Source organism: Coregonus lavaretus (assembly GCF_964263955.1).
Source record: "Coregonus lavaretus genome assembly, chromosome: 8".
NCBI classification, from domain to species: Eukaryota; Metazoa; Chordata; class Actinopteri; order Salmoniformes; family Salmonidae; genus Coregonus; species Coregonus lavaretus.
The window spans coordinates 52405583-52462169 of NC_139995.1; the positions used below are offsets into that span (position 1 = coordinate 52405583).

General features: G+C 42.2%; 1 protein-coding gene across 1 annotated transcript; it reads right to left on the minus strand.

Annotated features, from left to right (window-relative positions):
* Positions 1-2558: 2558 nt before the first annotated feature.
* On the minus strand, positions 2559-29682 carry LOC311134088 (protein-glutamine gamma-glutamyltransferase 2-like; the record flags this gene model as incomplete). Its single annotated transcript, XM_084167678.1, has 14 exons — positions 2559-2739; positions 4990-5123; positions 5533-5696; positions 8094-8393; positions 8823-9065; positions 9245-9323; positions 14903-14933; positions 15020-15155; positions 15534-15711; positions 19178-19306; positions 19761-19879; positions 21023-21274; positions 22249-22387; positions 29608-29682. 14 exons carry the CDS (start codon positions 29680-29682, stop codon positions 2559-2561), a joined length of 2160 nt encoding a protein of 719 aa, XP_084023804.1.
* Positions 29683-56587: the final 26905 nt, after the last annotated feature.

A 56587-nucleotide genomic window follows, 5' to 3' on the forward strand; every position in this document is an offset into this window, starting at 1 on the left:
CTGCTTTCTCAGACAGGCAGGAGACCGCTTCCTGCTGTCGATGAGCAACACAGAATTGTGCGAGTGTTTGCCTCAAAAAGCATCTTGCTTCAATCAGTTTATTCCAGTTCAGAATAAAAAGTATTACTTGTATTTTAACAGCAGCAGTTCCAACCTAGACTTGTTTTCAACAATAATTTATACAGTAAGATGTACAGTAGGCCTGATCATTTTTCATCTTCATATGTGACCGACCGGCTCGATTCGGTCTTATGTAGCAACATTTGAAATTGTGTTTTTTACATTGGATAAAAGTAGAGACTCAGAGCTAGAAAATGGTATATCATACACTACAGTTGAGGAACAATGGGAAAGTCATTCTACTTTGAAAGTTGATAAACTTGTAATCTGACTTTTGAGAAAATGGCCCTTGAATGTTTTGGTAAACCTACTGGAGAGCTCTTCTTTGTCTACACCCATTCAGCATCGTTCACACACTCTTAAGCCTTAGCCTCACCCATCTCTTTAAATATAATATAATATGCCATTTAGCAGACGCTTTTATCCAAACCGACTTACAGTCATGCGTGCATACATTTTTGTGTATGGGTGGTCCCGGGGATCGAACCCACTACCTTGGCGTTACAAGCGCCATGCTCTACCAGCTGAGCTACAGAGGACCACGGTTGGTTGCACTGTCTTTAAGGATTCACATATAAGGCCATGTACTAAACAACCAAAGACTTCAAGACTAAAGGCTGGTTTATACTACGTGTATCGACAGTTGTCGCAGTGACATCATGAACATTCTATTGTCGTCCGACATCAAACTTGTCGTTGTCGTTATGAAAAAGTATAAACACAAAAACTACAGGCTGCATGACATCAGCAGCCTGGTGGTCAAAATAGCATAACTAGAAAATAGCTTACGGTTGTGAGTGTGACGAAATAAAAGCAGGGCATTCTACTGGAGAATTTTAGATCTTGGACATTGTCTCGTTGGCCTAACGTTATATCCTAATTTTACTTTGGTGCAGGTCATGTTCTTCACATTACCGTCTCTGGTAAACACATACTATATCAAATAAAATCAAAGTTCATTTGCCACATTGTCACGTTCGTTGAATGACGGGTCAGACCAAGGCGCAGCGTGATATGCATACATGTTTATTAACGTAATAAACGACACGACAAAACAACAAAGGAAACGAAACGTGAAGTCCAAGGTAGTACAGAACAACAAACCTTACACGGAACAAGATCCCACAACTACACAGTGCCAATAGGCTGCTTAAGTATTTTCCCCAATCAGAGACAACGAGCGACAGCTGCCTCTGATTGGGAACCACACCGGCCAACATAGAAATATACATACTAGAATACCCCACATAGAAAAAGCACAACAAGGAATATACACACCCTGACTCAACATATAAGCGTCCCCTGAGTCAGGGCGTGACACACATGCACTGGATACAGAAGGTGTAGTGAAATGGTTACTTGCAAAGTGGAGTCTAGCTAGCTAGCTAAACAATTAACCATAATCCCAACTCATAACGTTACTACCCGGCATGAATCTGCAGGTAGCTAACCAACCAGGTTCAATGTTAGCTAGCTAACATTAGGCTATAACTAGCAATGCAAATGGCTCTGAGATACGAATAACATTACTACATAGATCATACATGTAACGTTACCTAGCTAGCTAACAGTAAGCTTTAACTAGCAATCAAAGCGACTTTCTGACAAAATTAGAAACTTATAATATCTGAAAATATAGCTAGCTAGACTCTCTTACCCAAACACATGGATGAACGCTTCTCCCTATCTGTCACAGATGCCATGGTTGCCCTTAGTTTGAAGATGTAATCCGGAGACAGGTGTTTTATACAACAGCCTTCTGTGTTCTCTTTTCGACTCCATCTGCATATTTGCAATCAAACAGCAGAATTTTCTCCATCTCTTTAGCTATCATACTCTATTCCACCGGGCATTCCACTGATTTCAAAACTCGGTCCTCCAGAAAGTGGAGAGCAACACTTCAGCAGTTCTACTACGTGACATCTTTCAAAAAAGCTGCGTTAGAAATAATGACCTACACATACTGACCAACTCATGTTATAGACAGAAGCCTGCTACATGGCAGACCAATCCGAACTCATCTCTCGGCATGTCCAGCCCATCTATTACCTCAGCCAATCATGGCTAGCGGGGTTCCTGTCTTTTTCCGTGGCTAAACCAACTAGGCTCGTAATTTAACAATTGTATTTGTAAATACAGATGGCATACACGTTTATTATAAAGGCACATGAAAGTTTGCATGTCCTTAAGGCATTTCTGCCCAAAAAAACGCATTTTGATTTTAAAAAAAAGTTTACGTTCAAATCCCTCTCCTGTGAAGTAGTGACGCGCGACATATATTAAATAATTATACATTTACTCTGACACATCGCGACCCACCATTAACAGGTCAGTGTCGCGACCCATACTTTAACAAAGGCTGATATACGATATAACAGGATAATACGGTATAAATTGCAGAACTTATTTGAGTTATTATAGTTATTCTCACGAGGGCTTTACTGTCTACGGCAGTGGGGGACAGCACTGGTGACAGGTAGGATGTCCACATTGCAGCTTGCCTTAATGTTCCTGAATTGGTCACAGTTGAAGTTGGCCACTAGCTTCTTAGGACCGGGTCTGTATGGAGTAAAGGGCATCTTCACACGCAGCCGTTGCCCTTGTTTTAGGAAAGGAATTCTGAGGAGACACATGAAATAAATTATACCTCAAAGCATCTTTAGATCTCTAAACTTCAACACACAAGGTAGTGTAAAATATTTCAGATGGAAAAACTCAGCTTTAACCACATGAACAGCCCATAAATGCATGTCCTTTCTAGTTTAGCCAAGAGCTAAATTATCTCTCGTGGACAGACTACGTAACATAAATTGTATTGAATCATCTGTCAAAAGACTGTGATGCCACAACTAAAAAGGAACCATAGTTCCGGTGCTTTGGTTTTCTCACTAGATATCTGAACATATCAGGATTGGGTGAAGGTGGTACTGAAAGTGTGGGCGGGGATTTCAAGAAATTAGTTAGGACGGGGATTTCAAGCAGAACGTTTTCAGAAGGGGGTATGAGAGTTTCTGTTTAGGGGGGAAGTGACTTCGCTAGTCTTCCATCAGAAACTAATCAAGCATATGACACAATTACCGGAATAATTTTTGTTCTGGGTTTCCGAGATTAAGAGCTAAATTGCCATCTTTACGAGCAAGGTTTCGGTTTGTCATAAAACCTGAATCCATCCCACTGGGCAAAAACTGGTTCCACATAGGTCCCCATCCACATCCAGGATTCAAGTCTGGACACATCTCACTGGGCACAGACGTCAGTTCAACGTCTAGTTCTGATTTACACTACCGTTCAAAAGTTTGGGGTCACTTAGAAATGTCCTTGTTTTAGAAAGAAAAGCTTTTTTTTTGTCCATTAAAATAACATCAAATTGATTCGAAATACAGTGTAGACATTGTTAATGTTGTAAATGGCTCATGTAGCTGAAAACGGCAGATTTTTTATGGAATATCTACATAGGCGTACAGAGGCCCATTATCAGCAACCATCAGTCCTGTGTTCCAATGGCACGTTGTGTTTGCTAATCCAAGTTTATCATTTTAAAAGGCTAATTGATCATTAGAAAACCCTTTTGCAATTATGTTAGCACAGCTGAAAACTGTTGTGCTGATTAAAGAAGCAATAAAACTGGCCTTCTTGAGACTAGTTGAGTATCTGGAGCATCAGCAATTGTGGGTTCGATTACAGGCTCAAAATGAACTTTCTTCTGAAACTCGTCAGTCTATTCTTGTTCTGAGAAATGAAGGCTATTCGATGCGAGAAATTGCCAAGAAACTGAAGATCTCGTACAACGCTGTGTACTACTCCCTTCACAGAACAGCGCAAACCGGTGCACAACTGAGAAAGAGGACAAATACATTAGAGTGTCTAGTTTAAGAAACAGGCGCCTCACAGGTCCTCAACTGGCAGCTTCATTAAATAGTACCCGCAAAACACCAGTCTCAACGTCAACAGTGAAGAGGCGACTCCGGGATACTGACCTTCTAGGCAGAGTTGCAAAGAAAAAGCCATATCTCAGATAATAATAATAAAAGATTAAGATGGGCAGTCTGAGATATGGCTTTTTCTTTGCGCTGTTCTGTGAAGGGAGTAGTACACAGCGTTGTACAAGATCTTCAGTTTCTTGGCAATTTCTCGCATGGAATAGCCTTCATTTCTCAGAACAAGAATAGACTGATGAGTTTCAGAAGAAAGTTCTTTGTTTCTGGCCATTTTGAGCCTGTAATTGAACGCACAATTGCTGATGCTCCAGATACTCAACTAGTCTCAAGAAGGCCAGTTTTATTGCTTCTTTAATCAGCACAACAGTTTTCAGCTGTGCTAACATAATTGCAAAAGGGTTTTCTAATGATCAATTAGCCTTTTAAAATGATAAACTTGAATTAGCAAACACAACATGCCATTGGAACACAGGACTGATTGTTGCTGATAATGGGCCTCTGTACGCCTATGTAGATATTCCATTAAAAATCAGCCATTTCCAGCTACAATAGCCATTTACAACATTAACAATGTCTACACTGTATTTCTGATCAATTTGATGTTATTTTCATGGACAAAAAATTGCTTTTCTTTCGAAAACAATAACATTTCTAAGTGACCCTAAACTTTTGAACGGTAGTGTACATTTGGTTGAGTTGTCAACTAACGTGAATTCAACTTGAAATCAACAAAAAGGTTAAAAAGTTTACTTTTTGCAAATCCAATCAGTTTTCCATGTTGATTCAACGTCATCACATTGATTGTTTTGGTTGAAGTTACATGGAAACAACGTTGATTCAACCAGTTTTTGCCCAGTGGGATGGATTCAGGTTTTATGACAAACCGAAACCTTGCTCGTAAAGACGGCAGAGAAATGTCACATAGGCCTACCTGGCTTCCATTGTCTCTGTCAGCAAGCCACTGCCAGTCACTGTGATGGAGCAGTCTCTTAGACCCTTGGATAGAGGGTTCTCAAACACAACCTCTGCCATCATGTCACTATACTGCAATTCAGATCCAATGGCCTAAAAGAGAAGAAACATCAGAATAAAAGCATCTGCTAGATAGTATATTATATTAGAACTATCACACTGAATAAACCCCATCTCCAGTTGAGTGGTTGTTACTGATATTGGCATTGTATTGAATAGATCAATTGTTCAGATGACAGTCCAACACTTTAGATTTTCATCTTCACATCACCTTTATTCACAGGCCAACCGTTATTTTCCTTGCAAATTGCTATTCTCGCTACTAGTATGTTTGCCACCTACAAATTTGAAATGGTAACGTAAAGAGCCTTGGGGCTTGTTCCATAATGACCCCAATGAATGTCACTCAGAGAAAGTTGAGCTGTTCTAAGTGGGTTATTGGAGTGGCTTAAGGATCTGACAGATGCGCGAAATTACAATTTGGGGAATATACAGTACTCACTTTGATGGTGAGTGAAGGGCTCTCTGGCACAATGTCTTTCTCTGTGATGTACACTGCATCACTGTTGTCCTTGTCTGTGACCACAGCCGAAACCTTGATGCTGTTGCTCTCCCGCATGTTCTCACCGTACACAGAGAAGGGGATGTGGATGGGTATAATCAGATCTGCCAACACAGACAATGCATTTGATTGTCAATGTATCACAAAGGCTAACATTCTGTGGTGTCCTCAGTACAACGTTAGCAACCCAAACATTCTGTGGTGTCCTCAGTACAACGTTAGCAACCCTAACATTCTGTGGTGTCCTCAGTACAACGTTAGCAACCCAAACATTCTGTGGTGTCCTCAGTACAACGTTAGCAACCCTAACATTCTGTAGTGTCCTCAGTACAACGTTAGCAACCCTAACATTTTGTAGTGTCCTCAGTACAACGTTAGCAACCCTAACATTCTGTAGTGTCCTCAGTACAACGTTAGCAACCCTAACATTATGTGGTGTCCTCAGTACAACGTTAGCAACCCTAACATTCTGTAGTGTCCTCAGTACAACGTTAGCAACCCTAACATTCTGTAGTGTCCTCAGTACAACGTTAGCAACCTGACAGCCATAAGAGTTAGTGTCAGTTGATTTGCTACACAGCTATACATGAGACTTTACAGCTTTGTTAAATTTAACAGTTACAGTTGAAGTCGGAAGTTTACATACACTTAGGTTGAAGTCATTAAAACTCGTTTTTCAACCACTCCACAAATTTCTTGTTAACAAACGATAGTTTTAGCAAGTCAGTTAGGACATCTACTTTGTGCATGACACAAGTTATTTTTCCAACAATTGTTTACAGACAGATTATTTCACTTATAATTCACGGTATCACAATTCCATTGGGTCAGAAGTTTACATACACTCAGTTGACTGTGCCTTTAAACAGCTTGGAAAATTCCAGAAAATGATGTCATGGCTTTAGAAGCTTCTGATAGGCTAATTGACATAATTTGAGTCAATTGGAGGTGTACCTGTGGATGTATTTCAAGGCCTACCTTCAAACTCAGTGCCTCTTTGCTTGACATCATGGGAAAATCAAAAGAAATCAGCCAAGACCTCAGAAAAACAATTGTAGACCTCCAAAAGTCTGGTTCATCCTTGGGAACAATATCCAAACGCCTGAAGGTACCACGTTCATCTTTACAAACAATAGTACACAAGTATAAACACCATGGGACCACGCAGCCATCATACCGCTCAGGAAGGAGACGAGTTCTGTCTCCTAGAGATGAACATACTTTGGTGCGAAAAGTGCAAATCAATCCCAGAACAACAGCAAAGGACCTTGTGAAGATGCTGGAGGAAACAGGTACAAAAGTATCTATATCCACAGTAAAACGAGTCCTATATCGACATAACCTGAAAGGCCGCTCAGCAAGGAAGAAGCCACTGCTCCAAAACCGCCATAAAAAAGCCAGACTACGGTTTGCAACTGCACATGGGGACAAAGATCATACTTTTTGGAGAAATGTCCTCTGGTCTGATTAAACAAAAATAGAACGGTTTGGCCATAATGACCATCGTTATGTTTGGAGGAAAAAGGGGGACACTTGCAAGCCGAAGAACACCATCCCAACCGTGAAGCACGGGGGTGGCAGCATCATGCTGTGGGGGTGCTTTGCTGCAGGAGGGACTGGTGCACTTCACAAAATAGATGGCATCATGAGGAAGGAAAATGATGTGAATATATTGAAGCAATATCTCAATACATCAGTCAGGAAGTTAAAGCTTGGTCGCAAATGGGTCTTCCAAATGGACAATGACCCCAAGCATACTTCCAAAGTTGTGGCAAAATGGCTTAAGGACAACAAAGTCAAGGTATTGGAGTGGCCATCACAAAGCCCTGACCTCAATCCTATAGAACATTTGTGGGCAGAACTGAAAAAGCGTGTGCGAGCAAGGAGGCCTACAAACCTGACTCAGTTACACCAGCTCTGTCAGCAGGAATGGGACAAAATTCACCCAACTTATTGTGGGAAGCTTGTGGAAGACTACCCGAAATGTTTGACCCAAGTTAAGCAATTTAAAGGCAATGCTACCAAATACTAATTGAGTGTATGTAAACTTCTGACCCACTGGGAATGTGATGAAAGAAATAAAAGCTGAAAGAAATAATTCTCTCTACTATTATTCTGACATTTCACATTCTTGAAATAAAGTGGTGATCCTAACTGACCTAAGACAGGGAATTTTTACTAGGATTAAATGTCAGGAATTGTGAAAAACTGAGTTTAAATGTATTTGGCTAAGGTGTATGCAAACTTCCGACTTCAACTGTAAATGCTATCTATATGCACTCCTGAAATACACCACCTTTGTGACATAATCAATCATTGAGATTGATGCATGCGTCAAACCAAGGATGTTGACAAAGAATTATGAAAGTAAATAGCTGCAATGTGTTCTTGGTTTTGAGAAGTGTTTCAGTTCTCTTTGTTCTGTGATGTAAATGCCCCCCTTTGTTAGTTCAGCCTTGTAGGCCTACTCATGGAAAGAGTTTGAAACATTTTCACTCTACCTTGGTTGGGACGGAGCTTCTGTTCTTTCAATTCGGTCTGTATCTTGGAGGATGGAATGCCGGTGTATCTCATGGCCTGAACGTTGACATGGATCACTAGTGTCCGAGTCTCACGGTCGTCGCTGTTCAGTACAAGCTTGAGGTCGATGTCTTTGCCGCTGAGCGGCTTGGTCAGCTCCACGATTTTCATGGAAACATCAGAAGGTTTGCGGTCAAGGATCCCGTTTGAATTCTCTTTGTCTTCGAGATTGTTGACTCTGTTCGCTGCGTTATTGTACACAGTCCTCTCCTTTTTCGTGCCTGTTTTAAATGGGTGACATTTTGGATGAGTAGCTGGTGACTCAAGCAGTTGCCCTCACTCACCTAGGAGAATTATGTCTTGCGACAGGTGGACACAGCCCCTTTCTAACTCATCTCTTAAAAAAGTACAGAACTATTTCCCAGACCAACCCTAGCTCTCAAAGACATAAAATACGCTTCTACCCTTATGATAGGCATAACCCTTGTAACGCTGCATTATTTCGGAAATCAATTGATAACAGTTCAACAGCCAAAATGTATAAAAGGGTGGAGATTGGACAGCCTTAGCGTTACTCCATACAGAACTGGTCCTAAAAAGCTAGTGGCTGACTTTTGACATTTAACCTCCAGGACGTTTTTTAAAGAAAACATCTGACAAGTCAACCTTTGTAGATATAGTCAGACTCTCTCAGTTCATTCAATACCAACCCTCTGCATATTTATAGTTGGCCGTGATGTCCACTCTCTTGTCGCTGCCCACTGCCTTTGTGCTGATGTTCTGGCCTACGGACCCAGTGTCCGTTAAGATCTTTTTCTTGGAGCCGTCAGCGAACACCATCCAGGTTACACGGTCGGCGTTGACTTCGGCGAAGACAAAGGGCACATCGTATTTGAGGTCAATGTGACCCTGCAGTATGGCCTTGACTGGAGCAGGGCCGCAGCAGTAAACACCTGGGGGAGAGGAAGGGAAAACAACATGAGTGTATAACAGGGAGTTCCCTTCATGTCTCCCAGACCCAGGACACAAACTCAGCACCATCTGCACAATAACACAACATACAATGCACACATACTCCAGAAGTGTGTTATTATGTATGTTAGTGTGAGATGAGATGGAAGTTAGACCATACCAGTGCTTTTCTCCTGAGGGGTAGGGTCCACAGCCTGCCAGCCGTCATATAAGGAGTCTCCTGAGAGATCGGGCCGTCTCTGTTAAGGCTATGGTTCAACCCAGCACTCAGAGAAACCAACACGACAAAGGGAGTGGAAGAAACAAAAATATTTTAATAAAAGTTCAAATTGTCTTAGTCCAAAAACAACTGAAGTAAAGGAACAGAGTGGGCTAGTCGGCTCCGGAGGAAGGAGAGGCTGAGGCAGGCAGGCAGGCAGGCAGGCAGGCAGACCGACAGGCAGGAAGGCAGGCAGGTTGGGAGGTATGACTGAACTGAAGACAAAACAAACGACAGGTTAAGGAGAGTGGAGAGCCAGGCTGAAGACAAAGACAAAATAACTTTACTGGTGAGCCAAGTTACCGCTCTGGTAAGAACAACGATCTGGCGCCGGTGGAGAGCCATGCCCAGGAATAAGTAGTGTAGGTTGATGAGAGAATAGGATGCAGCTGCGTAGGCAGGAATCACTGGAAACAACCCGCAGCTGCACAGGAGAGGCAGATCCTGAGCCCGCCCCCTGCTCCACTCCAGACACACCCACATAAAGGGGACAAACACACATACAACAGAAAAAGAGGGGACAAAACAAGGAGGAAGGGAAACAGAACAGGGAGAGACAAGCTGCCCACATAACAGTACCCCCCCCTCAATGGTCGCCACCTGGCGACCCACCAGGCCTGTCAGGGTTGTCGTGATGGAAGTCCGTGATCAGCTGAGGATCCAACACAAAACGCTTAGGGACCCAAGACCTCTCCTCTGGTCCATAACCTTCCCAATCGACTAGGTATTGGAGACCCCTACCCCGCCTCCGAGAGTCCAGGAGCCTACTGACGGTGTAGGCCGGATGGTCGTCAATGAGGCGAACAGGTGGAGGTGGATCAGCCGGCGGACACAAAAGGCTGGAGGACACAGGTTTCAGTTGGGAGACGTGGAAGGTAGGGTGTATCTTCATGGCTGAAGGCAACTTCAAACGAACCGCAGCGGGGTTAATAATGGACTCCACCACAAACGGACCCAGGTACCGAGGAGACAGCTTGCGTGATTTGGTACGAAGAGGTACGTTCTTAGATGACAGCCAAACCTCTTGACCAGGATGAAACACAGGTGCGGGAGTCCTGCTCCTATCCGCTGTTGTCTTGTTCCTGTCGGTGGTCCGAAGCAATGCTTCCCGAGCGTCGCTCCACACTCTCTGGCAGCGGCGGAGGTTCTCCTGAACCGAAGGAACAGCCAATTCCTTCTCCTGAGCAGGAAACAGAGGGGGTTGATAACCCATGGTAACCTCGAAGGGTGAAAGACCGGTGGCAGAGGCGGTGAGGGAGTTGTGGGCGTACTCTATCCAGGGCAGATGTTTAGCCCAGGATGATGGATGTTGAGCAGCCACACACCGAAGGGTTGCTTCGAGGTTCTGATTGGCTCTTTCTGTTTGACCGTTGGTCTGGGGATGAAACCCTGAGGACAGACTAACGGAAGCACCCAAAGCAGAACAGAAACCCTTCCAAACACGGGAAGTAAACTGTGGGCCTCTATCAGATACGATGTCCACAGGTATTCCATGGGGACGGAATACATGTTGGACTAGGAGGTCCGCTGTCTCACTGGCAGACGGTAATTTTGGTAATGCTATATAGTGGACAGATTTAGAGAATCTGTCCACAATGGTAAGTATAGTATCATTACCTTCAGACTTGGGTAGGCCGGTGACAAAATCCATGGCAATGTGGGACCAGGGACGGCTGGGAACTGGGAGGGGTAGCAGCAGCCCCGAAGGGGACTGATGGGAGGCTTTGCCCCGAGCACAGGTTGAACAGGCTGCCACAAAAGACCGAACGTCAGTTTCCATTGAAGGCCACCAAAAATGTCTCCTAAGCAGCGTCAACGTGCGTCTCATCCCAGGGTGACCAGCAAAACGGGAGGTGTGAATCCACTGCAACACCTGAGACCGGACCGTCTCGGGAACAAAGAGTAGGTTGGGAGGTCCATCACCCGGTCCCGGGTCCGTGGCAAGTGCAGTCTTCACAAGAGACTCGATCTCCCACTGAACAGCCGCCACGACGCATGAGGAAGGCAGGACTGCCTCAGGCTCGCTGGTCTCCGAAGGGTCAGCAAACTGGCGGGACAAAGCATCTGGTTTAACATTTCTTGACCCCGGTCTGTATGTAAGAATAAAGTTAAACCTACTAAAAAACAGGGCCCATCTGGCTTGGCGTGAGTTGAGTCTCTTAGTGGCTTGGATGTAAGCCAAGTTTTTGTGGTCAGTCCAGACCACAAACGGCAATTCAGCTCCATCCAGCCAGTGCCGCCATTCTTCCAGTGCAAGCTTGACCGCCAGCAGTTCCCGGTTTCCAACGTCGTAATTCCGTTCTGTGGGTGACAATTTCTTGGAGAAGAAAGCACAGGGGTGAAGCCTCTGGTCAGTGGGGGAGCGCTGGGAGAGGACTGCTCCCACACCTGAGTCCGACGCGTCCACCTCCACAACAAACTGCAGAGAGGAATTGGGGTGTATCAACACGGGGGAGGTGGAAAACAGTTCCTTCAAAACCCCTACCGCCTGCTCCGCCTCAGGGGACCACCGAAAAGGGACTTTAGGAGACGTGAGTCTTGTAAGGGGTGCCACCACTCTACTAAAACCCTTAATGAATCTACGGTAGAAGTTAGCAAAGCCCAAAAATCGTTGAAGTTGCTTACGGGTGGTGGGTGTGGGCCATTCCGTCACTGCCCGGATCTTCTCGGGGTCCGCCTTCACCTGCCCGCTCTCAATTATGAATCCAAGGAACGATGTAGACTGTTTGTGGAACTCACACTTCTCTGCTTTGACGTACAGCTTGTTCTCCAAGAGCCGTTGAAGGACTTGACGGACGTGTGACTCATGCTCCTCGGGTGACTTGGAAAAAACAAGAATATCATCCAGGTATACAAAGACAAAACGGTTCAAAAAATCCCTAAGAACATCGTTCACCATGGCTTGGAAAACCGCAGGGGCATTTGAAAGCCCAAAGGGCATGACCAAATACTCAAAATGTCCCAGTGGAGTGTTGAAAGCGGTTTTCCACTCATCTCCCTTTCGGATTCGGACAAGGTGATAAGCATTCCTGAGGTCGAGCTTGGAAAACACTGTGGCGCCATGCAGAGGTTCAAAAGCTGAGTTGATGAGTGGAAGGGGATACTTGTTTTTAACAGTTATGTTGTTTAAACCCCTGAAATCGATACAGGGGCGTAATGACTTGTCCTTCTTTTCCACGAAAAAGAAACCTGCACCCAAAGGAGACGACGAGGGACGGATTATGCCCGAGACCAGAGAATCACCAATGTACTGCTCCATTGCCTCTCTTTCCGGTCGGGACAGATTGTATAACCGACTAGAGGGCAAGGGAGCACCAGGAAGCAGTTCAATAGGGCAATCATAAGGCCTGTGTGGTGGTAGAGACAGAGCCTTGTCCTTACTGAAAACCTCCGCTAGGTCATGGTATTCTTTGGGGACAGATGACAGATCAAGAGGAGCTGAGGGAGGAGTTGGGTTACACTTAGTGGGGGGAACCGCTGACCTCAGGCACTCGGAATGGCAGTTAGTGCTCCAACTGAAAATGGTGTGACGTGTCCAATCAATTTGTGGGTTGTGAAGAGCCAACCAGGGGAAGCCAAGGATTAGGGAGGTAGCTGAGCCAGACATAACTCTTAGCTGAATGCTTTCACAATGATTGCCAGAAATCACTAGGGAAACGGGGGTGGTTTGATGAGTTATCTCCGCGAGGAGGCGCCCATCAAGGGCTGTGACCCGGATGGGGGTAGGTAGTGGCTCCATGGGGATACGAGCTTGTGTAACGAACTGGTGGCTAATAAAGTTATCTTCTGCACCTGAGTCTATGAGAGCTGAGAGTGGCAGGGAATGACTCTGGAAACGTAAGGTTACAGGTACTTGTAATCGGGGAATGATGGGTTCAGGATCTAACTCTGGGCTCGCAAGTAGACCCACCGTTACGAGCGAGCCTTGTCTTTTGGCCGCTTAGGGCATGTAGCCAGAATGTGTGTGGCGTCTCCACAGTACAGGCACTCACCCGCCTGGAGGCGCCGTTGCCGCTCAGCTGGAGGTAGTCGAGCTCGACCCACTTGCATAGGTTCCTCCTCTGTGCTCGGGATGGAATCAGGAACAAGAAGCTGCCGACTCCGGAGAGGCGAGACTCGAGTGGTTGGAGGCTGGGGAACTCGTCCTCCTAGATGTGGCCGATCGCCTCTCTCCCGACGCCTCTCCCGCAACCGATTGTCTAGCTTGATGGACAGGGAAACGAGAGAATGTAAATCATGTGGCTCATCACGAGCAGCCAGTTCATCCTTAATGGCTTCATTTAAACCGTTTAGAAATGCTCCTTGAAGTGCCACATTGTTCCACTTGGAGTCCGCTGCCAACGTCCAGAACTCAATAGAGTACTCTGCCACACTGTTAGAACCCTGCCTCAAATTAAAAAGTATCTTGGAGGAATTACCCACATGGTCAGGATGGTCAAAAACAGTCTTCAATTTAGCAGAGAAATCAGCAAAAGTCAATCCAGTCAAAGTTTGATCTGAACACACAGCCTCAGCCCAAACCAGAGCTTTCCCTCTTAACAGCCCCAGAACATAATGTACCTTAGATGAATCAGTAGAAAACGACAGTGGTCTCTGCCGAAAAATCAAGTCACACTGAAGCAAAAATCCCCGGCACTTGTCCAATTCTCCATTGAACGGTTCAGGCGACGTGACAGGGGGTTCCCGACGGAACGAAGCCTGCCTAGTGTCCGAGGAAACAACTTGGGGTGCATCAAACTGGGGGTCAGAGAGAGATGGAGAACTGATAACAGACAATTTAGAGACGTGTGTAGTTAACTGAGTCACCTGGTTCAGCAGTTGATGATTATCCTCCACAAGAGTCCGAATCAACTGGTCATGCTGTCCTAGCAACGTTCCTTGAGCCTGGATAGCTTGTTGGAAGCTGTCTTTGTTTGCCCCGTGCTGTTTCTCTGTTGGGTCCATGGCCAGATCGTTCTGTTAAGGCTATGGTTCAACCCAGCACTCAGAGAAACCAACACGACAAAGGGAGTGGAAGAAACAAAAATATTTTAATAAAAGTTCAAATTGTCTTAGTCCAAAAACAACTGAAGTAAAGGAACAGAGTGGGCTAGTCGGCTCCGGAGGAAGGAGAGGCTGAGGCAGGCAGGCAGGCAGGCAGGCAGGCAGGCAGACCGACAGGCAGGAAGGCAGGCAGGTTGGGAGGTATGACTGAACTGAAGACAAAACAAACGACAGGTTAAGGAGAGTGGAGAGCCAGGCTGAAGACAAAGACAAAATAACTTTACTGGTGAGCCAAGTTACCGCTCTGGTAAGAACAACGATCTGGCGCCGGTGGAGAGCCATGCCCAGGAATAAGTAGTGTAGGTTGATGAGAGAATAGGATGCAGCTGCGTAGGCAGGAATCACTGGAAACAACCCGCAGCTGCACAGGAGAGGCAGATCCTGAGCCCGCCCCCTGCTCCACTCCAGACACACCCACATAAAGGGGACAAACACACATACAACAGAAAAAGAGGGGACAAAACAAGGAGGAAGGGAAACAGAACAGGGAGAGACAAGCTGCCCACATAACAGTCTCATCCAGGCCTCCACCCACACATGGTAGTTCCTGAGCAGAAACACCAGTCTTTAAAACATCATGCTATTGGCATCACTCTTCATACTGTAGCCACAATGACCTGATGTTGCATTTACCATACACTGTCTTGGCTCTGTTTGGGTCTGACTCCATTGTCGGAGAAGAAGTCGTCAATTGTCAGGTTTTTGTCGGTGTCGTGGGCTGACTGGAAGTTGGTAACCACTCGACATGGGATTCCCAAACACCTCAGTACTGACATGGAAATACATTTCAGGCATACTGGTTAACAAAAACAACACATAGAAGGCATAGTGGTTAACTAAATAAAGACATCCAAAGGATACTGGTTAACTAAATAAAGACATCCAAAGGATACTGGTTAACTAAATAAAGACATCCAAAGGATACTGGTTAACTAAATAAAGACATCCAAGGCATTGACACCCAGCCTCTCTCCTCTGGTCAGAGGTGAATCGGACACAGATGGTGGGTATTCTTGCCATCCCTCTCAAAACCAATCACAACCCTGGGTCTGAGCGCTTGCAGTACAGTCAGCGCTATTTAAATACTGTTGTATTGATTGATTGACTAAAATAAGAATTTAAGAGCGATTGGACAGTGATAGGCTACCTGTGCACATTACAGCGGCGAACACCCAACACTGGCCATACTTGACTGGATTGCCTCCATTGTTGAGCCACCTCCTTAGTACCTCCACACTGCCGTTCCAGTGAGTGGGGGACACGCCACCATTGTATTGACCATCCCACCGCCCCAACAGGACACCTCTGTCATCATTAGCGTTGATCTGGGCAAGGAAAATAATGTTAAAATTATAAATTTCAGAACTGTCATTTGGCTGAGTGAATGTGTTTTTGTAATATCTCAAATGTAGTTGGTTTCGTGGATCTAGATTGAGCCTTGGACTAAAAAGCTCAGTGTGGAAAGTTATTTTTAGTCCAGGACTAGGTTTAATCTGGGTCCGGGAAACCAGTCCTATATGTGCAACAACACCTTACTTAGTTGCACTGGACCCATTTATAGTGAACAGGGCTAGATGACGTTCCAGAAATGAACCAATGTATTTTCTTATGCTGTTCATACAGTACTATGACCTTATGATGATTAAAGAATGTCACTGTTACTAGTGGGGTTCAATAATGTTGTCACTGTTACTAGTGGGGTTCAATAATGTTGTCACTGTTACTAGTGGGGTTCAATAATGTTGTCACTGTTACTAGTGGGGTTCAATAATGTTGTCACTGTTACTAGTGGGGTTCAATAACGTTGTCACTGTTACTAGTGGGGTTCAATAACGTTGTCACTGTTACTAGTGGGGTTCAATAATGTTATCACTGTTACTAGTGGGGTTCAATAATGTTGTCAGTGTTACTAGTGGGGTTCAATAATGTTGTCAGTGTTACTAGTGGGGTTCAATAATGTTGTCACTGTTACTAGTGGGGTTCAATAATGTTGTCACTGTTACTAGTGGGGTTCAATAATGTTGTCACTGTTACTAGTGGGGTTCAATAATGTTGTCACTGTTACTAGTGGGGTTCAATAATGTTGTCACTGTTACTAGTGGGGTTCAATAACGTTGTCACTGTTACTAGTGGGGTTCAATAATGTTGTCACTGTTACTAGTGGGGTTCAATAATGTTGTCACTGTTACTAGTGGGGTTCAATAACGTTGTCACTGTTACTAGTGGGGTTCAATAATGTTGTCACTGTTACTAGTGGGGTTCAATAACGTTGTCACTGTTACTAGTGGGGTTCAATAATGTTGTCACTGTTACTAGTGGGGTTCAATAATGTTATCACTGTTACTAGTGGGGTTCAATAATGTTATCACTGTTACTAGTGGGGTTCAATAACGTTGTCACTGTTACTAGTGGGGTTCAATAATGTTGTCACTGTTACTAGTGGGGTTCAATAATGTGATCACTGTTACTAGTGGGGTTCAATAACGTTGTCACTGTTACTAGTGGGGTTCAATAATGTTGTCACTAGCTAGAATTTCCATCCAATTGGTGACAGATTTTCATGCGAATATTCAAAAATCTGCATAAAAACAATATGTGCATTTTCCCACCAGAGATGTGTTTCCATTAAAATGACTTTTTTTTTTTTTTTTTTTCGGATAAAAGGCTGTGGGGTGATGACATAGTGGACATAAAAAGACCTTTTGCGGTTAAATTCTTTATGTAGCGAATGTTCCCACTCTGGTATTGGCACAGCTCGCAGATACATTGCGGGTATACGGTGCATTCGGAAAGTATTCAGACCCCATGACTTTTTCCACATTTTGTTAAGTTACAGCCTTATTCTAAAATGGATTAAATAAATAAAAATCTTAATCAATCTACACACAATACCCCATAATGACGAAGTGAAAACAGGGTTTTAGATTTTTTTTGCAAATGTATTACAAATAAAAAACAGAAATACCTTATTTACATAAGTATTCAGACCCTTAGCTATGAGACTTGAAATTGAGCTCAGATGCATCCTGTTTCCATTGATGATCCTTGAGATGTTTATACAACTTGACGGGAGTCCACCTGTGGTAAATTCGATTGATTGGACATGATTTGGAAAGGCACACACCTGTCTATATAAGGTCCCACAGTTGACAGTGCATGTCAGAGCAAAAACCAAGCCATGAGGTTGAAGGAATTGTCCATAGAGCTCCAAGACAGGATTGTGTCAAGGCACAGATTTGGGGAAAGGTAACAAAAAATGTCTGCAGCATTGAAGGTCCCCAAGATCACAGTGGCCTCCATAATTCTTAAATGGAAGTAGTTTGGAACCACCAAGACTCTTCCTAGAGCTGGTCGCCCGGCCAAACTTAGCAATCGGGGGAGAAGGGCCTTGGTCAGGGAGGTGACCGAGAACCTGATGGTCACTCTGACAGAGCTCCAGAGTTCCTCTGTGGAGATGTGAGAACCTTCCAGAAGGACAACCATGTCTGCAGCACTCCACCAATCAGGCCTTTATGGTAGAGTGGCCAGACGGAAGCCCGTCCTCAGTAAAAGGCACATGACAGCCCGCTTGGAGTTTGCCAAAAGGCACCAAAATGACTCTCAGACCATGAGAAACAAGATTCTCTGGTCTGATGAAACCAAGATTGAATTCTTTGGCCTGAATGCCAAGCGTCACGTCTGGAGGAAACCTGGCATGGTGGTGGCAGCATCATGCTGTGGGAATGTTTTTCAGCGGCAGGGACTAGGAGACTAGTCAGGATCGAGGGAATGATGAAAGGAGCAAAGTACATAGAAGATCCTTGATGAAAACCTGCTCCAGAGCGCTCAGGACCTCAGACTGGGGCAAAGGTTCTCTGGAGAGACCTGAAAATAGCTGAGGAGCGACACTCCCCATCCAATCTGACAGAGCTTGAGAGGATCTGCAGAGAAGAATGGGAGAAACTCGCCTAATATAGGTGTGCCAAGCTTGTAGCATCATACGCAAGAAGACTCCAGGCTGTAATCGCTGCCAAAAGTGCTTTAACAAAGTACTGAGTAAAGGGTCTGAATATTTATGTAAATGTGATATTTCCGTTTTTTTTTTTTATATATACATTTGCTCAAATTTCTAAAAACTTGTTTTTGCTTTGTCATTATGGGGTATTGTGTGTAGATTGATAAGGGGAAAAACTATTTAATCAATTTTAGAATAAGGCTGTAATGTAACAAAATGTGGAAAAAAGTCCAGGGGTCTGAACTTTCCGAATGCACTTTAGCCTACATGATGAGATTATTTTTTATTTGTCAAACGAGGACAGCCAAGCATCGAGGATCATGATACCAGAATAAGGCCCTCGATATTTATTATAAAGAAATATCAAGCTTATCACCTTGCACATTGAGCACCCTGTGAAGTTCATCATTCATTTCTTCATCTGTAGCCTAATAAACTGCATGCTTTCCCGATGAGTCGTAGTGGGAGGACCACACAACATGTCATTACGTGACTCCATGTTTACTTCGAAATGATGGTTTTTAAATCAATATTTGCGCATAAAAGCATTTCCACCAACATTTCTCTCATACTTCATTTTACCGACACAAAAAGATCCCACCTTGTCTAGTGTATTTTGTTTTGTCAACATTTGGAAAGTTTACCGAAAACATTTTCCATCAGCACTGTCATTAAATCTTTTATCTGACATGTACTTTACTCGCATAACAAGATTGGATGGAAACGTGTTTCCTGTTACTAGTGGGGTTCAATAATGTTGTCGCTGTTACTAGTGGGGGTCAGATCTCCAGTCTTACCATGGCACTGACCACCCTACTGACATAGATGGGGTTGCAACGAGCAGAGAAGTCCTTGGCGGGGTCTCTCAGACACTTGGGGTTCACGTCAAGCAGCTTCAGGCAAATGTCCACTATATCGTCTTCAAACTGGAGAAACAATACATTTGGGCACGTTAGCTAGGTAGCCTACAACAATTTCTAAAATGTCTTGTCTATACTTACATACATTTTAGTAATTTAGCAGACGCTCTTATCCAGAGCGATTTACAGTATTGAATGGATAAATGTTCGTATTGGTCTCCCGCGGTAATCGAAACCCACAACCCTGGCGTTGCAAGCGCCATGCTTTACCAACGGAGCCACACAGGACTCTAGCCAATCACTTCGACTGATATATCGTTGTGTAACACTTGGGGGCGGTTTCCCGGGCAACAGATTAGTCCTGGATTTATCTAGAGTTAAAATAATTATTGGTGGAGATTCTCCATTGAGTTTGCTTTTTAGTCGAGGAATAGGCTTAATCTGTATCCAGGAAACCAGCCCTATATGTTATAAGCAGCACTTTTCAACTGTACAATACTGTATTGTTTGTTCTGTGTACCTGTCCGAAGTCCCACGCCAGGGAGCTGATGTATTTTTCAGAACCTCTGTACACCAGGCCTTGTTCTCTCATCACATACTCCTGCCTCTCCTCCTCTTCAGGTAGATGCACCCAGTCCTCTACAGCCCGCCAAAAAATACAGCAGTTTCAAAACATGAATTATAAGAATTTGTTCAACTGACTTGGCTGGTTAAATAAATGATAAATAAAAAATACATTATTATACAAAATGAAATGAAGGGGTAACTTTAACATGTTATCATGCTGTTACTGTGTTATGACCACTGTCTCCCATGCTAGAATGTAGTGTTACCAGGATGTTACCAAGCTGTGTTACCGGGCTGTGTTACCAGGATGTTACCAGGATGTTACCAGGCTGTGTTACCAGGATGTTACCAGGCTGTGTTAGCAGGATGTTACCAGGCTGTGTTAGCAGGATGGTACCAGGATGTTACCAGGCTGTGTTACCAGGCTGTGTTACCAGGCTGTGTTACCAAGATGTTACCAGGATGTTACCAGGCTGTGTTACCAGGCTGTGTTACCAGGATGGTACCAGGCTGTGTTACCAGGCTGTGTTACCAAGATGTTACCAGGATGTTACCAGGCTGTGTTACCAGGCTGTGTTACCAGGATGTTACCAGGCTGTGTTACCAGGATGTTACCAGGCTGTTACTAGGCTGTTACCAGGATGTTACCAGGCTATGTTGCCTGGCTGTGCTACCAGGATGTTACCAAGCTGTGCTACCAGGCTGTGCTACCAATGAACTCATCACATGGTTTCAACAGCAATGCCACCACTTTGATATTAGAGAATGGCATTCATAACTACAGACTGTCATTCATATACTGTGGCACTGGATGTTGTGGCCCATTGTTTGCATCTGTGTATATGGGCTATTATGTTCCAAAACAATTATGAGGCGTCTTCCCAACCCATACAGAGACATGGGTTACAACAATCTCTGTAAAGTTAGCCATTTTCAGCTTTTAAACTGATAAGAACATTCAGGAATGCAGCATTTCACACCCTCCAGATACTGTATCAAATAGTTACCATGGCTGTATTGATGCATTCACCGCATTTGTTCTCCTTTGTGTGATTAAAATAGTTAATTTATCACAGTTCTAGTTAACATTTTTATGAATTCGTTATACTCCATTATAATGCATTAAATCTGCTTTACCGTACTCTCAAATCTCGTTCACAGGAAGTGTACAGATGTAAGATGTAATAAAGTTGTTTTGAATTGAATTGTGTTTACCTTGGCACCAGGGGTTAAACAGCAGAAGGAGCTTGCCCAGGCTTCTGCCCACTGTGGCGTTGGCGCTGGTCTTTACAGACAGGCTGTACTCTCCCACTGGGGCATCTGCTGGGCTGGTGATGTCCAGAGTGATTGAGCCCTCCAGGAGCACTGAGCCCGGGTGAACCTCAACCTTCCAGGAGGAACCCTTCCCACGGCCCTCAGGTATCCCGAACACTGACCTGGTCCCCAATGCCACAGATGGCTGGGGCCCTGGATTGAGAAGGGAGGATGAGTTTTGGGTAGTGTTCAGTAGGAACCAAATGGAAGAAAATTTCTGAAATAGTGAGGTACTATACACAGTGTACAACACATTAGGAACACCTTCCTAATATTGAGTTGTCTCCTTTCGCCTTCAGAACAGCCTCAATTCGTTGGGGCATGGACTCTACATGGTGTCAAAAGCGTTCCTCAGGGATGCTAGTCCATGTTAATGTCAATGCTTCTCACAGTTGTGTCAAGTTGGCTGGATGTCCTTTGGGTGATGGACTATTCTTGATAAACATGGGAAACTGTTGAGCGTGAAAAACCCAGGAGCATTGCAGTTCTTGACACAGTCAAACCGGTGTGCCTGGCACCTACTACCATACCCTGTTCAAAGGTACTTAAATCTATTGTATTGCCCATTCACCCTCTGAATGGCACACATACACAATCCATGTCTCAGTTGTCTCAAGGCTTAAAAATCCTTCTTTAACCTGTCTCCTCTCTTATTGAAGTGGATTCAATAAGGGATCACAGCTTTCACCTGGATTCACCTGGTCAGTCTATGTCATGGAAAGAGTAGGTGTTCCTAATGTTTTGTACACTCAGTGTATTTGTCCAATAAGATTCTATATTTTCTGTCTGCATAACTTTGATGTCAGCATTACATATACAGTACAAGTGGAGGTATCTCAAGTCCTGAAAGTGGTGCAATTCAGTCTTTAGATTAGATTTAATTGACCCCAATTCAGCTATTTACAACGCATACAAGGATTAGTTTTAATGTAATTATTACTGCACGTGTCTGTCTTGTCAAAGGGGATCCACATAGGGCCGGTTTCCCTGCCCTAGCCTAGATTAATCCTAGTGTGTTTTAGTCCAGGACTAGCATAATCTGAGTCCGGGAAACCTCTAGTACAAACAGCCCTAATAAATAGCAGAGATAAATAAAGTGATTCTATGTTCTATTCTAGATAGCTCACCTGTCTCCACCATCAGCTCCAGCATGTCTGTTGTGGGCCTGAAGGGGCCATGGAAGTCAAAGGTGACCAGGAAGGACTGGCCTCTCCTGACTATCAGTCTGTTCACTGAGATGTCATTGGTGTTGTGAGCAGAAACAGACTGTCAGTTGGGCTAGTTGAGACCACTGGATAGAGAAAACACTTGTAGCCTATCACCATGCATAATGCAGAAAGAATATGAAGAGAGAAACAGGCCAAAGACCACAGACTTAGGAATTAGAATATCAATAATATTAATTTAACAGATGAACATACACCAACAATAATTATCTTTCTTTGTAAGAAAATGTTACATTCTACAAGTCAAGTCACCCAATTACCCATTCACTGTACTATATGACCCTCTGTCACTAAACATGACATAGGGTACCTTGACAAGGCAATATCCACATTTTTCATCATCTAAATTTGATCAAAAATCTTGCAACGAGCAGTGTCAGTTGACTTACCAAAATCCATTGAAGCTGTCTCTCACGTGGTTGTGTTGGTAAGTGGATCGAGTTGCTTGTTGTAGTACTGTAAGTAATGAAAGGATGCCAGGCCTTTTAAAAGGAGCCCTACCCATGTTTTAAGAATGTCTCAAACGTCACACAGAGATGTACACATCCTTTCAGTAGTATGGTCTTTCTGGTTCCTCCCCTGTGTGTAGGTGAACATTTCCGGGCAAGTGATCATAATCTTCGGGCAACCGAAAAACACTCCTGACGGCCAGTTGGCGAGTGTCTTTCAGGACTTAATGTCATTCCTCTTCCGTTATTCTGGGTCAAATGGACATTTAGACCTTCTATTTGACAAATTCGCATCTATTTCAGATTACATCACAGTTTATCTTTCAGTTGCACAGGATACATCAGGTGTAAACAGTACAGTGAAAAGCTTGCTTGCAAGCTCTTCCTCAACGTTGCAGTAATACTAAGTCATATACAGTTCATGTCGGAAGTTTACATACACCTTAGCCAAATACATTTAAACTCAGTTTTTCACAATTCCTGACATTTAATCCTAGTAGGCACGGCAAGCGGTACCGGAGTGCCAAGTCTAGGTCCAAAAGACTTCTCAACAGCTTCTACCCCCAAGCCATAAGACTCCTGAACAGCTAATCATGGCTACCCGGACTATTTGCACTGCCCCCCCACCCCATCCTTTTTACGCTGCTGCTACTCTGTTAAGTATTTATGCATAGTCACTTTAACTCTACCCACATGTACATATTACCTCAACTACCTCAACTAGCCGGTGCCCCCGCACATTGACTCTGCAACGGTACCCCCCTGTATATATAGCCTCCCTACTGTCACTTTATTTTACTGTATATATAGCCTCCCTACTGTCACTTTATTTTACTTCTGCTCTTTTTTTCTCAACACTTTTTTTGTTGTTGTTTTATTCTTACTTTTTTTGTTTAAAATAAATGCACTGTTGGTTAAGGGCTGTAAGTAAGCATTTCACTGTAATGTCTGCACCTGTTGTATTCGGCGCATGTGACCAATAAAATTTGATTTGATTTGATTTGATTTTGATAGTAACAATTAGGATCGCCACTTTATTTTAAAAATGTGAAATGTCAAAATAATAGTAGAGAGAATGATTTATTTCAGCTTTTATTTCTTTCATCACATTCCCAGTGGGTCAGAAGTTTACATACACTCAATTAGTATTTGGTTGCATTGCCTTTAAATTGTTTAACTTGGGTCAAACGTTTCGGGTAGCCTTCCACAAGCTTCCCACAATAAGTTGGGTGAATTTTGGCCCATTCCACCTGACAGAGTTGGTGTAACTGACTCAGGTTTGTAGGCCTCCTTGCTCGCACACGCTTTTTCAGTTCTGCCCACACATTTTCTATAGGATTGAGGTCAGGGCTTTGTGATGGCCACTCCAATACCTTGACTTTGTTGTCCTTAAGCCATTTTGCCACAACTTTGGAAGTATGCTTGGGGTCATTGTCCATTTGGAAGACTCATTTGCGACCAAGTTTTAACTTCCTGACTGATGTCTTGAGATGTTGCTTGAATATATCCACATAATTTTCCTTCCTCATGATGCCATCTACTTTGTGAAGTGCACCCCCACAGCATGATGCTGCCACCCCCGTGCTTCACGGTTGGGATGGTGATCTTCGGCTTGCAAGTCTTCCCCCTTTTTCCTCCAAACATAACATTATGGCCAAACAGTTCTAATTTTGTTTCATCAGACCAGAGGACATTTCTCCAAAAAGTACAATCTTTGTCCCCATGTGCAGTTGCAAACCGTAGTCTTGCTTCTTTATGGCGGTTTTGGAGCAGTGGCTTCTTCCTTGCTGAGCGGCCTTTCAGGTTATGTCGATATAGGACTTGTTTTACTGTGGATATAGATACTTTTGTACCGGTTTCCTCCAACATCTTCACAAGGTCCTTTGCTGTTGTTCTGAGATTGATTTGCACTTTTCGCACCAAAGTACGTTCATCTCTAGGAGATAGAACGCGTCTCCTTCCTGAGCGTTATGACGGCTGCGTGGTCCCATGGTGTGTATACTTGCATACTATTGTTTGTACAGATGAACGTGGTACCTTCAGGCGTTTGGAAATTGCTCCCAAGGATGAACCAGACTTATGGAAGTCTACACATTTTTTTCTGAGTTCTTGGATTATTTCTTTTGATTTTCCCATGAAGTCAAGCAAAGAGGCACTGAGTATGAAGGTAGGCCTTTAAATACATCCACAGGTTCACCTTCAATTGACTCAAATGATGTCAATTAGCCTATCAGAAGCTTCTATAGCCATTACATCATTTTCTGGAATTTTCCAAGCTGTTTAAGGGCACAGTCAACTTAGTGTTTGTAAACTTCTGATCCACTGGAATTGTGATACAGTGAATTATAAGTGAAATAATCTGTTTGTAAACAATTGTTGGAAAGATTACTTGTGTCAAGCACAAAGTAGATGTCCTAACCGACTTGCCAAAACTATAGTTCGTTAACAAGAAATTTGTGGAGTGGTTGAAAAACGAGTTTGAATGACTCCAACCTAAGTAAGTGTATGTAAACTTCCGACTTCAACTGTAAAATAAATACACAAGAAATTAAAGGTACACACAATATATTGACATGGAGAATACAGTGAGGGAAAAAAGTATTTGATCCCCTGCTGATCTTGTACGTTTGCCCACTGACAAAGACATGATCAGTCTATAATTTTAATGGTAGGTTTATTTGAACAGTGAGAGACAGAATAACAACAAAAAAATCCAGAAAAACACATGTCAAAAATGTTATAAATTGATTTGCATTTTAATGAGGGAAATAAGTATTTGACCCCATCTCAATCAGAAAGATTTCTGGACCCCAGGTGTCTTTTATACAGGTAACGAGCTGAGAGTAGGAGAACACTCTTAAAGGGAGTGCTCCTAATCTCAGCTTGTTACCTGTATAAAAGACACCTGTCCACAGAAGCAATCAATCAATCAGATTCCAAACTCTCCACCATGGCCAAGACCAAAGAGCTCTCCAAGGATGTCAGGGACAAGATTGTAGACCTACACAAGGCTGGAATGGGCTACAAGACCATCGCCAAGCAGCTTGGTGAGAAGGTGACAACAGTTGGTGCGATTATTCGCAAATGGAAGAAACACAAAATAACTTTAAATCTCCCTCGGCCTGGGAGTTGCAATGATCATGAGAACGGTGAGGAATCAGCCCAGAACTACACAGGAGGATATTGTCAATGATCTCAAGGCAGCTGGAACCATAGTCACCAAGAAAACAATTGGTAACATAATACGCCGTGAAGGACTGAAATCCTGCAGTGCCCGCAAGGTCCCCCTGCTCAAGAAAGCACATATACAGGGCCATCTGAAGTTTGCCAATGAACATCTGAATGATTCAGAGGAGAACTGGGTGAAAGTGTTGTGGTCAGATGAGACCAAAATCGAGCTCTTTGGCATCAACTCACCATCGCCGTGTTTGGAGGAGGAGGAATGCTGCCTATGACCCCAAGAACACCATCCCCACTTTCAAACATGGAGGTGGAAACATTATGCTTTGGGGGTGTTTTTCTTCTAAGGGGACAGAACAACCTCACCGCATCAAAGGGACGATGGACGGGGCCATGTACCGTCAAATCTTGGGTGAGAACCTCCTTACCTCAGCCAGGGCATTGAAAATGGGTCGTGGATGGGTATTCCAGCATGACAATGACCCAAAACACAAGGACAAGGCTACAAAGGAGTGGCTCAAGAAGCAGCACATTAAGGTCCTGGAGTGGCCTAGCCAGTCTCCAGACCTTAATCCCATAGAAAATCTGTGGAGGGAGCTGAAGGTTCGAGTTGCCAAACGTCAGCCTCGAAACCTTAATGACTTGGAGAAGATCTGCAAAGAGGAGTGGGACAAAATCCCTCCTGAGATGTGTGCAAACCTGGTGGCCAACTACAAGAAATGTCTGACCTCTGTGATTGCCAACAAGGGTTTTGCCACCAAGTACTAAGTCATGTTTTGCAGAGGGGTCAAATACTTATTTCCCTCATTAAAATGCAACTCAATTCATAAAATTTTTGACATGCGTTTTTCTGGATTTGTTGTTGTTATTCTGTCTCTCACTGTTCAAATAAACCTACCATTGAAATTATAGACTGATCATGTCTTTGTCAGTGGGCAAACGTACAAAATCAGCAGGGGATCAAATACTTTTTCCCCTCACTGTATATTGACATGCAGAATATATTGTGGCACTCCAGGGGGTTTGATCTAGACTTTTACACAGATCAGACACAAGTGTGATACCTCAGTTTCAAGGGTGTTTATTTAAACCAATAAAGAAAAAGAAAAGAGTTCCAGTCTCCTCCAGGATCTCCTCTGGGGTAGAACACCGAGCCCCTCGGTTCTAGCAGACCGTGAGGACATCTATCCAGTAGCAACCTCTCACTATCTCCAACCCTGCCGTGTGCTGCCCTCCTAGCAGCTTTATGGGCCCCGTACGGCTGGTGAGCAATCAGCCCCTATTAGCACCAATTAGTACTGGCCGGAGGACCTGAGTCATGTAGACTCCGTCTGTCACCAGGCCTTGACGAGTCTCCCCCTGGTGGCTTGTCCGTGGTACGCCACAATATTGACATGCAGAATATATTGACATGCAGAATATATTGACATGCAGAATATATTGACATGTAGATTATATATATATATATATATATATATATATATATATATATATATATATATATATTTATATATATTTATATATATAATTTAAAAAAAATTCTAGGGGGTAGATCAGCTTTAATATTGCAGATAGATTGTAACTTCCATCAATGTAATTGTCTGCATCACTTCCAATCCCCCATATGTTTTTTCTCTCGCATATATATATATATATATATATATATATATATATATATATAAATAAATACATATACATACATATAAATACATATATATATATCCTTTTAAAAATATATATTTCCCTTTATTACTTTCCAACCCCACCACCCCTTCCCTAATTGGAGTAAACCATTGAACAACAATGCTTAGGCCTCTACTTCCAGCATATACATACTATATACAGTGAGGGAAAAAAGTATTTGATCCCCTGCTGATTTTGTACGTTTGCCCACTGACAAAGAAATGATCAGTCCATAATAATAATGGTAGGTTGATTTGAACAGTGAGAGACAGAATAACAACAAAAAATCCAGAAAAACGCATGTCAAAAATGTTATAAAACAATTTGCATTTTAATGAGGGAAATAAGTATTTGACCCCCTCTCAATCAGAAAGATTTCTGGCTCCCAGGTGTCTTTTATACAGGTAACGAGCTGAGATTAGGAGCACACTCTTAAAGGGAGTGCTCCTAATCTCAGCTTGTTACCTGTATAAAAGACACCTGTCCACAGAAGGAATCAATCAATCAGATTCCCAACTCTCCACCAAGACCAAAGAGCTCTCCAAGGATGTCAGGGACAAGATTGTAGACCTACACAAGGCTGGAATGGGCTATAAGACCATCGCCAAGCAGCTTGGTGAGAAGGTGACAACAGTTGGTGCGATTATTCGCAAATGGAAGAAACACAAAAGACCTGTCAATCTCCCTCGGCCTGGGGCTCCATGCAAGATCTCACCTCGTGGAGTTGCAATGATCATGAGAACGGTGAGGAATCAGCCCAGAACTACACGGGAGGATCTTGTCAATGATCTCAAGGCAGCTGGGACCATAGTCACCAAGAAAACAATTGGTAACACAATACGCCGTGAAGGACTGAAATCCTGCAGTGCCCGCAAGGTCCCCCTGCTCAAGAAAGCACATATACAGGTTCATCTGAAGTTTGCCAATGAACATCTGAATGATTCAGAGGAGAACTGGGTGAAAGTGTTGTGGTCAGATGAGACCAAAATCGAGCTCTTTGGCATCAACTCACCATCGCCGTGTTTGGAGGAGGAGGAATGTTGCCTATGACCCCAAGAACACCATCCCCACTTTCAAACATGGAGGTGGAAACATTATGCTTTGGGGGTGTTTTTCTGCTAAGGGGACAGAACAACCTCACCGCATCAAAGGGACGATGGACGGGGCCATGTACCGTCAAATCTTGGGTGAGAACCTCCTTACCTCAGCCAGGGCATTGAAAATGGGTCGTGGATGGGTATTCCAGCATGACAATGACCCAAAACACAAGGACAAGGCTACAAAGGAGTGGCTCAAGAAGAAGCACATTAAGGTCCTGGAGTGGCCTAGCCAGTCTCCAGACCTTAATCCCATAGAAAATCTGTGGAGGGAGCTGAAGGTTCGAGTTGCCAAACGTCAGCCTCGAAACCTTAATGACTTGGAGAAGATCTGCAAAGAGGAGTGGGACAAAATCCCTCCTGAGATGTGTGCAAACCTGGTGGCCAACTACAAGAAACGTCTGACCTCTGTGATTGCCAACAAGGGTTTTGCCACCAAGTACTAAGTCATGTTTTGCAGAGGGGTCAAATACTTATTTCCCTCATTAAAATGCAACTCAATTCATAAAATTTTTGACATGCGTTTTTTCTGGATTTGTTGTTGTTATTCTGTCTCTCACTGTTCAAATAAACCTACCATTAAAATTATAGACTGATCATGTCTTGTCAGTGGGCAAACGTACAAAATCAGCAGGGGATCAAATACTTTTCCCCCTCACTGTATATTGACATGCAGAATATATTGTGGCACTCCAGGGGGTTTGATCTAGACTTTTACACAGATCAGACACAAGTGTGATACCTCAGTTTCAAGGGTGTTTATTTAAACCAATAAAGAAAAAGAAAAGAGTTCCAGTCTCCTCCAGGATCTCCTCTGGGGTAGAACACCGAGCCCCTCGGTTCTAGCAGACCGTGAGGACGTCTATCCAGTAGCAACCTCTCACTATCTCCAACCCTCCCGTGTGCTGCCCTCCTAGCAGCTTCATGGGCCCCGTACGGCTGGTGAGCAATCAGCCCCTATTAGCACCAATTAGTACTGGCCGGAGGACCTGAGTCATGTAGACTCCGTCTGTCACCAGGCCTTGACGAGTCTCCCCCTGGTGGCTTGTCCGTGGTACGCCACAATATTGACATGCAGAATATATTGACATGCAGAATATATTGACATGTAGATGATATATATATATATAATTTAAAAAAAAATTGTAGGGGGTAGATCAGCTTTAATATTGCAGATAGATTGTAACTTCCATCAATGTAATTGTCTGCATCACTTCCAATCCCCCATATGTTTTTTCTCTCGCATATATATATATATATATATATATATATATATATATATATATATATATATAAATAAATACATATACATACATATAAATACATATATATATATCCTTTTAAAAATATATATTTCCCTTTATTACTTTCCAACCCCACCACCCCTTCCCTAATTAGAGTAAACCATTGAACAACAATGCTTAGGCCTCTACTTCCAGCATATACATACTATATACAGTGAGGGAAAAAAGTATTTGATCCCCTGCTGATTTTGTACGTTTGCCCACTGACAAAGAAATGATCAGTCTATAATAATAATGGTAGGTTGATTTGAACAGTGAGAGACAGAATAACAACAAAAAATCCAGAAAAAACGCATGTCAAAAATGTTATAAAACGATTTGCATTTTAATGAGGGAAATAAGTATTTGACCCCTCTCAATCAGAAAGATTTCTGGCTCCCAGGTGTCTTTTATACAGGTAACGAGCTGAGATTAGGAGCACACTCTTAAAGGGAGTGCTCCTAATCTCAGCTTGTTACCTGTATAAAAGACACCTGTCCACAGAAGGAATCAATCAATCAGATTCCAAACTCTCCACCAAGACCAAAGAGCTCTCCAAGGATGTCAGGGACAAGAGTGTAGACCTACACCAGGCTGGAATGGGCTATAAGACCATCGCCAAGCAGCTTGGTGAGAACAGTTGGTGCGATTATTCGCAAATGGAAGAAACACAAAAGACCAGTCAATCTCCCTCGGCCTGGGGCTCCATGCAAGATCTCACCTCGTGGAGTTGCAATGATCATGAGAACGGTGAGGAATCAGCCCAGAACTACACGGGAGGATCTTGTCAATGATCTCAAGGCAGCTGGGACCATAGTCACCAATAAAACAATTGGTAACACACTACGCCGTGAAGGACTGAAATCCTGCAGCGCCCGCAAGGTCCCCCTGCTCAAGAAAGCACATAAACAGGCCCTTCTGAAGTTTGCCAATGAACATCTGAATGATTCAGAGGAGAACTGGGTGAAAGTGTTGTGGTCAGATGAGACCAAAATCGAGCTCTTTGGCATCAACTCAACTCGCCGTGTTTGGAGGAGGAGGAATGCTGCCTATGACCCCAAGAACACCATCCCCACCGTCAAACATGGAGGTGGAAACATTATGCTTTGGGGGTGTTTTTCTGCTAAGGGGACAGGACAACTTCACCGCATCAAAGGGACAATGGACGGGGCCATGTACTCCTTCCCTCAGCCAGGGCATTGAAAATGGGTCGTGGATGGGTATTCCAGCATGACAATGACCCAAAACACATGGCCAAGGCAACAAAAGAGTGGCTCAAGAAGAAGCACATTAAGGTCCTGGAGTGGCCTAGCCAGTCTCTAGACCTTAATCCCATAGAAAATCTGTGGAGGGAGCTGAAGGTTCGAGTTACCAAACGTCAGCCTCGAAACCTTAATGACTTGGAGAAGATCTGCAAAGAGGAGTAGGACAAAATCCCTCCTGAGATGTGTGCAAACCTGGTGGCCAACTACAAGAAACGTCTGACCTCTGTGATTGCCAACTAGGGTTTTGCCACCAAGTACTAAGTCATGCTTTGCAGAGGGGTCAAATACTTACTTCCCACATTAAAATACAAATCAATTTATAACATTTTTGACATGCGTTTTTCTGGATTTGTTTGTTTGTTATTCTGTCTCTCACTGTTCAAATAAACCTACCATTAAAATTATAGACTGATCATGTCTTTGTCAGTGGGCAAACGTACAAAATCAGCAGGGGATCAAATACTTTTTTCCCCTCACTGTATGTCATTTGTATGCTATTCATTATTTTAGGCAACGTTAGAATAATGCATTTAATTGTTTTGCTTACTTTGTGTGTTATAATTAGCTCAGGTGCTTTTCTCCACGAGGAGGGGATACTATAATGTAATGTTGTTGGGTCTGTAAGTTCCAGACCCAACAACATTATATTATAGTATCCCCTCCTCGTAACCATGGTTACCAGTGATACAGCCTGGAATCGAACCAGGGGGTCTGTAGTGATGCCTCAAGCACTGAGATGCAGTGCCTTAGACCGCTGCACCACTCGGGAGCCCAGAATAATAGTGAAGACATCAAAACTATGAAATAACACATATGGAATCATGTAGTAACCAAAAAAGTGTTATACAAATCAAAATATATTTTATATTTGAGATTCTTCAAATAGCCACCCTTTGCCTAGATGACAACTTTGCACACTCTTGGCATTCTCTCAACCAGCTTCACCTGGAATACTTTTCCAACAGCCTTGAAGGAGTTCCCACATATGCAGAGCAGTTGTTGGCTGCTTTTCCTTCACTCTGCGGTACGACTCATCCCAAACCATCTCAATTTGGTTGACGTTGGGGATTGTGGAGGCCAGGTCATCTGATGTAGCACTCCATCACTCTCCTTCTTGGTAAAATAGCCCTTACACAGCCTGGAGGTGTGTTGGGTCATTGTCCTGTTGAAAAACAAATGATAGTCCCACTAAGCCCAAACCAGATGGGATGGCGTATCGCTGCAGAATGCTATGGTATCCATGCTGGTTAAGTGTGCCTTGAATTCTAAATAAATCACAGTGTCACCAGCAAAGCACCCCCACACCATAACACCTCCTCCTCCATGCTTTACTGTGGGAAATACACATGCAGAGATAATCTGTTCACCCACACCGCGTCTCACAAAGACACGGCGGTTGGAACAAAAACCTCCAATTTGGACTCAGACCTAAGGAAACATTTCCACCGGTCTAATGTCCATTGCTCATGTTTCTTGGCCCAAGCAAGTCTCTTCTTCTTATTGGTGTCCTTTAGTAGTGGTTTTTTTGCAGCAATTGGACCATGAAGGCCTGATTCACACAGTCTCCTCTGAACAGTTGATGTTGAGATGTGTCTGTTACTTGAACTCTGTGAAGCATTTATTAGGGCTGCAATTTCTGAGGCTGGTAACTCTAATGAACTTATCCTCTGCAGCAGAGGTAACTGTTTGAATGTTAAATGACGAGACAGAGGCATTGATGCGAGTAACCAGTCTTGTTCAGTATATTGCAATACATCCGGGTATCTCAAGTACGCCGGTAAAACATTGGAGTTGCAGTAATTAACATTTACCAACAGATGGCATCATTGTGCCATCTTCCACCCATAACATCTTCCCTTTTATAAAATAGGACAGGAGCTGTCAATTCACTAACAAAACAAACCTAGTAGTAATTTCCAACATGAACAGTTTAGTATTATTATTATTTTATTTTTTTCAGTTAACCACTTAACACATTTTGATACTCTCTTCACTTTTATCTCTGTCTGTCAACAATCCCTAATGGGAAACCTACAGATTAAGTATTTTTGGTGGCTGGGACAGACGCCCGCAGCGTGAAAAGACAGGGGGCTTATCTGCGTGGACTGCGGGCTCCCGCACAGGCGTGTCACCTGACTGTCTAAGGGGAGTATTGATGGGCGAGGGAGTGGCCGACCTGTGATCCCCTGGCTCTTCGCCCAGTGCCTCAGGCCCCATGTGTCTTGCTGGGGTTCCGTCTTTTGTCATGCGACCCCTATGACCATCAGAGTTCTGAGTAGATGCTGGCTCAGCAATCCGAAGGTCAACCCTGTTACGACGGTACAGTGATCCATTCACTTCGACCAAGTAGGAGCGTGGTGCCACTTTCTGTACACAGGATCCGAGTCTCCAGAGGCCCGTCCGGTCCCCTGGTAGTGGCTTCATTCGCACCGTTTCACCCACCCTGAGCTCAGGTAAGTCTTTTGCTGATTTGTCGTAGATGAACTTGGAGACCTGTCTTCTGTGACGTAGCTTCACCAGCACGTCTGTCACCACACATGGCTCCTGTCAGGTGGATTAATTATCTTGACAAAGGATAAAATGCTCACTAACAGGGATGTAAACAAATTTGTGCACAAAATTTGAGATAAATACGCTTTTTGTGTGTATGGAACATTTCTGGGATCTTTTATTTCAGCTCATGAAACATGGGACCAGAACTTTACATGTTGCGTTTATATTTTTGACCAGTGTAGTAGTCTATCAAAGTAATCAGAACAGATATTTTAATATATTTAACTTTGACTATATTTCACCACTTCACTTAAGTAAAAATACGTTTTAAACTTCAAGTATCACACAAATACTTTTAAAGAAGCAAGTCACAATTTTCCTTCATGGAAAATTACCTAGCTGAGTTTTATATTAATACAAAATCTGTGTTGCAGGTGTTTTGAACCTTTGTGACAATGGTGTGACACTCATTTGCACAATTCATTTGTTGGTTTTTCTGATTTATATTATACATTTAATTACAGAATACTAAAAATAACAATACATAAAACATATTTTAAAAGAAACCATTGAATATTACAAAGGTTGTGAATTGCAAAGTTATGATATAAAATCTTTGAACAATGGTACATAATTGAAAAGAAAAATAAATGTAATTAAATGCATATACACTACCGGTCAAAAGTTTTAGAACACCTACTCATTCAAGGGTTTTTCTTTATTTTTACTATTTTCTACATTGTAGAATAATAATGTAGACATCAAAACTATGAAATAACACATATGGAATCATGTAGTAATCAAAATGTATTTTATATTTGAGATTCTTCAAATATCCACCCTTTGCCTTGATGACAGTTTTGCACACTCTTGGCATTCTCTCAACCAGCTTCATGAGGTAGTCACCTGGAATGCATTTCAATTAACAGGTGTGCCTTCTTAAAAGTTAATTTGTGGAATTTCTTTCCTTCTTAATGCGTTTGAGCCAATCAGTTGTGTTGTGACAAGGGAGGGGGGGTATACAGAAGATGGTATTTTACCAAATAGGGCTAAGTCCATATTTTGGCAAGAACAGCTCAAATAAGCAAAGAGAAACGACAGTCCATCATTACTTTAAGACATGAAGGTTAGTCAATATGGAACATTTCAAGAACTTTGAAAGTTTCTTCAAGTGCAGTCGCAAAAACCATCAAGCGCTATGATGAAACTGGCTCTCATGAGGACCGCCACAGGAATGGAAGACCCAGAGTTACCTCTGCTGCAGAGGGTAAGTTCATTAGAGTTACCAGCCTCAGAAATTGCAGCCCAAATAAATGCTTCACAGAGTTCAAGTAACAGACACATCTCAACATCAACTGTCCAGAGGAGACTGTGTGAAATCAGGCCTTCATGGTCGAATTTCTGCAAAGAAACCACTACTAAAGGACAGCAATAAGAAGAAGAGACTTGCTTGGGCCAAGAAACACGAGCAGACCGGTGGAAATGTGTCCTTTGGTCTGGAGTTCAAATTGGAGGTTTTGGTTCCAACCGCTGTGTCTTTGTGAGACGCGGTGTGGGTGAACGGATGATCTCTGCATGTGTATTTACCACCGTAAAGCATGGAGGAGGTGTTATGGTGTGGGGGCGCTTTGCTGGTGACACTGATTTATTTAGAATTCAAGGCACACTTAACCAGCATGGCTACCACAGTATTCTGCAGCGATACGCCATCCCATCTGGTTTGGGCTTAGTGGGACTATCATTCGTTTTACAACAGGACAATGACCCAACACACCTCCAGGCTGTGTAAGGGCTATTTTACCAAGAAGGAGAGTGATGGAGTGCTGCATCAGATGACCTGGCCTCCACAATCCCCCAACCTCAACCAAATTGAGATGGTTTGGGATGAGTCGGACCGTAGAGTGAAGGAAAAGCAGCCAACAAGTGCTCAGCATATGTGGGAACTCCTTCAAGGCTGTTGGAAAAGTATTCCAGGTGAAGCTGGTTGAGAGAATGCCAAGAGTGTGCAACGCTGTCATCAAGGCAAAGGGTGGCAATTTGAAGAATCTATATATTCTGATTTGTTTAACAATTCTGTGGTTACTACATGATTCCATGTGTGTTATTTCATAGTTTTGATGTCTTCACTATTATTCTACAATGTAGAAAATAGTAAAAATAAAGAGAAACCCTTGAATGAGTAGGTGTTCTAAAACTTTTGACCGGTAGTGTATATTAACAGTTCAACCACATAAAGAAAACAAGATGGGGAAAATTGCAGACAGATGAGATGAGTTAGGTAGGCTATAGTACTACCGCAGTGAACATTTCCATAAGATGGAAGACAGACTTGAGATGCACGCCACACCGCAATCAGTTTATGATCTCAAGTCGTGTCTATGGTCAAAAATGGGTTGCCATGTGTACAGGAGAGAAAAAAAGAGATGAAAAAGACTACAAAGTGACTTGGTGACAGCTCCCATTATATTCACACTCATGTCTCTACAGAAAACCTCCCGAGTGGCGCAGTGGTCTAAGGCACTGCATCGCAGTGCTAGCTGTGCCACTAGAGATCCTGGTTCGAATCCAGGCTCTGTCGTAGCCGGCCGCGCACAATTGGCCCAGCGTTGTCCAGGATAGATGGAAGGAATGGCCGGCAGGGATGTAGCTCAGTTGGTAGAGCATGGTGTTTGCAATGCCAGGGTTGTGGGTTCGATTCCCACCGGGGGCCAGTATGAAAAATAAAAAAATTATGTATGCACTCACTAACTGTAAGTCGCTCTGGTTAAGAGCGTCTGCTAAATGACAACAATGTAAAACCTTTTATTTTGCGACTACATGAACAATGGACTAATGAAACGAACATTTCGTTTTTGGGTGTAGTTTTTCTTTAACTTGGGCCCAGACAATATCTCTGAGCTCGACTTAAAGGGATACTTTGGGATTTTGATGCTCTTATCCATAGCGACTTACAGGAGCAATTAGGGTTAAGTGCCTTGCTAAAGGGCACAGCGACAGATTTTTTTCCCCCCACCTAGTCCGCTCTGGGATTCTAACCAGCGACTTTTCTGTTACCGGCCCAACGCACTTAACCGCTAGGCTACCTGCCACCCCAGGTATGAAAGGCTTTGTTGAAGAAGTAGTCAAAACATAATAGGGGAGGAGACAAGTTGGCATGTTGTATACATACATTTAACATAATGAATTAGCTGCAATAGTATGTTTGGCATGGCTCGTACTGTTAAAGCAATATTTACTTTCATGATGTTTCTTTCTACTGTGTTAATGGACATGCTTCCTTTGGTACATACAATCTATAATGAACAAAAATATAAACTGAACATGCAACAATTTCAACGATTTTACTGAGTTATAGTTCATATAAGGTTTTTCATTAGGCCATAATCTATGGATTTCACATGACTGGGCAGAGGTGCAGCCATGGGTGGGCCTGGGTGGGCATAGTCCCACCCACTTGGGAGCCAGGCCTAGCCAATCAGAATATGTTTTTTTTCCCACAAAAGGGCTTTATTACAGACAGAAATACTCCTGTTTCATCAGCTGTCCGGGTGGCTGGTCTCAGATGATCCCGCAGGTGAAGAAGCCGGATGTGGAGGTCCTGGGCTGGCGTGGTTACACGTGTTCTGCGGTTGTAAGGCCGGTTGGATGTACTGATTAATCATCTTCTTGATATGCCACACCTGTCAGGTGGATGTATTATCTTGGCGAAGGAGAAATGCTCACTAACAGGGATGTAAACAAATTTGTGCGTATGGAACATTTCTGGGATCTTTTATTTCAGCTCATGAAACATGGGACCAACACTTTACATGTTGCGTTTATATTTCTGTTCAGTGTAGATATTTATATGACATGCCCTACTAGTCACTTAGGAATGATACTCTTTCTGTCTCATCATTCCGGGCATGTAAACTGGCTTCGGTGCTGAAGGGAGTGTTGGATATCATCAGGTGAGTACATTAGTGCTGCTTAACCCACCTGTTTGTCTGTGTGTCAGCCACACAGGGACTTATGTTTTCACCTGTCGCCTACTGAATCATCCACTTGGTAGGGCGTATCTATTCATCCTCTTCTGGAAAGACATTACAGAACTGGCTACTACTGTCAGACAGTACAATGACAGAACTGGCTACTACTGTCAGACAGTACAATGACAGAACTGGTTACTACTGTCAGACAGTACAATGACAGAACTGGTTACTACTGTCAGACAGTACAATGACAGAACTGGCTACTACTGTCAGACAGTACAATGACAGAACTGGCTACTACTGTCACAGTACAATGACAGAACTGGATACTACTGTCAGACAGTACAATGACAGAACTGGATACTACTGTCAGACAGTACAATGACAGAACTGGCTACTACTGTCAGACAGTACAATGACAGAACTGGCTACTACTGTCAGACAGTACAATGACAGAACTGGCTACTACTGTCAGACAGTACAATGACAGAACTGGATACTACTGTCAGACAGTACAATGACAGAACTGGCTACTACTGTCAGACAGTACAATGACAGAACTGGCTACTACTGTCAGACAGTACAATGACAGAACTGGCTACTACTGTCACAGTACAATGACAGAACTGGTTACTACTGTCAGACAGTACAATGACAGAACTGGTTACTACTGTCAGACAGTACAATGACAGAACTGGCTACTACTGTCAGACAGTACAATGACAGAACTGGATACTACTGTCAGACAGTACAATGACAGAACTGGGTACTACTGTCAGACAGTACAATGACAGAACTGGCTACTACTGTCAGACAGTACAATGACAGAACTGGCTACTACTGTCAGACAGTACAATGACAGAACTGGCTACTACTGTCAGACAGTACAATGACAGAACTGGATAATACTGTCACAGTACAATGACAGAACTGGCTACTACTGTCAGACAGTACAATGACAGAACTGGCTACTACTGTCAGACAGTACAATGACAGAACTGGTTACTACTGTCAGACAGTACAATGACAGAACTGGATAATACTGTCACAGTACAATGATAGAACTGGTTACTACTGTCAGACAGTACAATGACAGAACTGGATAATACTGTCACAGTACAATGACAGAACTGGCTACTACTGTCAGACAGTACAATGACAGAACTGGCTACTACTGTCAGACAGTACAATGACAGAACTGGATACTACTGTCAGACAGTACAATGACAGAACTGGCTACTACTGTCAGACAGTACAATGACAGAACTGGATACTACTGTCAGACAGTACAATGACAGAACTGGCTACTACTGTCAGACAGTACAATGACAGAACTGGATAATACTGTCAGACAGTACAATGACAGAACTGGCTACTACTGTCAGACAGTACAATGACAGAACTGGCTACTACTGTCAGACAGTACAATGACAGAACTGGCTACTACTGTCAGACAGTACAATGACAGAACTGGATACTACTGTCAGACAGTACAATGACAGAACTGGCTACTACTGTCAGACAGTACAATGACAGAACTGGCTACTACTGTCAGACAGTACAATGACAGAACTGGCTACTACTGTCAGACAGTACAATGACAGAACTGGTTACTACTGTCAGACAGTACAATGACAGAACTGGCTACTACTGTCAGACAGTACAATGACAGAACTGGCTACTACTGTCAGACAGTACAATGACAGAACTGGCTACTACTGTCAGACAGTACAATGACAGAACTGGCTACTACTGTCAGACAGTACAATGACAGAAATGGATAATACTGTCAGACAGTACAATGACAGAACTGGCTACTACTGTCAGACAGTACAATGACAGAACTGGTTACTACTGTCAGACAGTACAATGACAGAACTGGCTACTACTGTCAGACAGTACAATGACAGAACTGGCTACTACTGTCAGACAGTACAATGACAGAACTGGCTACTACTGTCAGACAGTACAATGACAGAACTGGCTACTACTGTCACAGTACAATGACAGAACTGGATAATACTGTCACAGTACAATGACAGAACTGGCTACTACTGTCACAGTACAATGACAGAACTGGCTACTACTGTCAGACAGTACAATGACAGAACTGGCTACTACTGTCAGACAGTACAATGACAGAACTGGCTACTACTGTCAGACAGTACAATGACAGAACTGGATAATACTGTCAGACAGTACAATGACAGAACTGGTTACTACTGTCAGACAGTACAATGACAGAACTGGTTACTACTGTCAGACAGTACAATGACAGAACTGGCTACTACTGTCACAGTACAATGACAGAACTGGTTACTGTGGTATTATTTTATGTATCATGAAGGCAAATGTAAGGAAAGGTCAAAGGTAAAATAATAATATTAGTAATAAGCATGGATATGTTGTAAAATTGAAAACCTATATGCCTTGGAGTGTTTATGGATTGAGAGCCAGTTGAGGGGTTAATACAGAGCAGAGACATTTGTGTGTTTTTCATGGACTCTCTGCAGCTGGTCTGGGTATGTCAATGACATGTGAGGTACATTCAACTCCTTGTGATGGCTGTGTGGAGATTGGAGTAATAATGGACCTAGTGTTATCATTTGTTTACTTATGACCCTATGACCTGACACATGGCCACATGCACATAATCTCAAGGTCCAGGGAGGATGGTAAATGATAAATGCCTTTAATGTATGTATGTGTGTTATTTTTGAGAAAGGGTCTGCCACCAATATAATGAGATAAAAGGAAGAGGTCATATGGAAAAGTTCACATAGCCTTTTTGGAGAAAAACAACATGTAGACGTTGAAAGATAAGGGTAGCGTGGCCATGGAAGAAGTTAATCAATTACCCTAAGGATAGCAACTGTGTATGTAAGGATGACTATGCTCTTATATTTGTATAAAAGGAGATCTTTGAGCCAAGGAGAGCCAGTTCTTTCTCCATGGAGAAAGGCTCGGCTTTATATGCAATAAAGTCTAAATTCTTAAATTCACAGGCTCCGATGTCTTGAGAGATATTTTTGAGTTGATTATCTAGTAAAATGTTTCTACAACATAATTGGCACCCCAGATGGGACTTGATAGGGATCAGTGACGGTATGTATTTGCAGTTGTGAAACGGCTTGGACGGACCATACAAACAAAAGCGGCCGCTTTTAAAAAGGTAAGAAGTACTTACTAAAATAGTATAAAGTTTGTGTGGTCCGATCCGGGACTCGGCAACATCTAAAGAAATACCAAGTAGGTCTCTCCAAATTTAAGAACCAGAAAGTTAGACACTAGGAGCTTTTGAATTTAAGAATACATGTCGCTGTTGTTTGTCTGAACCGTCTGTTCAATTGATTTGATTCATTTGATTCATTTGATTCAGTTGATTCATCTTGCTGATTGCTCTGTCTGGGTCATTTTGACATGGGTGGTTGTACGGCTGGTTGAGTGATCAGACAATAACAGGTTAAGTCCTGCAGATACCGCTTTAGACGTTAATCGTCTTGAGGACTGCATAGGTAGGCAGAAATCCTGGGTAATACCGCTTCTTTTTCTGTGTTGAGGAAGTGTAACAGAAAAATTAGGGCAGAATTGACAGGTCGCTTAGCAAAGCGTAGTATAAATAGAAATCTTGTGGATACCGCTTTGGGGCTATGATTAGCATTCCATTGGCCTGAACAGACAAGATTACTTACGGATACCGCTCTGATGATAAATTCTTTGTTAGAGGTCTGTACGGGTAAGTAGGTCATCATCCTGTGTGTGGTGATGCCAAAATTAGGTCTTGAGAAAGCTTAAGACCTAGGGGGCTAATAAATATAAATCCTGTGGATAAACGCTTTGGAAAGCTAAAATTCCAGAGGACTGAACGGGCAGGTCATCATCCTGTGTGTGGTGATGCCAAAATTAGGTCTTGAGAAAGCTTAAGACCTAGGGGGCTAATAAATATAAATCCTGTGGATAAACGCTTTGGAAAGCTAAAATTCCAGAGGACTGAACGGGCAGGTCATCATCCTGTGTGTGGTGATGCCAAAATTAGGTAGGGTGGGACAGGTAAAAAAGTTGGGTCATCCTGAGTAGGTGAACGGGTTAAATAATCACAGGGGCTCAAACTTTTTGATAAAGAGTAAACCAAGACTAGGTCTGCTCATCTGCTCATGAGTGGTTTACTTTGGCGGCTGTGAGTCATTCAACTGTCTGATTCATTTGGGCACAAGTGGCTGCTCATCTATATGAATGAGAATAATAAGAAATCCTGCAGATAACAGCTTATTTTCTGTGTTGAGGAGAGAAGCTGTGTTTGAGGTCGTTTGAAGTGTCGGTGTTTGGTGGAGAAAGGTTGGCGCACCTGTCCTGGACCACTGTTTGAGTATAACCTGGTAGGAAGGACGCACCCGGTCTCACACCAAGAGAGGAAGAGTGAATGGAGCGTGGATATTCATTGACCAACTGAGTGTAGAAAATTCACGTTACCAGGAGGGGTAGAATAAATCCTGTTGGAGGAACAGGTCACGTTTATTGGTGTGGTCATATGACGTCTATGCATTGTATTTTGATACATCTGTTAGAGTATGTTTCGGACGATATATTTAGAAACGTTAGAGGTAATGCAGTATTATGATAAATTGACTACGTAAAATAATACAATTATAGGTGTTGACTTGTTCAAAAACGTAGGTGGATGTGGAAATGGGAGAGAGTACATAGGACATGTGGTAGAATTAAGCATAATAATAAACTATATATTATTTCAGAAGCAGATATATAATTCATTTGGTTAGGTTGTTAGATCTGTTTTCAAATCAATGAATGTGGGGTTTGACTTGTTGACTGCTAAGTTGATTACGTTGAGCGTGTGAGAACTGTGTCCGTCAGAACTATTTTCTGATAAAGTGTGGTATGTTCCAGATACTAATACTACTGACTATTATCATTGGAATAAAAGAGGATTAACTTGTCATTTCGATAAAGCATGGATTCTGCATCGCTGAACAGAGTCTAGGTTTTCTAAGTATAGTTTAGCTATTGTTGGGATGTGAATAGATTTTACTAAAAGCATGAATTAGTTTCCGGTAAAAAGAGAGTCATACTTGTTTGACTGTATTGAGCTGAAATAGTTATTTAAAGAAATTTTGAATAGTTGGATGGAAAACATCTATTTGACAAAATTCTAATTGTTATTACTTCATTCTATGGTTTGCGTCACCAGTGGTGTATGCGAATATTTGGTGAATTGTAGAATCATAATGTATTTTCATTACGTGAACTAGGGGATGCAAGGAACTTTTGCTTTTATGCTGAGTGAATAAGCACCCATTTATAGTGGGTTCTAGATTTGTTGACTAAACAAACGTATATTTTAAACAAAAGTAATGCAATAGGCTACAATTATAATATTATGAGCGGAGGGCACTATACGCTCATCTGTGGCCCGGGTAGCTCAGTTGGTAGAGCACGGTGCTTACAACGCCAGGGTTGGGTGTTCGATTCCCAAGGGGGGCTAGTATAAGTATAATAATGTATGAGCCCACTAATTGTGAGTCGCTTGGAATAAGAGCATCTGCTAAATGACTTGAATGTTATCGGCAGGAGATTGCTAGCTAGTTAGCGGTGAGAGCTAGTGTGGTTTTCGTTGGGTGACGTCATTTGCTCTATGAACTGGAAGTAGATGCTTTGTGTGGCACTGGTGGAGCGACGGGTAATGGTACTTTTATGGTGAAAGTTGTCAATGTGTGCAGAGGGTCCCTGGTTCGAATCCAGTAGGGGACAGAAAGCAAATCTTTTACATTGATGTTATTGATGTGAATTACTGGTTTCGTTGATAACAGTATAGGGAAGATGTCCTACCAATCTATGTTGAATAGGATAACATAGTAATTGCATATTGGTGAATTGGATGTTTTATTGATTTATATTTAGGAGAATGAGAATATGTTATTAGGTAGTATTGCTTTGTGGAGACGATTAACTAATGAAGAACATGTCTCGATAGTTGAATAAGGAACGATATTTGATAATTGATCATTTTATTATGACATTATATAGTTTGTTTAAACAGCAGTGAGTTATGATGATGTTTTATTACTTCAGATAATGATAGATTGTTTATAGTACATTGAACCTTGGGAGGTAGTTGTTGCTGTTGACTTGATGGATTAAGTAGACATCTTTTTATGGGTTTTGGATTATGAAACAATAAGTTTATATTTGGGGAAAAAAAAAAGAAAACATCGATGCAACAGTTTGCAACGTTTAAATTACTAAAATGGGGTTATAGGTTTTTAGTGGAAGGTGGAGTTAACTTAATAAAATGGGTTATTATCTAGTGTCTTCTAAGTGGGAGTTTTCTTTTAAGGATTGATGGGAGTCTCCTAAAATTTTAGGTTAGGGGTAAAGTAGGACACGACGTATCAAACAATTTTAAATCGATGCTGGGGTTAATGATTGTTGATGAGATAGGACTGGGGATATATGTATGATGTTTTGTGTGTAATTACTATCTTTGGATTGTTGATTATATGTTAACGACATGTATACTTTCTCTTCCAGGAACATGGGGATTTTTTATTGGGAGGTTAAAAAAGTCTGTAGGCTAGGGTGGAACTAGTTAGTAAAATTAAGTTGTTTTATTTTTAGGTTGTCATAGGGAGCTACAAAAATAAATAAGGCAATTTTTGTTTGTTTATTGTTTTACTATATGGTGTTCAAATAACCACAAACAAACTACTTAGTATGAAATGTTAGTTGTATAGGATTTTTATTTCTATTTGGTTTTTTTGACAGGATGGAAGTGAAATATCTTAAAGGGGCATACACATGTCATTTGGTTTTATTTACTGAGGGATAAGTACATATGTGTGATTTATTTTGAAAAGAGCTGTACTAAGGAATTACAACATTTATGAAAGGTTTTGATGGTTGTTAGAAGTAGTATACTATAGGATGAAACAATTCATTGAATGATTTCAATGACCTCTGAAATCTGTCCTGGCTTTATAGTGTGACCTGATCAACCGCACTATGAATTCTAGAGGCATGCTGAATTAGGGGGTTAGATAAAATAAGGATAATTGTGAAGAAGTTTATAATTTGGAAAAGTCCTATATATAAATTAGTCTAAACAGGACAAGGATGAAGTGAGAGAGTTAGTCCTGAAGGAGAAGTATTCCTTGAATAGTGTTATGGAATACAGTTAAGTAAAGATATGCTCAAGGGTTGTCATTTTAAGGTTAGTTATTATTTTAGGTTTGATAGGCAATATTGTTTTGTTTTGTTTTTTGTACACATGAATCACGATGTGATGCAGGTGTCCAAGGGGGGAAGTTGGGATTACAGAGGTTTTAATGGTTTATTATGGTTTTGTGGGGAAATATGCAAGGTGTATTAAGGATGTGAGCAGTAGCAATAATGTGTTATGGGTTAGGTTAAATCATTTTTGTTTTTGTGATAGGAGGCATGGTGTAGAGGTGGTCTGTCTATGAGATAAGTGGACTACAACAAGCTGGAAGCAGGTGTGCTTCATAATCTCAAGGCTTCTTTTGACGGATGAGAGGACATAAGTAGCATACTGTGTCTCACCTAACCTAACAATGTTCTTAAGATTTTCTTTTCATGATTCATGGGTGAAGATAACTATGCCCAACTGAGTAGGATCATCTGAGTATTTTCTGTGCCATGGAGACTATGTGATGGCAAAAGACTACAGAAGAAAGAGCTGGAAAGACCCTATGTGGAGGGGCCTGCACCAGGTGTTGTTGGCTGCCTTAATGATGGTAAAACTGGTGGAGACAGATACTAAGATTAATGTTTCACTATAGGAGTGTTCCAACCTCAGCCATTGGGTAGTATTGTTGTTTTTTGTGTGTGTCTGTGCTTGTGTCTTTGCAGCATGGGTAGTCCCTATGGGAAGGCTGATAGAAGGACACTTTTCACAGACCGATATCGATAGATTGAGAGGGACTCTGGCTGATCCGGAAACCCTAGTGATGGGGGAAGGTTATCAATTGAAGTAACCATACACATCGTTGTCCAGGTTATACCAACGATGGTACGGATAGAGGGGAGTATCGGGTATCATCTTAACCATTGTACCAGAGTGAGGGAACTGATGATTGAGAGATTCCAGATCTCCAAGACGCACCAGATATCCTTATCATTGATTTCTCTACACTTGACTAGTTACCTGAGAATAAGGGGAATAGAGTACTGATAATAATAAAGAGCAGAAGAAAAAGACATAGAAGGGATATAGACAGGATTAGAATGTATATTCTTGCACAGGCAGGAACCATAACTAAAAATACAGGAAGGGATCACTATTAAAATACAAGGGTTAAAATATTATTGGTGTGTGAGAAACCAACACAAAGAGTATGGGGAAGTCACATGGGGTAGTGTGACCTTAAGATAATGAAAGAAGGAGACAGGTGAATCATAGACATAAGGAGAACAGTCCAAGACTTAGATAAACAATTTGATGTAGTATTTGGTGTTAGATTTCCAGGGGAAAGTGTTATTAGAGGAGAGAAGTATAAGCAAGTGTTAGAATAGGAACAAGGAAAGGGAAACACTAGATTAATGTCAAATAGAGTATGAGAAAAATATAGGAATGTTACAATAAAACAATTGGGTTATATAATTTGGGAAGAATTCAAGGGAGAATGTGAAACATAATGATTTGTCATGTAGACGATGTTACTAGGGATGTTTTGGATTGGAAATTAACTCAACTGAACTGTTATGATCTGTCCTTTCCTGAGGTTACAACGGATGGTGTCGTAATGCATTGCAGAGATCAATTGGCTCAGAACGGTGTAAACCTCAATAAAAACCAAAAATCCTCTACTCGGCTGAAGAGGAACAACAAAGGCGTTGAAGACGTTCTTGTCGGAACCACCCCTGCCAGGAGACCTGAATCCAGCATCAAATCAAAGCAATCAAATGCCTTCTCTTTTGTGTTTTTTCTTTCAAGAATGTGAGGAAAGAGGTCTATGCAAAGGGAACGTTCTTCCTAGTTTGGGTATACTGGGTTGCACATGGACAAAACAGGATGATGGGGGAGGTGTGGTGGTTCAGGTGTGACATTGGAATTGGGACATTGTTATGGGCAATTCAAGATGAACTATGAACAACATAATGAAGAATAATGAAGACGCCAGAAGATTGAGTGCCGGTAGAGGAAGGGAGTGTTAGTTGAGGTAGTATGTTGATTAAGGAGGTATTATACACTACTAAATTTATAGTAATTTGGACAATGCATTAGGGTACTGATCTGATGTAATTCTTGTTATGAGGAAGTTAATGCTAGAATTAGTATAATATAAATATACGTGCCAAGGTGAGAGTTTTAACTTTGAATGATGGAACAAAGGTGACTAATTAAGAATTGTCATTTTAAAGTTGTTTTGGGTAATTCATTTGATTATGATTATAAGTTATAAGTGGACTGACTGATCTGAATAACTTATAATATTAATGCTTAGTGATGTTGACATGGCAATTACTTGATTAGATATGGATATTGATTATTTTGATTGTTATAATACTTGTGATATGAGTGATTAATCTTTGTATTGATGGGACAATATTATAATGTCCCAAAGGGGGGATATGTGGTATTATTTTATGTATCATGAAGGCAAATGTAAGGAAAGGTCAAAGGTAAAATAATAATATTAGTAATAAGCATGGATATGTTGTAAAATTGAAAACCTATATGCCTTGGAGTGTTTATGGATTGAGAGCCAGTTGAGGGGTTAATACAGAGCAGAGACATTTGTGTGTTTTTCATGGACTCTCTGCAGCTGGTCTGGGTATGTCAATGACATGTGAGGTACATTCAACTCCTTGTGATGGCTGTGTGGAGATTGGAGTAATAATGGACCTAGTGTTATCATTTGTTTACTTATGACCCTATGACCTGACACATGGCCACATGCACATAATCTCAAGGTCCAGGGAGGATGGTAAATGATAAATGCCTTTAATGTATGTATGTGTGTTATTTTTGAGAAAGGGTCTGCCACCAATATAATGAGATAAAAGGAAGAGGTCATATGGAAAAGTTCACATAGCCTTTTTGGAGAAAAACAACATGTAGACGTTGAAAGATAAGGGTAGCGTGGCCATGGAAGAAGTTAATCAATTACCCTAAGGATAGCAACTGTGTATGTAAGGATGACTATGCTCTTATATTTGTATAAAAGGAGATCTTTGAGCCAAGGAGAGCCAGTTCTTTCTCCATGGAGAAAGGCTCGGCTTTATATGCAATAAAGTCTAAATTCTTAAATTCACAGGCTCCGATGTCTTGAGAGATATTTTTGAGTTGATTATCTAGTAAAATGTTTCTACAACATTACTACTGTCAGACAGTACAATGACAGAACTGGTTACTACTGTCAGACAGTACAATGACAGAACTGGCTACTACTGTCAGACAGTACAATGACAGAACTGGATACTACTGTCAGACAGTACAATGACAGAACTGGGTACTACTGTCAGACAGTACAATGACAGAACTGGCTACTACTGTCAGACAGTACAATGACAGAACTGGCTACTACTGTCAGACAGTACAATGACAGAACTGGCTACTACTGTCAGACAGTACAATGACAGAACTGGATAATACTGTCACAGTACAATGACAGAACTGGCTACTACTGTCAGACAGTACAATGACAGAACTGGCTACTACTGTCAGACAGTACAATGACAGAACTGGTTACTACTGTCAGACAGTACAATGACAGAACTGGATAATACTGTCACAGTACAATGATAGAACTGGTTACTACTGTCAGACAGTACAATGACAGAACTGGATAATACTGTCACAGTACAATGACAGAACTGGCTACTACTGTCAGACAGTACAATGACAGAACTGGCTACTACTGTCAGACAGTACAATGACAGAACTGGATACTACTGTCAGACAGTACAATGACAGAACTGGCTACTACTGTCAGACAGTACAATGACAGAACTGGATACTACTGTCAGACAGTACAATGACAGAACTGGCTACTACTGTCAGACAGTACAATGACAGAACTGGATAATACTGTCAGACAGTACAATGACAGAACTGGCTACTACTGTCAGACAGTACAATGACAGAACTGGCTACTACTGTCAGACAGTACAATGACAGAACTGGCTACTACTGTCAGACAGTACAATGACAGAACTGGATACTACTGTCAGACAGTACAATGACAGAACTGGCTACTACTGTCAGACAGTACAATGACAGAACTGGCTACTACTGTCAGACAGTACAATGACAGAACTGGCTACTACTGTCAGACAGTACAATGACAGAACTGGTTACTACTGTCAGACAGTACAATGACAGAACTGGCTACTACTGTCAGACAGTACAATGACAGAACTGGCTACTACTGTCAGACAGTACAATGACAGAACTGGCTACTACTGTCAGACAGTACAATGACAGAACTGGCTACTACTGTCAGACAGTACAATGACAGAAATGGATAATACTGTCAGACAGTACAATGACAGAACTGGCTACTACTGTCAGACAGTACAATGACAGAACTGGTTACTACTGTCAGACAGTACAATGACAGAACTGGCTACTACTGTCAGACAGTACAATGACAGAACTGGCTACTACTGTCAGACAGTACAATGACAGAACTGGCTACTACTGTCAGACAGTACAATGACAGAACTGGCTACTACTGTCACAGTACAATGACAGAACTGGATAATACTGTCACAGTACAATGACAGAACTGGCTACTACTGTCACAGTACAATGACAGAACTGGCTACTACTGTCAGACAGTACAATGACAGAACTGGCTACTACTGTCAGACAGTACAATGACAGAACTGGCTACTACTGTCAGACAGTACAATGACAGAACTGGATAATACTGTCAGACAGTACAATGACAGAACTGGTTACTACTGTCAGACAGTACAATGACAGAACTGGTTACTACTGTCAGACAGTACAATGACAGAACTGGCTACTACTGTCACAGTACAATGACATAACTGGATAATACTGTCAGACAGTACAATGACAGAACTGGCTACTACTGTCAGACAGTACAATGACAGAACTGGGTACTACTGTCAGACAGTACAATGACAGAACTGGCTACTACTGTCAGACAGTACAATGACAGAACTGGTTACTACTGTCAGACAGTACAATGACAGAACTGGCTACTACTGTCAGACAGTACAATGACAGAACTGGCTACTACTGTCAGACAGTACAATGACAGAACTGGCTACTACTGTCAGACAGTACAATGACAGAACTGGATAATACTGTCACAGTACAATGACAGAACTGGCTACTACTGTCAGACAGTACAATGACAGAACTGGCTACTACTGTCAGACAGTACAATGACAGAACTGGTTACTACTGTCAGACAGTACAATGACAGAACTGGATAATACTGTCACAGTACAATGATAGAACTGGTTACTACTGTCAGACAGTACAATGACAGAACTGGATAATACTGTCACAGTACAATGACAGAACTGGCTACTACTGTCAGACAGTACAATGACAGAACTGGCTACTACTGTCAGACAGTACAATGACAGAACTGGATACTACTGTCAGACAGTACAATGACAGAACTGGCTACTACTGTCAGACAGTACAATGACAGAACTGGATACTACTGTCAGACAGTACAATGACAGAACTGGCTACTACTGTCAGACAGTACAATGACAGAACTGGATAATACTGTCAGACAGTACAATGACAGAACTGGCTACTACTGTCAGACAGTACAATGACAGAACTGGCTACTACTGTCAGACAGTACAATGACAGAACTGGCTACTACTGTCAGACAGTACAATGACAGAACTGGATACTACTGTCAGACAGTACAATGACAGAACTGGCTACTACTGTCAGACAGTACAATGACAGAACTGGCTACTACTGTCAGACAGTACAATGACAGAACTGGCTACTACTGTCAGACAGTACAATGACAGAACTGGTTACTACTGTCAGACAGTACAATGACAGAACTGGCTACTACTGTCAGACAGTACAATGACAGAACTGGCTACTACTGTCAGACAGTACAATGACAGAACTGGCTACTACTGTCAGACAGTACAATGACAGAACTGGCTACTACTGTCAGACAGTACAATGACAGAAATGGATAATACTGTCAGACAGTACAATGACAGAACTGGCTACTACTGTCAGACAGTACAATGACAGAACTGGTTACTACTGTCAGACAGTACAATGACAGAACTGGCTACTACTGTCAGACAGTACAATGACAGAACTGGCTACTACTGTCAGACAGTACAATGACAGAACTGGCTACTACTGTCAGACAGTACAATGACAGAACTGGCTACTACTGTCACAGTACAATGACAGAACTGGATAATACTGTCACAGTACAATGACAGAACTGGCTACTACTGTCACAGTACAATGACAGAACTGGCTACTACTGTCAGACAGTACAATGACAGAACTGGCTACTACTGTCAGACAGTACAATGACAGAACTGGCTACTACTGTCAGACAGTACAATGACAGAACTGGATAATACTGTCAGACAGTACAATGACAGAACTGGTTACTACTGTCAGACAGTACAATGACAGAACTGGTTACTACTGTCAGACAGTACAATGACAGAACTGGCTACTACTGTCACAGTACAATGACAGAACTGGATAATACTGTCAGACAGTACAATGACAGAACTGGCTACTACTGTCAGACAGTACAATGACAGAACTGGGTACTACTGTCAGACAGTACAATGACAGAACTGGCTACTACTGTCAGACAGTACAATGACAGAACTGGTTACTACTGTCAGACAGTACAATGACAGAACTGGCTACTACTGTCAGACAGTACAATGACAGAACTGGCTACTACTGTCAGACAGTACAATGACAGAACTGGTTACTACTGTCAGACAGTACAATGACAGAACTGGCTACTACTGTCACAGTACAATGACAGAACTGGGTACTACTGTCAGACAGTACAATGACAGAACTGGCTACTACTGTCAGACAGTACAATGACAGAACTGGTTACTACTGTCAGACAGTACAATGACAGAACTGGCTACTACTGTCAGACAGTACAATGACAGAACTGGCTACTACTGTCAGACAGTACAATGACAGAACTGGCTACTACTGTCAGACAGTACAATGACAGAACTGGCTACTACTGTCAGACAGTACAATGACAGAACTGGGTAATACTGTCAGACAGTACAATGACAGAACTGGTTACTACTGTCAGACAGTACAATGACAGAACTGGCTACTACTGTCAGACAGTACAATGACAGAACTGGCTACTACTGTCAGACAGTACAATGACAGAACTGGCTACTACTGTCAGACAGTACAATGACAGAACTGGCTACTACTGTCAGACAGTACAATGACAGAACTGGGTACTACTGTCAGACAGTACAATGACAGAACTGGCTACTACTGTCAGACAGTACAATGACAGAACTGGCTACTACTGTCAGACAGTACAATGACAGAACTGGCTACTACTGTCAGACAGTACAATGACAGTCAGTGGATGAGCAACAGGCTACAGACAGCCACTAGTTCCTGTTGTAGGCAGGAAGCCAGCCATTACACCCTCATGAGCGAAATAATGACATCACATCACCGCTTACTTCAACTCTGGCCGTGTCTCAATGTTAGAAGTTTCCTCTTTTGTTTTCCGTCAAGGAGACCAGTCTGAGAGGAATTGAAAGGTGGATGAAAGAGGAAAGGAAGAAAATGATTTTTTCTATTGTTCTCTACCAGTACACCTTCCTCTCTCTCCTCCCTCTCCCTCTCTCTCCTCCCTCTACCGGTACACAGCTCTCTTCCTTTCTCTCCTCCTCCTCCCTCTCCCTCTCTCCTCCCTCTACCGGTACACAGCTCTCTTCCTCTCTCTCCTCCTCCTCCCTCTCCCTCTCTCTCCTCCCTCTACCGGTATACAGCTCTCTTCCTCTCTCTCCTCCTCCTCCTCCTCCTCCCTCTACCGGTACACAACCCTCTCCCTCTCTCTTCTCCTCCCTCTACCGGTACTCAGCCCTCTCTCTCTCTCTCTCTCTCTCTCTCTCTCTTCTCCTCTTCCTTCCTCCTCAGGGCCAGTCACGTGTGTTTAGAAGCAGACCTGAACTGGGGGGCGGCAGGTAGCTTAGTGGTTAAGAGCGTTGTGCCAGTAACCGAAAGGTCGCTGGTTCTAATCCCCGAGTCGACTAGGTGACAAATCTGTCGAAGTGCCCTTGAGCAAGGCACTTAACCCTAATTGCTCCTGTAAGTCGCTCTGGATAAGAGCGTCTGCTAAATGACTGAAATGTAACTGGGTGCAGTTTCTGGACGGGGCCATGGATCACAACCTACAGAAGATCAAAGTTCTGATTCAAGGCTCCAGCTAGACGATGACAGCTAGTGTGCGTGTGTATGAGGTGAATGAAAACAACGAGGTGTGAAGAGGACTGGTGGTCTTTTCTCTGATGGACTGGGACTTTGTTGAATGTTACTTAAGTGTGTGTACTTCCCTCTTGTGTACACACACACGCTCTACATCATTTTAACAGCAGATATATTACATTACTGCAAGACAAATATTTGCCAAACATACATCTTGCTTCATGAATGTATGAATATTTCTAGATTAATTTAGTCTTTACCACTTCTATTTTGTATTTCAGTGTGATACAGCCAGATGCTTTGCAGTGGCATAAGCCTGTTTGGAAATCTTTCTTTGAGTGACAGACTTGAATTCTGAAAGAACAATCATTTATTTCAGGATATTTAGGCAAGTTATGCGTTTGATTTGATTTGACAATTTAAAATGAATAAAGAAGCCACACCAGGCAACAATACATGTACAACAATTATGGATGATTACATAGACAAAGTCACGCCTTGTTCCCATTGTGGTCCATTATGAAGGAAAGAGATTTCCATGTACTTCTGCTGCCCACACTTGAATAATTTGACTTTTTTCAGATTATTGTTAAACAATTTGACTATCAACAGTAATAAAAACCATGCTATATAATGTGATTTTATTAAATCTCAATGAACAGCACAATTTATTACTAAATAAAAACTTGCCTTAGCCTTGCACTAAAACAGGAGGTGTAATAGTGGGTGGAGGATGTAATGGGATATAATAGTATATTATAGAATAGGGGTTCTTCAACTTTCTCAGCCTGGGACCCAGATGAGAAATTCTGTGTTTTCCTGGGACCCAAGCTTATGAAAACATGCAACTATACGTAAATATCGGTACATTTCATTGCCCTTATGTCTAAAACAAATGCAATATAGACAAAAACTAATAACAATTAAATGAAATACCCATATATATAGCAATTCATGTTTATTTTTCTCATTAAAAACACTCTTACATATCTGTCTAGGTTGGAACTGTTGCTGTTAAAATACAATAAATGATTTTCATTCTGATTCTGAACTGGAATAAACTGATTGATCACATCAGTTGAATGTATAACAGAACACACACACAGGCTCAGTTTTTGATAGTGCAACCCTAAGTAACAGTACATATGAAAAATGATCAGACTTACTGTACATCTTACTGTAGAAAGTATTGTTGAAAGAAAGGTCTAGATTGGAACTATTGCTGTTAAAACACAATAAATAATTGTTATTCTGAACAGATGTAGACCAGAAAACACACACAGTCCTAATGAGAGGTGTGTGGCTGGTTGAAATGTTCAACAAGCATGTCTATTCTGGGCTCAGTTTTCGACAGTGCAACTCTGAGGTCATGCTCAGTTTTGAGTCTGTTTCTGTACTTGTTTTAAAAGTATGCCAGGGTTGAGAACCCTGACTCACATAGGTATGTGGTGCCAAACTGGATCAGAACATCTACTGCTTTCTCAGACAGGCAGGAGACCGCTTCCTGCTGTCGATGAGCAACACAGAATTGTGCGAGTGTTTGCCTCAAAAAGCATCTTGCTTCAATCAGTTTATTCCAGTTCAGAATAAAAAGTATTACTTGTATTTTAACAGCAGCAGTTCCAACCTAGACTTGTTTTCAACAATAATTTATACAGTAAGATGTACAGTAGGCCTGATCATTTTTCATCTTCATATGTGACCGACCGGCTCGATTCGGTCTTATGTAGCAACATTTGAAATTGTGTTTTTTACATTGGATAAAAGTAGAGACTCAGAGCTAGAAAATGGTATATCATACACTACAGTTGAGGAACAATGGGAAAGTCATTCTACTTTGAAAGTTGATAAACTTGTAATCTGACTTTTGAGAAAATGGCCCTTGAATGTTTTGGTAAACCTACTGGAGAGCTCTTCTTTGTCTACACCCATTCAGCATCGTTCACACACTCTTAAGCCTTAGCCTCACCCATCTCTTTAAATATAATATAATATGCCATTTAGCAGACGCTTTTATCCAAACCGACTTACAGTCATGCGTGCATACATTTTTGTGTATGGGTGGTCCCGGGGATCGAACCCACTACCTTGGCGTTACAAGCGCCATGCTCTACCAGCTGAGCTACAGAGGACCACGGTTGGTTGCACTGTCTTTAAGGATTCACATATAAGGCCATGTACTAAACAACCAAAGACTTCAAGACTAAAGGCTGGTTTATACTACGTGTATCGACAGTTGTCGCAGTGACATCATGAACATTCTATTGTCGTCAGACATCAAACTTGTCGTTGTCGTTATGAAAAAGTATAAACACAAAAACTACAGGCTGCATGACATCAGCAGCCTGGTGGTCAAAATAGCATAACTAGAAAATAGGTTACGGTTGTGAGTGTGACGAAATAAAAGCAGGGCATTCTACTGGAGAATTTTAGATCTTGGACATTGTCTCGTTGGCCTAACGTTATATCCTAATTTTACTTTGGTGCAGGTCATGTTCTTCACATTACCGTCTCTGGTAAACACATACTATATCAAATTAAATCAAAGTTCATTTGCCACATTGTCACGTTCGTTGAATGACGGGTCAGACCAAGGCGCAGCGTGATATGCGTACATGTTTATTAACGTAATAAACGACACGACAAAACAACAAAGGAAACGAAACGTGAAGTCCAAGGTAGTACAGAACAACAAACCTTACACGGAACAAGATCCCACAACTACACAGTGCCAATAGGCTGCTTAAGTATGGTCCCCAATCAGAGACAACGAGCGACAGCTGCCTCTGATTGGGAACCACACCGGCCAACATAGAAATATACATACTAGAATACCCCACATAGAAAAAGCACAACAAGGAATATACACACCCTGACTCAACATATAAGCGTCCCCTGAGTCAGGGCGTGACACACATGCACTGGATACAGAAGGTGTAGTGAAATGGTTACTTGCAAAGTGGAGTCTAACTAGCTAGCTAAACAATTAACCATAATACCAACTCATAACGTTACTACCCGGCATGAATCTGCAGGTAGCTAACCAACCAGGTTCAATGTTAGCTAGCTAACATTAGGCTATAACTAGCAATGCAAATGGCTCTGAGATACGAATAACATTACTACATAGATCATACATGTAACGTTACCTAGCTAGCTAACAGTAAGCTTTAACTAGCAATCAAAGCGACTTTCTGACAAAATTAGAAACTTATAATATCTGAAAATATAGCTAGCTAGACTCTCTTACCCAAACACATGGATGAACGCTTCTCCCTATCTGTCACAGATGCCATGGTTGCCCTTAGTTTGAAGATGTAATCCGGAGACAGGTGTTTTATACAACAGCCTTCTGTGTTTTCTCT